The sequence below is a fragment of the Hemiscyllium ocellatum genome, chromosome 20 (assembly GCF_020745735.1).
Source record: "Hemiscyllium ocellatum isolate sHemOce1 chromosome 20, sHemOce1.pat.X.cur, whole genome shotgun sequence".
In the NCBI taxonomy this organism is placed as follows: domain Eukaryota; kingdom Metazoa; phylum Chordata; class Chondrichthyes; order Orectolobiformes; family Hemiscylliidae; genus Hemiscyllium; species Hemiscyllium ocellatum.
The window spans coordinates 21,393,277-21,465,365 of NC_083420.1; the positions used below are offsets into that span (position 1 = coordinate 21,393,277).

Genomic DNA, 72,089 nt, shown 5'->3' on the forward strand with positions numbered 1-72,089 from the left:
TTTTAAGACTGGAGGCCTGTGACCAGTGGTGTGCCACAAGGATCGGTGCTGGGTCCACCGCCTTTTGTCATTTATATAAACAATTTGGATGTGAAATAGGAGGTATAGTTAGTAAGGTTGCAGATGACACCAAAGTTGGACATGTAGTGGGCAGTGAGGAAGGTTACCTCAGAGTAAAATGGGATCTTGATCAGATGGGCCAATGGGTCGAGGAGTGGCAGATGGAGTTTAATTTAGATAAATGTGAGGTGCTGCATTTTGGAAAAGCAAATCTTAGCAGGACTTATACACTTTATGGTAAGGTCCTAGGGAGTGTTGTTGAACAAAGACGCCTTGGAATGCAGGTTCATAGCTCCTTGAAAGTGGAGTCTCAGGTAGATAAGGCAGTGAAGAAGACATTTAATATGCTTTCCTTTATTGGTCAGAGTATTGAGTACAGGATTTGGGAGGTCATGTTGTGGCTGTGCAGGACATTGGTTAGGCCAGTTTTAGAATACTGTGTGCAATTCTGGTCTCCCTCCTGTAGGAAGGATGTTGTGAAACATGAAAGGGTTCAGAAAAGATTTATTAGGATGTTGCCAGGGTTGGGGGATTTGAGCTATAGGGAGAGGCTGAATAGGCTGGGGCTGTTTTCCCTGGACCGTTGGAGACTGAGGGATGATCCTATAAATCATGAGGGGGCATGGATAGGGTAAACAGGCAAGGTCTTTTCCCTGGGGAAGGGGAATCCAGAACTAGACGGCATAGGTTTAGAGTGAGAGATGAAAGATTTAAAAGGAACCTAAGGGGCAACTTTTTCACACAGAGACTGGTGCATGTATGGAGGGCATGGTGGAGGCTGGTACAATTACACCATTTAAAAGGCATCTAGATTGGCACATGAATAGCAAGGGTTTAGAGGGATATGGGCCAAGTGCTGGCAAATGGGACTGGATTAATTTCGGATATCTGACCGGCATGAGCGAGTTGGACTGAAGGATGTGTTTCCGTGCTGTACAACTTTATCATTCTGTGGCTCCAACTCTAGTCCAGTGCGTGGATATTGAGGTCAGTTGGTGGCATTTGACCAACGAATGTAATTAGATTACTTACAATGTGGAAACAGGCCCTTCGGCCCAACAAGTCCACACCAACCCGCCGAAGCGCAACCCGCCCAGACCCCCTATATTTACCACTTACCTAACACTACGGGCAATTTAGCATGGCCAATTCACCTGACCAGCACATCTTTGGACTGTGGGAGGAAACCGGAGCACCCGGAGGAAACCCACGCAGACACTGGGAGAACGTGCAAACTCCACACAGTCAGTCGCCTGAGTCGGGAATTGAACCCAGGTCCCTGGTGCTGTGAGGCAGCAGTGCTAACCACTGTGCCACCGTGCCGCCCTTAATGCTATCGCAGGCAATGGTCATTCATTCAATGATACATGATCTCTGCAGTATAGGGGAGCAGGAAATGGACAAGATTATGCCAACCAAAGACAACTTAGTTTTCCAACAATAACTCCCAGGATGCACTCTGAGAGTTGTATTGTTGACTGGGTGTCCTTTTTTAATGCTAATGTTTTCCCATTTTGTCTTCCAGTAGACAGTTACTGAGAGTTACATTTTCTTTATGGAGTGGTAAGGCTTTGGAAATGTTTCATTGATTTATTGGTGGGTTGAGGTGCATGGCAAGGCAGGCTGTACATCCCTATCAATGTTCGGGACAAAATTGTCATTTGCCATGCTTTGAGTGAAAGGATGGGCTAGGAGAGCTAGTGAAGGGCTGATTACAGACCAAACTGCTCACAGCACAAAGCATGAAACGATGGGCTTCCCTTGTGTGGCCTTGACCTCTTGCCCATGAATTTAAACAATGGAAAATCCAACCCCCCCCCCTCTGATTAATACTCTGAACAGCTGCACAGATCCAACACATTACAACTTACATTGGCTTTTTAGTGTGGAAAGCCACCGATAAGGTGCATAATCACCTAGTTTGCACCTAATAGAATATTAGGACCAAATGCTTAGTCAGATATACTTTATTCATAGAAAAAGATCTTGCATATGTATATTGTCACAAACATAGTTCGGTTCAGTATAATAACGTATCAAGGAAGCAATCAAACATTGTAGCTTGACTCTATCCAAACAAAGCAAAAACATCTTTTCCATATTAAAGACAACTTTTACATGCATTTGAGGCATTAAAAGAGTCTGATAACTGAACGGACCCCAATTACCTTCAGCAGGAAGACCTCAGACAATAGTCTTACCCCACTATGCCTTGGCGGCTGGTACCCCAAGCTATAGTGCATTCCCCTACACGGAGTCCTGGACCTTGGAAGGTGCCAGTCTGCAACACTCTGTCAAAGTCAACTCTTTGCTCTGGAAGACCAACAGGTTTTGGACAGACCAAAGAGTTGATGGTCCTCCAGGTGCAGTTGATGTTTGTGATGGTGTGTGTCCCGGGGAAGAGCCCACACAGCACAGAGTCTGACGTCACAGAGCTGCTAGCGATGAACCTCAACACAAACCACTGCATCTTCCTCCAGACTTTCTTTGGAAAGGCACGTTCCTGAGGGAGATGTATGACAGTCTCAACCCTCAACCCCCTCCACAGTGGCTTCGAGGGCAGCACATGGTGGTACAGACCGACTGGTCGTACATGAAGGATCTCATAGGTAGTGGTCAAAGAGGCATGTTTCAGACAGGGTTAGAGATGGAATTCTGAGCTTAAGACTTAGGTAGCTGAATGCACAGCTGGAGTGATTAAAATTAGGAATGCTCAGGAGGCTGGAATGGCAGAATGTAACATTTTCATAATATTGTGAGGCTGGAGGAAATTGCAGAGATTAACAAGTCATGGACTGAATTGAACAGACGGGTGAGAATTTAAATATTCAGATAATAACAGGCTGGAAGCCAGTGTTGGTCTGTTGGTCAGTGAGCAACAGGATGACAAAGATTCAGGCAGCAGATTTCTGGACTCACTCCAATTTCTAGTTGGAGAGGTTTGCCAGAGAGCTTTGGAATTGTCAGAACTAATGGTAACAATGGCAGAGATGAGGAGTTCAGCAGCAGAGGACCTGAGAGAGAAGGGTAGAGAAGGACATGATATGGAAGGGGGAATAGGGGTCTTGGTGGCAGAGTTGGTATGGAGTGTAAATCTTCTCTCATTCTGTTGATGGTTTTGCGTTGTACACTAACGGCTAAAGAGCAACATTCCCTTTAAGCTGTGCAGCTGTGTGTGTGCACAGCCCACTCCAAGGGAGCTTGCCCGGGGACTGCTGTTCTGATGTGTTCACAGCATCGACTTCTGAACGCACAGACCTCGAAATTTTGCACAGAAGTAGGAAAGACATGAGAAGGAATACTGGGAAAGAGTCCAATGTTTGACAAAATCTTGCCTCAGAAAAGCGATGAGGGAGGTGGCAGGAGGGGAAGATAGTCAAGTGGGATAGTATCAGAATGATAGCCACTGTCTTCCTGCTGTCACACAAGTTAAGGTCACCAGTTGACACCCTTCAGTGGTTCATTAATGGCCACTTTGTTTCTTCATGCCACCACCCCCCATTCCAGCTACCAAACTGCTGGCCTTCCCTACTGGGCTAACAGAGTGAACTGCTTTCTCAGTTAGAGGGCCAGTTCTCATGACCACCCTGATCTGCGGATGATTGGAGAAGCATGGATGGGGACCACGGGACGTGACCATAAGATATAGGAGCAGACATTGACCATTCGGTCCATAAAGTCTGCTCTGCCATTTAATCAGATCACAGATGACCCGATAATCCTCAACTCCATTATCCTGGCTTTGCCCTATAGTCCTTGATTCCCTTACTGATTAAAAATTGATCCATCTCAACCTTGAAGAACTTAAAAGTGCATCTGTTGCAGCCCTCTGCAGTAAAGCTTTCCATCGATTCACTACTCTCTGAAAGAAGAAATTCCTATGCATTTCTGTCTCAAATGGGTGACTCCTTATTCTGAGATTACGCTCTCTGGTCCTAGACTCTCCCACAAGGAAAACAACTTTTCTACATCTACTCTGTCAAGTTCCCTAAGAAACTTGTATGTTCCAGTAAGGTCACCTATCATTCTTTCATATTCCAACAAGCACAAGCCCAATCTGCTCAATCTCTCCTCATTAGTCAGTCCCTGCACATAAACTAGTGAACCTTATCTGGACTGCCTCTAATGATGGCTGCTGACTGCCCTGATCATCCCCTCCCTGTGATTCAAACCTGTGGCTCCTCATGCCCACCGACCCCCGCCACCCCACCACCAAAAAAGGGATGTCCATCTCCATTGGTCCTGGATTTCTAGGTCAATGCCTCCCAAGAGGAACAGCATGCAGCCCCATTCTCCAGGGAAGTGATGTTGGCAGAAAATCTACTGGGTAATGGTATCCCTTCCTGAGAGGCACAGATCCCATGGCTTTCCAGTTTGTGGTGAGGGCAGCTGGCCCACCCATTCCTATCCAGCAACCACACTTATATCAAAAGTCAGAAGACTCTGCCCATCATCTGGGTTCCTTGTCTGCCTAGTGATAAAATATCTGGCCTCCGTTTGACAGTTCAGCTATGAATGACGATCTCATTGTCTGGAGAGCCCACAGCATGTTAGGCTGTGATATCGCTTGTTAACAGTCAGTTCGATACAAGGCCACGGCCTCTCAAGGATGAAATTGGGGTTTGTCATGATTCATCAAAAGTGTCGGTGACATTAAAACAGTACAGAAGCCCCAACCTACTAAAGGTGCCAGGCAGTGACTGCCTCAGCAAACACCTTCGTTTCATCAATCAAAGCCGACAATTGACTGAGCAAAACTCACAGAACAACAGCCAACGAGAATGTAAACCCCACTGCAGTTTACTGTACGAGACATCTGCCTAAACTGCATTTGGATGGTGTAATTCCCAGAGGAGCCAAGTCCTGGAATGAATCACAATTCACATCCTTGGACATTTACTCTGACACAACGCTTATTATTACAACTGCAGAGAGTGTTGGTGACGCCAAATCAAGGGTGGAGTCTGAGTCTTTTTGGAGAGTGAGTGTAGTGTTGAGCCTATTTCTGCCTGGGAGCCGTGTGTCTCAGCTCATTACATATTCATGCACAAGTAGAAGGCCCAATGCGGCAAAGCAGACATTCCAAACCCTGACTGCACCGTCCTGGCTCCAACATGAGGCAGGTCATTTATCCTGTATTGGTCACTCCCTGGAGATATCTGAGACCAGTCAGAAAATGACATCATGCTTTAGTGATGCCTCCCTGAGAGGGTAACCTGCAAGGTGCCCACGGGAGAATGGTTAGGGCACTTGGACAATTAGAGAACTTAGTTGCAAGAGGATGAATGATCTGCTCTACTCTGCCAGGACTTGTGCCATTCTGTGCTCAGTGCTAACTCTTAAGCAGCTTTCCCTCTCATTTCATTTCCACTGTGCAGATCTCCCAGCTCCTTTGTCAATAGCAGCCTCTGGAAGCCAATGTGCACCAAGCTTCCCGATGGTTAATGGGCCACTCAGCCTAGAGGGAACATTGCTCCAAAGGAGATAGAGCTTGGTACGATTGCCGGTGCAGAAAGCTATCATAGACAAGACTGGGTACCAGGTATCTCCACCAGAGGGGAATATATTACAGAGAACAAAGAAATGGCAGAAGAGTTGAATAGGTACTTCAGATCTGTGTTCACTGGGGAAGACACAAGCAATCTCATGAGGTAACAGTGGCTGAAGGACATGAACTGAAGGGAATTTATATTTGCCAGGAATTGGCGTTGGAGAGACTGTTAGGTCTGAAGGCTGTTAAGTCCCTGGGGCCTGATGGTCTACATCCCAGGGTACTGAAGGAGGTGGCTCGAGAAATCGTGGATGCGTTGGTGATTATTTTCCAGAGTTCGATAGATTCGGGATCAGTTCCTGCAGATTGGAGGGTGGCTAATGTTGTACCACTTTTTAAGAAAGATGAGAGAGAGAAAGCAGGAAATTATAGACCAGTTAGTCTGACCTCAGTGGTGGGAAAGATACTGGAGTCAATTATAAAGGATGAAATTACGACACATCTGGATAGCAGTAACAGAATAGGTCAGAGTCAGCATGGATTTATGAAGGGGAAATCATGTTTGACTAATCTTCTGGATTTTTTTGAGGATGTAACTCTGAAGATGGACAAGGAAGATCCAGTGGATGTAGAGTACCTGGACTTTCAGAAAGCCTTTGATAAAATCCCAATAGGACGTTAGTGAGCAAAATTAGGGCACATGGTATTGGGGGCAAAGTACTGACTTGGACTGAAAATTGGTTAGCTGACAGGAAACAAAGAGTAGTGATAAACGGCTCCATCTCAGAATAGCAGGCGATGACCAGTGGGGGTACCGCAGGGATCAGTGCTGGGACCACAGCTTTTTACAATATATATTAATGATATAGAAGATGGTATTAATAGTAACATTAGCAAATTTGCTGATGATACAAAGCTTCGTGGCAGGGTAAAATGTGAGGAGGATGTTAGGAGATTACAGGGTGACCTGGACATGTTAGATGAGTGGATGGATGCATGGCAGATGCAGTTTAATGTGGATAAATGTATGGTTATCCACTTTGGTGGCAAGAACAGGAAGGCAGATTACTACCTAAATGGAGTCAAGTTAGGTAAAGGGACAGTACAAAGAGATCTGGGTGTTCTTGTACACCAGTCAATGAAGGTAAGCATGCAGGTACAGCAGGTAGTGAAGAAAGCTAATAGCAATCCCTCATAACAAGAGGAACTGAGTATAGAAGCAAAGAGGTTCTTATGCAGCTGTACAGGGCCCTGGTGAAGTACTGTGTGCAGTTCTGGTCTCTAAATTTGACGAAAGACATTCTGGCTATTGAAGGAGTGCAGCATAGGTTCACAAGGTCAATTACTGGAATGGCAGGACTATCTTATGTTGAAAGATTGAAGCTACTGGGCTTGTATACCCTTGAGTTTAGAAGACTGAGAGGGGATCTGATTGAGACGTATAAGATTATTAAAGGATTGGACACTCTGGAGGCAGGAAACATGTTTCCGCTGATGGGTGAGTCCCGAACCAGAGGACACAGCTTAAAAATAAGGGGTAGGCCATTTAGGACAGAGATGAGGAGAAACTTCTTCACCCAGAGAGTGGTGGGTGTGTGGAATGCTCTGGCCCAGAAAGCAGTGGAGGCCCAGTCTCTGGATTCGTTTAAGAAAGAGTTGGATAGAGCTTTCAAGGATAGTGGAATCAAGGGTATTGAAATAAGGCAGGAACAGGATACTGATTGAGGATGATCAACCATGATCATAATGAATGGTGGTGTAGGCTCGAAGGGCAGAATGGCCTACTCCTGCACCTATTGTCTATTGTCTATTGTCTATGTTGCCTTATGTACAATCAATTGGTACTGGCTCTCACATATATATCACGGTTCACAGATTTAAACGCTAAAGAAGCTACAACATTCAGCAGCTCAGGCACCACCAGGTCACTGACCTTGCATTCACAACTAAAAGATTATATGCATCTGATAGATTTTCACCAAAGGGTTGCATGGGCAAGGTGTATGGCCACAAAAGGCTGTTTTGGAGGAAACACCAAAGAGTTATCTCAGTCTCACAGACCATTATAATGTTTGAGTTTTGCTCACTGACTCTAACTCTTTGAAGAAGCAGAACATATAGCTCCTTCGACATGCCATGCCACGGCAAGTGCCCACACATCCATGACTCTGGAAAAAGACATCTCAATACGTAACTGTGAATTCAGGGAAAAGACCCATCCAGATTTCCCTCAGTGCTTCTCTGTGTCTACAGGAGACGAGTATGTACAATAAGTCTGGATGTCTTCCCACCCCCCCCACCTTCCCACAGGGAGAGGAGTATTTGATCAGGTCAGGGAATGGGCTTGGCTGCTCCTCCAGGTGACTCGGCTTGTGCTGAAATGTTCCCCTCTGCTACTCCCAGCTGCACATGAAGCAGCGACATCATAACCTTCGCCTGGACGAGGGTAGTGGCTCATACCACGAACAAATCTTTAATGGTTTTCTATGTAGCCTCTGGATCACGCTCCCATTCCCATAGCAAGAAGAGACGAGCTCGTTTGCCCAGGCCCGTCTCTACCCTGCATGTTGGGAATCACCTTTAAGAAGGAAAGGTCGGGACTCTCAGAGGATGCATCATCAAGACATTCCTCCCCACCCTCCACCAACATAGACACATTCACTTTACAGGGTCACCTGTCTCAGGAAGGCCACCACACTGCCACTGTCCTGTAACCAATGCAGGAAGTGATAGCAGAGGCCGGACCCCAGCTAGGACTAGCCTTTAAGCCTAACGCAGAGGATCAGCCTCTGAACATGCCTATTCAGAGACTGATGGATCTGCACAGACCAGCCAGGGGTCAGAGATCACCTTGAGGGTGGTGTGTATCTCAGGGGGTTAGAGATAGGAACCCATCACAACATTTAAAAAGTATTTCGATGAACAGTTGAAGTGCCGTATCTTTCAAGGCTATTGGCCAAATGCTGGGAAATAGGACAAGAATGATACGTCTGTGGTGACTGGAAGAGCATGGTGGACAGAAGGACCTCTTCCTGTGCTGTTAACCATGCACAGCCAACAGGCATTATCCTGGAGAAAGGCTCTGGTTATTACAGAGCACTCCTTGTAAAAGGTCCACCAAATGGAAATGAATCTTCAATAGACTAATTGGCTACTGAATGCTGACCCAGGTATGTGCAGAGGCTGCATCATTCCATGGTTCCACATTGGGCTTTGGGCATACACACTGGGCCCATTAGCCATATCTCTGTGGATGCCGCTCGTCACCATGAGGCAGCTTGGAGCTACTGCAGTGTGCAGAACATGCAAACAACATGACAGGTGGATACCTGCAGGAGTTGTTATGCTGTCAGAAACAAGCTGACATTCAGGCAATAAAACCTTCTGATTCAGGAACCTGACTGCATGATGCCCAGCAGCTCCCAGCTCCAGGAATGCAGTCAATGGCTCCTTGTACAAGGATTGAATACATATCCAACAGCTTGCCTCAGGAGTGATGGTGGGCCATACAGGCTGATGTGCTTTCCTGGAAAGGGCACCGGCGAGCTTAGAAATGGACTTGTGGCTGATGAGGATATTGCCCGTAAGTCTGGGGTTAAGCTCTGAATGAAGCCAGTGTGAGGAAATTCAATACTGCTCTGATCTAGAGTTTCCTCCTAACCCAGGTGACTGCATGTCTTTCTGCAGCAGATTGGAGATGACAGCAACCACAGTCACGTGAGGACATTGCGGCTTTGATATTCTATCATCTACTCTCTCCTCAAGCTCTGCTTCTCCCCTCCACAGCAGAATCCTCCTGAACCTGGGTCTCTATTGCTTTTGGCACTGAGCGATCTCCTCCTCCTCCTTAAATGTAACAAAACTAGTCCAACAGCTGGTTTCCGCCAGCCAAACACGCTGTGCTGAAGTATGGGTCGGTAAACAAGTCAGCAGAAAAAGATGTTTGCATTCCTTTTGATTCCTGAGCCTTTCCTGATTGAGAATCCTGCAGTATCTGAGGGTGGTGAGGCCCATCCTGCATTAGCCCTGACAGCTTCTCCTCTTCCTCATTCTGCCTCCTGCAAGGAATTTATAGCCTGGAACATTATAGTGCATTCCATGCATGCTCCATGTAACTCACTGTGATTCTTGATGGTCTTTGTTATCCCTGTAACCTTGAAGTCATCAGCATTTAGAAGGACGTAATGCCCATTTCTCTGTGATTCAGGCAGTCTGGACAGTGATGGCTCCAACACTCCAACACCACCACCAACGTTATTAAATGCTCATTTTCCTTTTGGTTAGAGTGCTAGGTGCAGTGTGCAGCCAGTCTGGAGTGTTGGTGTTAGGAGTAGTCCAGCCTGTTAAACTTAATACGGCACTAAGTGTTTCATTCCAGTGTAAACTCTTCAACTAAGTGGTCATGCAATTCTTTTTGTTCTGGTTTCAATTTCAATTCACCTCACATTTGGAGGTTGGAGCTGTAGAGGAAAATGCACAAACTTAATTTAGATCCCTTCTATTTCTACTGCATGTACAAGTCGGACCAAAGGGTCTGTTTCCGTGCTGTACATCTCTATGACATTGTATCCTCAACAAGGCAATCTTCTTTGACTAGTCAGAAGAGAACAATAATTTGTGTGCATTTCAATTCAATTTCTCCACCTCAATTCCCGCCCCCCCCTTTAAGTAACTCTTTCCCCTTATGACTCCAAAGCCCACCTTATGGATGGTCTACTCCTTTGGTATGGTGTTCTCTCTGTCACGTTTCAATCTCTCTCCATTATCTGGAGGCCCCATTCACCTCTTCCCTTGGCCTTTCTGATCATCCCCCTGTCACTCACCCATCCTTAGCCTGACACTGCCCCTTTTCCAACTCACCTGTTCCTTCACCTTCACCAACACACCTAAGGACCCCATTGTGTTCCCAACTCTCATTATGCAGCTCCCATTCTTCCTTGTATCCTTTGCCACTATTACTGTGGCTCTCCCCTCTATTCTGGATTAGTGGTGCTGGAAGAGCACAGCCGTTCAGGCAGCATCCAATGAGCAGCGAAATCGACGTTTCGGGCAAAAGCCCTTCATCAGGAATAAAGGCAGTGAGCTGGAAGCATGGAGAGATAAGCTAGAGGAGGGTGGGGGTGGGGAGAGAGTAGCATAGAGTACAATGGGTGAGTGGGGGAGGAGATGAAGGTGATAGGTCAGGGAGGAAAGGGTGGAGCGGATAGGTGGAAAAGGAGCTAGGCAGGTCAGATAAGTCATGGGGACAGTGCTGAGCTGGAAGTTTGAAACTAGGATGAGGTGGGGGAAGGGGAAATGAGGAAGCTGTTGACGTCCACATTGATGCCCTGGGGTTGAAGTGTTCTGAGGCGGAAGATGAGGCGTTCTTCCTCCAGGCGTTTGGTGGTGAGGAAGCGGCGGTGAAGGAGGCCCAGGACCTCCATGTCCTCGGCAGAGTGGGAGGGGGAGTTGAATGTTGGGCCACGGGGTGGTGTGGTTGATTGGTGCGGGTGTCTCGGAGATGTTCCCTAAAGCGCTCTGCTAGGAGGCGCCCAGTCTCCCCAGTGTAGAGGGGACCGCATCAGGAGCAGCGGATACAATAAATGACACTAGTGGATGTGCAGGTAAAACTTTGATGGATGTGGAAGGCTCCTTTAGGTCCTTGGATAGAGGTGAGGGAGGAGGTGTGGGCACAGGTTTTACAATTCCTGCGGTGGCAGGGGAAAGTGCCAGGATGGGAGGGTGGGTCGTAGGGAGGTGTGGACCTGACCAGGTAGTCACGGAGGGAACGGTCTTTGCAGAAGGCGGAAAGGGGTGGGAAGGGAAATATATCCCTGGTGGTGGAGTCTTTTTGGAGGTGGCGGAAATGTCGGAGGATGATTTGGTTTATGCGAAGGTTTATAGGGTGGAAAGTGAGCACCAGGGGCGTTCTGTCCTTGTTACGGTTGGAGGGGTGTGGTCTGAGGGCGGAGGTGCGGGATGTGGATGAGTTGCGATGGAGAGCATCTTTAACCACGTGGGAAGGGAAATTGCAGTCTCTAAAGAAGGAGGCCATCTGGTGTGTTCTGTGGTGGAACTGGTCCTCCTGGGAGCAGATACGGCAAAGGCGGAGGAATTGGGAATACGGGACGGCATTTTTGCAAGAGATAGGGTGGGAAGAGGTGTAATCAAGGCAGCTGTGGGAGTCGGTGGGTTTGTAAATAATGTCAGTGTCAAGTCGGTCGTCATTAATGGAGATGGAGAGGTCCAGGAAGGGGAGGGAGGTGTCAGAGATGGTCCAGGTAAATTTAAGGTCAGGGTGGAATGTGTTGGTGAAGTTGATGAATTGCTCAACCTCCTCGCGGGAGTACAAGGTGACACCAATGCAGTCACCAATGTAGCGGAGGAAGAGGTGGGGAGTGGTGCCGGTGTAATTGCGGAAGATCAACTGTTCTACGTAGCCAACAAAGAGACAAGCATAGCTGGGACCCATATGTGTGCCCATGGCTACCCTTTTGGTCTGGAGGAAGTGGAAGGATTCAAAGGAGAAATTGTTAAGGGTGAGGATCAGTTCGGCCAAACGAATGAGAGTGTCGGTGGAAGGGTACTGTTGGGGATGTCTGGAGAGGAAAAAAACGGAGGGCTTGGAGGCCCTGGTCATGGCGGATGGAGGTGTAGAGGGATTGGATATCCATGGCGAAGATGAGGCGTTGGGGGCTGGGGAAACGTAAGTCTTGGAGGAGGTGGAGGGCGTGGGTGGTGTCTCGAACGTATGTGGGGAGTTCCTGGACTGGGGGGATAGGACAGTGTCGAGGTAGGTAGAGATGAGTTCAGTGGGGCAGGAGCATGCTGAGACAATGGGTCGGCCAGGGTGGTCAGACTTGTGGATCTTGGGAAGGAGGTAGAACCGGGCAGTGCAGGGTTCCCGGATTATGAGGTTGGAAGCTGGGGATGGGAGATCTCCTGAGGTGATGAGGTTCTGTATGGTCTGGGAGATGATGGTTTGGTGATGGGGGGGTGGGGTCATGGTTGAGGGGGCAGTAGGAAGAGGTGTCCTCGAGTTGGCATTTAGCTTCAGCGGTGTAGAGGTCAGTGCGCCAGACTACCACTGTACCCCCTTTATCCGCTGGCTTGATGGTGAGGTTGGGATTGGAGCAGAGGGATTGGAGGGCTGCGCGTTGAGAGTGAGAGGTTGGGGTGGGGGAGGGGGGTAGACAGGTTTTTACCTCTCCCCTCTATTCCCCAGTTTCCTACCTCCAATTCACATGAACTTCTGCTCCCCTAATAACCACATTCTTCAAGTTTAATTGCCTATACTTAATGAATTTCACATGACCATCTGTAAATTTTCGATTGTTTAACCCTTCATGCCTACCCAGTTCTGTTTGTTGGCATGAGCTGTCTTCACCTCCTTTTTTAAGGAGTTTCCATGTACTGTGAAAGCAGCCCGGGAAGATTCACATGGCCAATTCCTGAGCTGAAGAGGTTGTGTTATGAGTAAAGGTTGTGCAGGTTGAGCTTGTACACATTGAGTTTCAAAGAATGAGAGGTGACCATATTGAAAAGTATAAAATCCTGAGAAGACTTGACAGAGTTGTTGCTGAGAGGTTGGACTGGATTCCCACAAGTCTGGAATCGTGAGTTTGGCACAGTCAAATTCCAGAATTCTGAAAGAACTTGCACACATTTTTCCTCTTGGCAGGCAGGATAGAGCTGGCCTTAGGGCTACTGCCTCCGAATTCAGGCCCAAGGTGGGAATGAAGGTTCGACCACTTACCATAGACAGCGTTCCATCTAATTTTTATTTCTTCTGCACACATCTCCAAAGTCCTTCTGAAACTGGAAGTCCATGCTGCAATCGGCATTCCAATCACCCCAATTGTGGAATGTCAGAGCAGTTATGAGCAATATGTGAAGCTTAAAGGGAATATTGCCCGTATCTCTTCCATGCACACCATCTCCATACCTACTTTGCTGCCTCCATGCCCCATCCACCTCTATGGACCTTACAGCTGCCTATTTTCCCTTCATAATGAAATCCAATCACACAACTGTGTAAACACGCCCTCCAGAGATGAATATAATGTTACCTTTGAAGTGAAGTATCCACCTGTTCAACATTTTTTTCAAAGGCTCAACAATGAACCTTTAACCAAAGAAGCCAGGCATCGATTCATTTGTTTTCAAAGGCGCATCAGATAACTGGGAGAAAGTGAGAACTGCAGATGCTGGAGATCATTTTTGAAAAGTGTGGTGCAGGAAAAGCAGAGCCGGTCAGGCAGCATCTGAGGAGCAGGAGAGTTGAAGTTTCAAGATACATTCCTGATCAACAGCTTATGCTCAAAACATTGACTGTCCTGCTCCTCAGATACTGCCTGACTAGCTGTGCTTTTCCAGCACCATACTTTTAACTCATCAGATATCTGGCCTTTAAATCAATGTAAATTCCAAAACATGGGATCCAAAACTGTTGAATGCAGAACTGTTCTTTATTCACTGGAAAAAGTGGTCTACTGCATCTGAATGCCCACAGAATGTTAGTCAATTTGACAGTCACTCTCTTAAAGCACAGATCAATCACCATTTTTTTAAAAACATAAATTGATACTGTATGGCACTACAATGTTTCTCCAGTCCTGAAAAAGGGTTATACCCAAAACATTGACATCTCCACGTCCTGATGCTGCTTGGTTTGCTGTATTCTTCCAGCCTCCTACTTGTGTATATTATAATATTTGAAGCATATTGAGACCTGTTAAACTTCCTTTTCAAAAAATGCCCAACGTTGTAACAAGCTCTCCCCAAGGTTCATGAGTTGATGCACCTGCCTTATTTGACAATAGTTTCATGAGCTCATCCACCTCACTGAAGATCAAATTCTCAGTGAAATCCACAATGAAGGCAGGCATTTAAGAGTCGAATCTGATGTTGCTTTGTGCTCTGGGTGACAACACACCACATTGCTCCCTTCTGGTCCTTTCCATAACCAGTGACAATCGGCAAGGACATTTACGTTAATGCATCCTCATATCTCCAACTTCAACTGCTCAATGAGGATTTGCTGAACAAAACCCTTGTATATCTCCTTGTAATGGAATCTAGAACATGTGGGAAGTGGTTTTAATTTCCAAATAAAGAGGCTGTCCAATGAAGAGAGTGAGAGGATTATTTTTCCCTCTGAATTTAGTGAATCGTTGAAATTCTCTACCCAGGCAGGTGTACTGGCTCACTCATTGCCACTTCCCCTGCTGTCAACAATGTTTGCTGAATCTGATCTTAAGATTCTGCACCACCTTGGATCTGGCCTTGCCTCATTGTTGCTTACACAGCTCACCTCTGAAATCCCCTTCATATTTTAACACCTCAATCAAGTTACCCTTCGATATCCTTCATTCACGGGAATACAAGCTAGGCTGATGAAATCTATCCTCATGGCCATCTGTGTTGAACATATTCCAAGGCAAATATAACCTTCTTGTGACATGTTGCAAATTCCTTATAGTTTTGTGTAGCAATGGTGGAAAAAATATGTTACGCAAATATTTGATGGCACGTGATATTCGACTGTCCTTGGTTTGCATTCTCCAACCTTCTGATGGTGAGCTGCAGTCATTGACAATTTTGTATTTTTTTTTCCATCAAGGCAAAGGAAAAATACTTATTACATGGTTCAATGACTCTACAAAAGAACAGCTCACAGGCACAAGGTGTACTACTGTGTTAGTTAAAGTAAATGTCCAACAAGCCCTGTTGTACTTTCGAAACAGACACAATGTCACCTTCTTATGATTGTCACTTCCTCAGAATTGACATAGATGATAGAAATTCAAGCACAAGATGCTGAAGAAACTCAGCAGATCTGGCAGTATCTATGGAGATAGAAACAAAATGAAGGATTTGAGCCCAATATAACCTGGCTTTGGAACAGAGCAGAAGGAGGCTGCAAAATGATGGTCTTTATGCTATTGACAAAGAGGGGCACTGTTGTCGTCAGGCATGTCAATCTCTACCTGGCAGAAGCTGAAGGTCAAATGTCAGTTACCTCCTGCCATCTGCCCCTGAACCATGACCGCACATTGAACAGCAAAATGTTGTTTCAAGGAGCATCACTGACTTTGTCTCCCTCCTCAGCTTCCCACCTTACAGACCCCAACCCCACACAGCCCGCTTCTACCTCCTTCCCAAAGTCTCTGGACAGTACTGCCCTGTTAAGACCATAAGACCATAAGACCATAAGACATAGGAGTGGAAGTAAGGCCATTCGGCCCATCGAGTCCACTCCGCCATTCAATCATGGCTGATGGGCATTTCAACTCCACTTACCCGCATTCTCCACATAGCCCTTAATTCCTCGCTGAACCTTTTAGTTCAGCCTGTCCTGCCCCACTGAACTCATTTCTTCCCATCTTGACTGTACATTCTCTCCCCTCACTCAGTGTCTACCTACTTACACTTTTAATTCTTTACATCAATTCCACAATTTCCAGTTTCCTGACCACAGCCTCTGCCTCAGTGTGGACACGCAATGCCTTAACAGAACTATATTGAAAATGTGTTGCTGGAAAAGCACAGCAGGTCAGGCAGCATCCAAAGAGCAGGAGAATCGACATTTTGGGCATGAGCCCTTCTTTAGGAATGAGGAGAGTGTGCCAAGCAGGCTAATATAAAAGGTAGGGAGGAGAGAGCAGATGCGGCAGAGAAGAAGGAATTGCGAATATGGGATGGTGTTTTTACAGGGGACAGGGTGGGAGGAGGTGTAGGGCGATTGGAGGGGCGGGGCTCAAGGGCGGATGGCGTTTAGAGGGGCGAGACTCAAGGGCAGATGGCGATTGGAGGGGCGGGGCTCAAGGGCGGATGGCGATTGGAGGGGCAGGGCTCAAGGATACCTCCTACTACTGCTTCCTTGACCATGACCCCGTCTCCCACCACCAAACCATCATCTCCCAGACCATCCATAACCTCATCTCCTCAGGGGATCTCCCATCCACCGCCTCTAACCTCATAGTCCCACAACTCCGCACCGCCCGTTTCTACCTCCTGCCCAAAATCCACAAACCTGACTGCCCCGGCCGACCCATTGTCTCAGCTTGCTCCTGCCCCACCGAACTCACCTCTGCATGCCTCGACACGGTCCTATTCCCCTTAGTCCAAGAACTCCCCACCTACATTTGGGACACCACCCCCGCCCTCCACCTCCTCCATGATTTTCACTTGCCCGGTACCCAACGCCTTATCTTCACCACGGACATCCAGTCCCTGTACACCTCCATCCCCCATCACGAAGGACTCAAAGCCCTCCGCTTCTTCCTTTCCCGCCAAACCAACCAGTACCCTTCCACTGACACCCTCCTTCGACTGACTGAACTGGTCTTCACTCTGAACAACTTCTCTTTCCAATCCTCCCACTTCCTCCAAACCAAAGGAGTAGCCATGGGCACCCGCATAGGGCCCAGCTATGCCTGCCTCTTCGTAGGATATGTGGAACAGTCCATCTTCCTCAGCTACGCTGGCACCACCCCCCCACCTTCCTCCGCTACATTGATGACTATATCGGCGCTGCCTCGTGCTCCCACGAGGAGGTTGAACAGTTCATCCACTTTACCAACATCTTCCACCCTGACCTCAAATTTAGTTGGACCATCTCAGACTCCTCCCTCCCCTTCCTAGACCTCTCCATTTCTATCTCGGGCGACCGAATCAACACGGACATTTACTATAAACTGACCGACTCCCACAGCTACCTAGACTACACCTCCTCCCACCCTGCCCCCTGTAAAAATGCCATCCCATATTCCCAATTCCTTCGTCTCCGCCGCATCTGCTCCCAGGAGGACCAGTTCCAATACCGAACAGCCCAGATGGCCTCCTTCTTCAAAGACCGCAATTTCCCCCCAGATGTGATCGACGATGCTCTCCACCGCATCTCCTCCACTTCTCACTCCTCTGCCCTTGAGCCCCGCACCTCCAACCGCCACCAGGACAGAACGTCACTGGTCCTCACCTACCACCCCACCAACCTCCGCATACAGCGTATCATCCGCTGTCATTTCCGCCACCTCCAAACGGATCCCACCACCAGGGATATATTTCCCTCCCCTCCCCCATCAGCATTCCGAAAAGACCACTCCCTCTGTGACTCCCTCGTCAGGTCCACACCCCCCACCAACCCAACTTCACCCCTGGCACCTTCCCTTGCAACCGCAAGAAATGCAAAACTTGCGCCCACACCTCCTCCCTTACTTCCCTCCAAGGCCCCAAGGGATCCTTCCATATCCGCCACAAATTCACCTGCACCTCCACATAAATCATTTACTGCATCCGCTGCACCCGATGTGGTCTCCTCTATATTGGGGAGACAGGCTGCCTACTTGCGGAACGTTTCAGAGAACACCTCTGGGACACCCGGACCAACCAACCCAACCACCCCGTGGATCAACACTTCAACTCCCCCTCCCACTCCACCAAGGACATGCAGGTCCTTGGACTCGTCCATTGCCAGACAATAACAACACGACGGTTGGAGGAAGAGTGCCTCATCTTCCGCCTAGGAACCCTCCAACCACAAGGGATGAACTCAGATTTCTCCAGTTTCCTCATTTCCCCTCCCCCCACCTTATCTCAGTCCCACCCCTCAGACTCAGCACCGCCTTCTTGATCTGCAATCTTCTTCCTGACCTCTCCGCCCCCACCCTCACTCCCACTCCGGCCTATCACCCTCACCGTAACCACCTTCCACCTATTGCGTTTGCAGCGCCCCTCCCCCCTACCTTTTATCTTAGCCTGCTTGGCACACTTTCCTCATTCCTGAAGAAGGGCTCATGTCCGAAACGTCAATTCTCCTGCTCCTTGGATGCTGCCTGACCTGCTGCGCTTTTCCAGCAACACATTTTCAGTTCTGATCTCCAGCATCTGCAGTCCTCACTCTCTCTTTAACAGGACTGTATCCCATTAACATAGGCTGAAGGCTGTTTATATCCTGTCAAACAAGTTACTCAAGGCAATTGACGTTTTGAGCCTTTCTCTTCATGTCATCTTCTCCTGGTTCAAGGATTACTGATCATGGTATCTTTACGTATCAAGAGGAGGATTCAGACATGAGAAACTACATCAGCTGCTATAGGATTGACCCCCATGCTCATGGTACTGTCTGTCACCCTGTGAACCTACAGCCAACTGTACCTAATAGCCTTTTTTACTTTTCAGCCCAGGCTTCAGACATGAGCAACTGATATTTAAACTTTTCATTTCTTGGCCCATTTGATCCTTATTTCCATTACAGTCTTTAACTGTTTCTTAAATGAGTCTGCCATTCCATCTCTAACCACTTTCTTCGTGAATTTATTCCAATTATTTCCCATTTTCTGTCTGAAGAAATACCGTTAGTATTTAACCTTTTTTTGTGACCTTCAATCTCTGGAGGTTTGGTGTATTTGAGATCTTTGTGGTGCTTTAAGTAGAGTCATAGAGATGTACAGCACGGAAACCGAAACTTTGGCCCAACTTGGTAATCTGACCAAACATCCTGAATTAATCTAGTCCCATTTGCCAGCTTTTGACCATATCCTGCTAAACCCTTTCTATACATGTACCTATCCAGATGCCTTTTAAATATTGTAATTGTACCAGCCTCTATCACTTCCTCTGGCAGCTCATTCCATACACGCACCACCCTCTGCGTGTGTAAAGGTCAGGTCTTACGTCCCTTTTTCCCCTCTCACCTTAACGCCCTCTAGCTTTGGACTCCTGGGACTCCAGCCTTTGTGATATCTTGTTGATAGAGGTGAAATTTCTCTAATCTTTCATAACTATTGTAGGGGTGAAATTTCTCTAATCATCTCTCAACTTTATGGTATGGATAAAACAGTTTGACCTCCTCTCAACTTCGTACTGTAGAGTAAAGCGTTTATTACATCTTTAAAGGCTGCAAGAAAGGTGACTGAACATACATAAAGGAGCTATATTAGAGTGATGTCCAATCACATGGAACTGGAGCCTATGTTTTAGGTTCCAACAGGACACTCTTTCTACACAAGATAATAAAACTTGTTAAATTTCACTCAGAGTGTGCCTTCAAGATGTTATCTTTCCTGTGTGCGCTGGTCACAACACCAGGCAATATTTGAAATATGGTCTTGGCAATGTGCTGGAAAGCCTCAACACAGCTTCTGTGAACTTTCATCAGAGACCATTTGCACTTAGCCCTACTTACCCCCACTCTTTCCTCACAGCTCTGAAGGTACTTTTTTTTTCTTTTCAAATACTTACCTAAATCTTTTTTGAACGTTGTTGTTGAGTCTGCTTCCAAAATGAAGTTGGAGTATAAACACAGTAACATTTTCATTAGACAGGAGAGCAGATTTGTGGTCCATGTATTTCCTATATCCTTATGGCTTGCCTGATCCCATTCTGGAACATGGACAGAGCAGTGTATTATTATGACAGTGAGCTTCAGCTTTTTTTAATCAAACTAGGCCCTTGTGCTACTCTAACTCAACATTTTCATTAGAGTTTCAGTAAGTTATTTGAGAAAAACTAAAATGAATTTTCTCAAATTGCTTAGCTAACTGAAACCTTAAGGCATAGCCCTCATTTTTATTTCCTCTCTCCTCCCAAACTTTGAGTCATCAGATCTGTGAGTGTTATTGTTTCTCCCCCTCATGCCCTCTCCACTGATACTGAGTCCCACGGTCACCTCCTGAGATTGATTAACACCCTAACGAATCATGAATTGATCTTGACCAACAAAGGCATCTCACTAGACTGAGAACTGTCTGATCCAGAGGAGTGCTATAATGTTTCCAGCGAATTCAGAAACAGTCCCAGAATTTTGCCTCCCTTGTGGTAATGTTGATCCTGAAGAATGTAGTTTGTCAACTCCCCGTCCTGCTTTAGATAGGCTGTGAATAATGCTCTAATTGGCCAATTAGGGGCATCCAGGCTTGTTCTGATGGGCTGGTTAGCAATAGGTAATGGGGAGCAAGCGGAAACGTCTGGACAGTTCCCCTTCCGTGGAAACGTAATGAGATTGTGCCATACTCCTGATATCATTCAGCTGATGAGCTATAACTTGCCGAGAGTGGGCCAGTCTGACCCCCATTTTGTAATTAGTAATATTCTTAGTTCAAAAATGGCTTGTAGGAACCATGTTTCTGTTGTTTGTTAGCTTCAAAACTGCTGTTGGGTTGGGTGCGTGACTTTACGTCGTTCTTAGAAGGTGCAGAATCTCTGGCCATGAGTGGATTTCCTCACCATTTATTTCCCTGGGAATGTGTGGACTTGGCACTTTATCTGCTCTGAACGGCGTGGGGAATGGTGCGGTCTGTGAGAGAGAGACACCTTCCAGGGAGAAAAGAGGAGGAAAGCGAGCAGAGGGGAAAGGCCAGATATTCAAGGGAAGGAGGCCCAAGACATGCCTGACAGAGTAGCAGAGGAGGCTGTGACAGACATGGAGACCTGAGTGTGTTTACGGGGTAAGAAAGACAAGTCTATAAATGACAGAGACATGGTGCTTCATGAGATTCCAACTTTCAAGACTCCAGCTCTATGCAAGATGCTGGCGAGGAGATTGCATCTCACTATAGTGCCCTTTAAGTCACTGAGGATCTTCATCGTTTTCCTCTTGCTCATCTCATGCCATATGGGGGGATCCCAGTGGCATTGCAACCAAACACTTCATAAAGGCCTTCACGGGTGAGTTGTTTGGACACAGAGGACAATACGTTACCCCTCTCACTGACTGCAATAGTCACACTGAGAGAGCCAGAAGATGTGTTGAAGTGGGAGTGATCTTGAGTGTGAAGGACTGCTCTCACGTCACAATAAAGTCACCAGCTGGCTGGCTGGAGACATCTGTAAATGAAAAGTGCTGCCCATCACTGAACATGAGTAAGTGTATGAGTAAATCCTACAGGTATCCAGACAGCAGCCACAACTCCCATATACTCAGGAGGTCTCAGGCACTAACCATGGAAAGATGGCCTCTGGGTGACAAAGGCTACCCAGTAAAGAAATGTCTGCTGATGTCACTGAGGAGGTATCTAGGATGGACACTGGGTGCCAATATAGCAAGGGACTGGCACAGTCATCACCATCAGAGCTCAAAGCATTGATCTCCTCAAGTTGGGATTTCACTGCCTTGACAGATCACTAGGAGCTCACCAGTACATGCTATGGCGAGTACTCCTCATGATACCTGTGTGCTGTGCTTTCTACAATCGCATTGTCCAGTCAGAGCAGCAGCTATCTGTGGAGTCACAAGCTCACCTAACCCAGCTCTCGATCACCTGTCCCAATGTCTCTTCATGTGCTCGGATGTTAACTTTGTCTGGAAGTATACATGTGACAGTGCACCCCCGGGACATTTTGCTCTGCTAGAGACCCTACAACGATGAAAGTTGTTGTTGTTGTTGTCCACTGGTTTGTCAGAGTCTCTTTTTTCACCTCGACATCAGCCATTTTGGGCCCCTTGAGCTCATTTGTCAAAACGTGACAGTCAGGATATTCCTGCAATCATCAGGAAGCTGCTTCAGATGGATCCAGTTTTCTCCAGCTTACCGCAGGTAAAGCACATTAAGGCACAGTCATGGAACACACACACAGCCTTAAAACCACATGAAATACAATGGGTTACCTCTCAGCTAAACTATTTTCACCCCGTCAATTAAAGCACAGATATACCATAGCCCTAATCAGTCATATATAATAACGAATGGAATGCAGTTCAGGAGTCTTTCTACGATGTGCTCAACTTTCCTTAGTCTGTCATTAAGTATCAACTTGCCATAATCACTTGTCCAGCTACCATCCCCTTTAATAAAGCTTTAAAGTGGCTTAAATTAGTGCCACTCGTTTGTACTTAGGAATTTATAGGCTGGAAGCTCCTATTTGATCTATTCTAAGTGGTATGGGTTTGGGATCCCCCCGAGACTGAGGATTGAGAGGCTCTTTGCTAACAGCACATTTGTTAATATTATAAAAGTTGTCCTAAAGTGGCATTGGTGAAACAGACACTCAGCAAAACTTGAATTGATGTGTTTGATTAACTCGGGGTTAATTCCAGCAGCTTTTAATGCAAGGTTTTATTATAAAATGAGATAAACAGCAATTTGCACAATCATGGACATTTCAAAGTTTACATTAATGTGGAATTTAATAGGAAGTCAAGTCTAATCCCATAAGTGGGGGCTAATCAACAGCTGCCACTCGATACTTTTAAAGCCATACTTCCTTAGAACAGCCCCTCAGTTTATTGAAAGTTGACAACTGAGAGTTGGCAACGGCTGAAGAAATCAATCACATGGACACTGGTGTTCACCTCCGGCTCGCACAGAATTGAATGCAGCTTTGTCTGTGGCTATTCACACTTCCCTAATGAAGTGAACCTGTGTTCAATTATGTTGCTGCTCAGCATGTTATCTAATTTGCTCACTCTGATATTTTATACCTACTCCCCAGAGTCATTCACAAGAAACCCAGAGCAGATCACGATTGAGAATCCCAACTTGATTAATTTCAGGTTTGTTTGCAAGTCTGACTGACTTGGACTCCAATGGTTTGGCATCGATATATCTTCTGAGCCTTTGTGACTGTGATTACACAGTTCCCAAGAATTCTCATGCTTAATTTCAGATTCCTCCATGTCCTTGCAGTTAAATTGTAGGCCTTGGAGATATGAAGGGATGATAAACTCCAAAATTATATGTCCAAAACAAGAATTATGTTCAAACTTTTAAAATGTCTGCTCCCATGCTTCGGGCTGCATGCCTTTAAGTTGAGACTCTTTTTCTAAGGCACCACACCCAGAATTATATAATTACACTCAGAACAGGAGAACAGGAAGTAGATATCAAATATACATCATCAAACTCCTAACAGTTGAGCACTTACCCCGCCCTATCTCTGTAACCTCTTCCAGCCCACAACACACTCAAATCTCTGCACTTCTCAAATTCTGGTCTCTTGCACATGTCCCATTTTAATTGTCCTTCAGTCAACAAAGTAAGATTTGGGGCAATGCGGTGGCTCAGTGGTTAGCACTGCTGCCTCACAGTGCCAGGGACGCGGGTTTGACTCCAGTCTCAGGCAACTGTCTGTGTGGAGTTTGCACATTCACCCCTTGCGTGCGTGGATTTCCTCTGGGTACTCCAGTTTCCTCCCACCGTCCAAAGATGTGCACAGCAGGTAAATTGGGCCAGGCTAAATTGTCCATAGTGTCAGGAGCATTAGGCAGGGGTAACTATAGAATCGGGATGGGTTACTCTTCGGAGGGTCGGTGTGGACTTGTTGGGCTGAAGGGCCTGTTTCCATACTGTAGGGAATCTAATCTAAAGATTTCAGCCACCTAGATCCTAAACACTGTCATTCACACATCCTCTGCCTCAATCTCCTCACCTCTCTCTCTCTCTCTCTCTCTCTCCTTTTAAGATACTCCTTAACCCACCTCAGGCAACTTGACTGTGTGGAGTTTGCACATTCTCCCCGTGTCTGCATGGGTTTCCCCCGGGTGCTCTGGTTTCCTCCCACGGTCCAAAGACGTGCAAGTTAGGTGAATTGACCATGCTAAGTTTCCCATAGTGTTAGGTGTATTAGTCAGGGGCAAATGTAGGAGAATGGCTCTGTGTAGGTTGCTCTTCGTAGGGTTGGTGTGGACTTGTTGGGCCAAAGGGTCTGTTTCCACATGGTAGGGAATCCAATCTAATCTAAACTGTACTCTTTGACCAAATTTTTCACCCTTTCTCTTTCTGTAGTTCAGTGTCGATTTCTGTTCAAACATGTTCCTGTAAAACCTTTGAGGATGGGTTTACAGCTGAAAAGATCATAATTATTTATCTTGACAAAGTGTGGCACTGGAAAAGGCTCAGGAGGTCAGGCAGCATCTGAGGAGCAGGAGATTCGATGTTCCAGGCAGGACTCTTTGGTCCTCCACAGGGGTGCTGCCCGCAACGTCGACTCGCCTGCTCCTCAGACGCTGCCTGATCTGCTGGGCCTTTTCCAGTGCCAGACTTTATCTATTCTGATTTCTCCAACATCAGCAGTCCCCATTGTCGCATAATTATTTCTGTGTCTATTCCAGATAAACTTAAAGGACTTTCCCGCAAAGGGCAGTCAGTAGGAACTGCTTTGTATGCAAAAAGAACTTAACTGGGGAAAACAGGAGGAGGCCATTCAGCCCTTGTGTCTGTTTTACCACTCAATAATGGGTGGCACGGTGGCACAGTGGTTAGCACTGCTGCCTCACAGCACTAGAGAGCTGGGTTCAATTCCGGCCTCAGGCGACTGACTGTGTGGAGTTTGCATGTTCTCCCCGTGTCTGCATGGGTTTCCTCCCACAGTCCAAAGATGTGCGGGTCAGGTGAATTGGCCATGCTAAATTGCCCGTAGTGTTAGGTAAGGGGTAAATGTAGGGGCATGGGTGGGTTGCACTTCAGTGGGTCAGTATGGACTTGTTGGGCCGAAGGTCCTGTTTCCAAACTGTAAGTAATCTAATCACGGCTGATCTTCACTCCATTTATCCATCTTGCCTCTGGAATCCATAACACCTCAATCTAACAATCTGTCAATCTCAGTATTGTAATTTCCAATTGATCATAGAGCTTTGGTAGATTTTTGGGGAGAGAGTGTCAGATTTCCATCATGTTGTGCATGGAAACATATTGAATCATCATTATCCCTGAATGGCCTGGCAATTAGTTAAAGAGACTCTTCCAACCAAACAGCTTCTGTTATCTGTCCTAACAATTCTGCTGTCATCGTGAGCAGTTCTGTTAGATCACCTCTATACTCAAGGGTAGAGTACAAACTCTTCCTGTGCAAGCGTTTCTTGCCATTTAACTCTTTCAGCTCAGATCAATAAGGCTTGGTGTCTTCCTGTACCCGAGTTTGATGTTGTTATATTCCTGTGGCAATGTTGAACCCTTTGTTTAAAGTTGTTCACAACATAGAACAGTACAGCATAGGAATGGGCTCTTTGGCCAATGATGCTGAGCTGAACAGGGTCCAAATCCCTCCATTCCTTTCAAAGTGCTGGATATAAGGACACTTCCTGCTTAGTATCCAAGACAGTATTTCTGCAGTAAGGAAAATCAGTACATTGAGGAAGCCTTCAGTGCATTTTGCAATTAAAGTTGGTGTGCTGCCAGCACTTTGTTCACAAAGGGCGTCTCTCCTCAGTCTCAGCATCAAAACTCCAGAGTCTATGGCACAGAGTGGATGAGAGCCAGTCACCCATTCCTGCATCCCATTCTTCGGAGAGTATGCCAGCTCTCAGGATTTCCCCAGGCTCATCCTCTCCTCCTTCAAACCCACCCAACCCAGCTCTCGGTCACCTGCCCCAATGGCTCTTTATGTGCTCCAGTGTTAACTTTGTCTGGAAGTATACCTGTGACAATGCACCCCGGGGATATCTTACTATGCTAGAGGCCCCACAACAATCCAAGTTGTTGTTGTAATAGAGCACTGGTTTGCCAGAATTTTTTTTCAACTGATAGCAGCTGCTGTTCATTCAGTGCTAGATGTTGGAAAGGAGTCGGATCATTAAAGACAATGGGAGAATTGAGAGAGATGGTGAAAAGGGAGACCTGGATCTATCCATAAGTAAAATCTAACACCTTTCATTCAGGAGATGTTACTAAGCAATAGCATTCTGAGCAGATGAGAAATAGGAGGGTTCAAGGTTGGGAAGTTTGGGGTAATGATGCAGGAACAGAAAGAAAGGCCATCGTCAGTGATTCTTTGACTGTTAAGTTGGAATAGCATCAAGGTGAGAGCAATTCCCAAGTAGGCCCAGCTGGATAATGCTGGAGAGGTGTTGGGTGGGGGGGGGGGGGGGTGGGGTGGGGGTGGTGTATGGTCAATGGTGTTTAAAGGTTGAGGTAACTTGAGGATGCCAAGGAAAGAAAGTTTGGCTAATATGCCACATGAACGTAGCACATCAATAGGATTCAATGTCCGCTGTCTGGGTACTGTGGGGGAAACCTGATAGCAACATGGAGGTCCAGGAGATATTGGAAAGGAGTTCGAAGGTGACAACACGTTTATGGATTTTGAAAGAAAGGTTGGAGATGGGATGATAATCTGCAAAGACAGCTGGGTCAAGGATTGGTTTTTGAAGAGAGGGTCAACAATAAGAGATTTATTTGGGAGAGCACAACACATGAAGAGAGAACCATTTACAATATTGCATGGTGGGTGATAGGCTGTTTCGTGGGAATTGGATTAAGGGTCAGGAAGTGGGTCACAAGGGGGAAGTGAGAAGAAGGCATGAAGGGACATTGAGGGGCGGGATATGAGAATTTCACTCTGTCCACTCAATGCGGTTACAAATGGGTAGAACTTCACAGCCACAACTCCCATCCATTCATCGTTCACAGCTATAACTGTGGTGTTAATGACAACATAAAACCTCTGTTTACAACAACACCTGTCTCTCACCTGAGCTGTGGGAGCTTGCTGTGCACAAATTGGTGACCCTACATTTCCATGGATTCTACGCTTTAAAACTTTTAAGTTAGTGTTGAAGCATGTGGGATGTTCTGAAATGAAGAACGATAATATAGAAATGCAATTATTTTCTTTCCTGCACTTCAAGAGTGGGGAGGTTGTTTTGTTTAGTCAGTGAGAATAATTAGGGAGATTCGTTGAATGAATCCCCACATTCAAATTTGATTTCTCTTCAATAAACCTGATAAACCATGTCTTGTCAATGGGCAAGATAATAGACAGCATGAAAATGTATACTAAAAATGATTTATTGGAAAAAATATCATAAAAACATAAATACTCGGCTCATTTATTTAATGAACAACAATTTAACGGCTCATCACCTTCACACACAGCTATTCATTCCTGCAGTAAATAGATCTCTTGACTATTATCCCTCCATATGTTTGGTACCTCAGAGGGTCACTATGTCTGAAATTGTCCGACAAAGCTGGGCAGGTGGGGAGCAGCAGTGACTGGAATAGGGGATCAGAATCTTTGGGTTTGAGGGGGGATACTGGATGAGGTAGAAACAGGATTTAGTGAATATTAATACTAGCCAAGCAGCTGGGGAAACCTCATGGACAATTAGGAGAAATTAACAGGAGCAAATAAAGATTAACAAGGATTAGTATCTAACTTAGCTCGCTGAGCTAGAAGGTTTGTTTTCAGATATTTTGTCACCATGAGGAGGTAACATCATCAATGAGAGCCTCCGGTGAAGTGCTGGTGTTGTGTCCTGCCTTTCTATTTGTAGGTCTTGGTTTCTTAAGCTGGGTGATGTCAGCACGGTGGCTCAGTGGTTAGCACTGCTGCCTCACAGCACCAGGGTCCCAGGTTTGACTCCAGTCTTGGGTGACAGTTTGTGTGGAGTTTGCACATTCTCGCTGTGTCTGCGTGGGTTTCCTCCGGGTGCTCCGGTTTCCTCCCACAATCCAAAGATGTGCAGGTCAGGTGAATTGGCCATGCTAAATTGCCCATAGTGTTAGGTGTATTGGTCAGAGGGAAATCGATCTGGTGGGTTACTCTTTGAAGGGTCAGTGTTGACTGATTGGGCCGAAGGGCCTGTTTCCACACTGTAGGGAATCTAGTCTCTAATCTGATTTCCAGTTCTTTCTTTCAAAGAGAGGTAAATAGGATCTAAATCAATGTGTTTATTGATGGAGATCTGAATTCGAATGCCATGCCTCTAAGAATTCTCGCGTGGGTCTTTGTTTCGCCTGTCCTAGGATGTGTGTGTGTCTCCCAGGTAAAGTGGTGTCCTTCTTTATCTGTATGTATGGAAACTAGTGATACACACAGATAAAGAAGGACAAGCAAAATATAGACACAGAACGAGAATTCTTCGAGGCATGGCATTCTAACTAGAACTCCGTCAACAAACACATCAATTTAGACCCTCTTTACCTTTGGAAAGAAAAAAGCGGAAATGATATCATCCACCTTAAGAATCCAAGACCTGTAAATAGAGAGGTGGGATATACCACCACCACTTCACCAGATGATGTGACCTAGTCACTGTGACAAAACATCTGAAAACAAACCTTCCAGCTCAGCGAGCTAACTTACATACCTCCCATCGATCAGAGCTACAGATCTTCTCAAAAATCATTAACAAGCATGTTACAAGAACTGAGAGGTTCTCCCCATCACGAAAGATAGAAAAAGATTTATTCTCCATTCTCTAGAAGCTAGAAGGTTGATAAAATATCTCTAATGTTGTGAAAGGTTTTGATAGTGTACATGTGGAGAAGGTGTTTGCACTTGTTTGAGTCCAGAATTAGTGACAATCAAAGTTACATCGTCACTGAGAAATCTCATAGGGAATTAGGGAGAAACAACTTCTGTCAGCGCATACCTAGTGGTTGAGGTGAAATGTGTGGCTGTATTTATGGGAAGACAAGATAAACACATGAGGGAGAGAGGAATTGTGCTGATAGAGTGAGGTGAAGAGCCTTGTGTGAATCATAAACGCCAGCTTGAACAAGTTGGGCCAAGTGGCCTGTTATTATCCTGAAAATACAATATAATTCTATATAAATAAAACACAGCATTTCTCAAATTACTTGCCTGAGGTGTTCCTCTGTATGACGAGCAAAAGAAATGCAAAATCATTTATTTGCATTTGTTGGAAAGTAGCTCAAACCACAAATGTTGCAAGTTTGATTGTATCTGCCTATCAGCTTCCCTGTCTGCTGTCGATGCTTGTGAAAACGTTCCCCACCCACTGAGTCCATGCTATTAGAAAGAGATTATCTTTGAACCTGTTAACTCAGACCGGGGTTCAAACTAGTGCATCTGAGGGACCCCTTTTCACAGACGGAGTGACTCTTTCAATTGCGGTCTATGTCCCATCGTATAATGTGTAACTACAGGTTTCATCAACAGTCTCTTTCACCTGCTGGAGCATTACTGCAGCACTTCCAAACTTTTCATAATTGCATTGACACGATGACCCCGCTGCCTTGAAATTAATTGTTGCACATTAAACTTCTTCACTGCAGTGTCAGGCTACATCTTGATGGACTCTCAACCATCATTCCTCCTGTACCAAAGGTATCTCCTTCACGTTGTGAGGCGAATGCTACACAACAGTCAAACTGTGAATAAAAGCAGCCATTAATCACTTCTTCATTGGAAAATGCATAGAGGCTTGCATTTATGTCATAGAATCATTAGAGATGTACAGCATGGAAACAGATCCTTCGGTCCAACCCGTCCATGCCGACCAGATATCCCAACCCAATCTAGTCCGTAGCATCTGTCATGATCTCATAATGTTAGACAGTGTTTCACAGCCAGTGAAGTGCTTTTGAAGTCTAGTCACTGTTGAAATGTGGGAAATATACAAACCAATTTGCACATAACAAACTCCCACAGAGAGCAAAGTCAAAAGGACCAGAGAATCCATTTGATATTGATTGGGTAACAAATACTGACTATGGCAAACTCTCCATGGGGTGTCATAAGCACCTGAGATGGCAGACAGAGCTCTTATGGAGTTTGCAATTAGAATCATGGAATCATACAGAACAGAAGAGACCCTTTGGCCTATTGAGTCTGTATTGTCAAAAATAAACTGCGACCTACACAAGTTCCACTGTCCCACACTAGACCCACTGCTTTGAATGTTGTGACACCTCAGGTGCTCGTCCGAATACTATTTAAAGCTTGTTAGGTTTCCCGTCTGAACTACCCTCTCAGGCAGTACACTCCAGGTCTGAATCACGTTCTGGATGGAAAAGGTTAATCCTCAAATCCCCTCTAAACCTCTTGCCTTTCATTTTCAGAGTAAACCACCTTGTTATTGATTTTTCAACAACAGGGATCAGTTCCTTTCTGTTCATTCTGTCCATGCCCCTCCTAATCTTATGCAAATCTATCAGGTCTCCCCTCAACCTTCGCTACTCTGAAGAAAACAATCCAAGCTTATCCAGCCTCTCTTCATTTCTGGCAACATCGCTGCCAAGGCTCCATCCTTGGCAACATTCTGGTGAATCCACTTTGCAACCGTTCCAATGCAATCATTGTCTTCATGTAGTGTAGCAATAGGAGTTTCACACATTGGTCTAGCTGTGGCCTAACCAAAGTCTGTACAGCTCTAACGTGCTCATATAACCTACACTACAATGGAGAAAGGCAAACTTCCTGTATGCCTTTTCAATTACTGTATCTACCTGTCCTGCCTCCTTCAGGGATCTGTGGACAAGCACCCCTAGATCTCTCTGTTCCTCTGAGAGTGTAACATACACTTCCTCAAGGCTGTAGTCAGTGCTGGGCAGCACGGCGGCTCACTGGTTAGCACTGCAGCCTCACAGCGCCAGGGACTGGGTTTGATTCCAGCCTCGGGTGACTGTCCGTGTGGAGTTTGCACATTCTCCCCATGTCTGCGTGGGTTTCCTCTGGGTGCTCCGGTTTCCTCCCACAATCCAAAGATGTACAGGCTAGGTGGATTGGCCATGTTAAATTGCCTGTAGCGTTAGGTGCATTAGTCAGGATAATGTAGAGAAGTAAGGGACTGGGTCTGGGTGGGTTACTCTTCGGCGGGTCAGTGTGGACTTGCTGGGCCGAAGGGCCTGTTTCCACGATGTAGGGATTCTAAGTTCAATTCTCTGGAAGGGGTCGTGTACTGGAAACCTCTAACTCAGAGGTAGATGAGAATGTAACCCGACTGAGCCAGAGATGGCTCCTCCAGATAGTTTGCCAATAGATGGATGCCAACTGACCAGTCAGTTACCAAGCAGTTCTTACTAATTCATTCACAGGATGTCAGCATTACTGGCTAAGCCAGCACTTATTACCCATCCCTCATTGTCCAAAGTGCAATTAAAGCTCAACCACAGTGCTATGGTTCTGGAGTCACATGGAGCAGTTTCCTTCCCTGAAGGACACTAGTGAATCAGATGGGACTTTTATGGTTTCACAGTCATTATTAGACTCTTAAATATAGATTTATATTGAATTCAAATTCCACTAGCTACCATGGCAGGAATTGAACCCAGGTCCCCAGAACATTATCTGGGTCTCTAGATGAATAGTCTAATGATAATACCTCAAAGTCATCACCTTTCTTTGAAGTTTTTCCTTCCCAGCCATCTACTGATCTTGCAAAAACACAGGGGCAGTTGTTATTGGAGACAGGGTTTGTAACAACAAGTTGCTCATTGGCATTATGTAATTGGACCCTATTGGCTCTTAGTAAGTTTATGGTGAGGAATTGATCTTATTTTTGAATGTACTCAATGGTATTCAAACAGATAGGAGCTACTGCAAGATTTTGAACACTTCTCTTCTCGGTACAATGTGAATGGTAATACTGTGGCCAGTGCAGTGGTGTAACACAGCAAAGATACAGCACGGCATCAGTATCATCTATGTTCCTGACACCTCATGCCACCAGCATAAAATCAGAGGTGAAAGCCTTCTCTTTTAGATTCAAAGCTAATAGTTCCGTGGGCTGCCTTGATGGGTATAAAGTTACCATCAGTGGAACACAAGACACTGAGAATGCTCACTGTGCCCCAGAACCCCTCTTCGATTCGACATTCAGAAGACGGGAATACCTGCCTGCCAAAAACAGAGATGACTTTGGGAGAAAATAAAATCCCCAGGCATTGCAATCTGACTGATTTTGATAGATGGCATCGAAAACGTGCCAGAGGAGATGAGTGTTGTGAAATTCTCTCAGAGGTTATTGCATTTCCTCACTGAGCACATAATTCTGCCAACAAATGCTAGGCCATTTAACAAAACCATGTACCTTCTGAAAGAACAAGGGATTCTTGTCTGTTGCCAGTGTACATATTCTTGTAGTGTTAATTGCTGTCGGCCATTTTGAACAGAGCAAAGGAAAAGGCACTGTCCCTTTTAATCTTGTGCACCAGTTCTTCCACTTCAGTACAAAACAGATCGGAAATAACAGATGTTGAAAACTCCCTTTAGCAATAAACTCAACAACGGCAGGGTGTTAATGTTTGTTTTGTAAGATGTATACTGAACAACAACAAACACAGTGAAGTATTTGATTGGCAAGTGAATCCAGAACAAAGGGTAACCCATTCAGAGGTGATATTAGGAAGCATGCCTTTACATAAAAGGATAATGCATATCTGGAACTCTCAGAAACTGGTGAGGCTAGAGGTAGAGTTAGAATTTCAAAACTGAGATTGGCAATTTCTTTTCAAGGGCAAACAACATGATCCCCTTGAATGGCAAAACTTTTGAATAAGGCATTGGCCTTATTGAGGAATATTTGTATAGCTCCACCCACTGATATATAAGTGATGGTGTCTGTGAGGAGCTGGTAAGTCTGCTGTCTGCTCCATCCCGTGGTTAGGCTCTGTAAGCTGTAATCATGTAGCTGAGACCTAACCATTATCTTGTAGGAGGTAATAATGTCTCTTACCTAGTCATAGTGTAGTTACTCAGTCTTATTGTATAGTAACCTTTATCTTTTACTCACTCGTGGGACATGGGTGTCACTGGGTGGCTATTATTTAGTGCCCGTCCCTAGTTGCCCATGAGAAGGTGGTAGTGAGCAGTCCACATGCTATAGGTTGACCCACAATGCCCTGAGGGTGGGAATTCTGGGATTTGGACCCAGTGACAGTGAAGGAACAACAATGTAATTCCAATTCAGGATGGTGAATTGCCTGGAGGGAATTTGCAGGTGGTAGTGTTCCCATGTATCTGCTGGCCTAGATGGAGTGGTCACGTATTGGAAGGTGCTGCCTAAGGATCTTTGATGAATTTCTGCAGTGCATCTTGTAAATAGATAGTACTCACTGCTGTTATTGAGCATTGGTGGAGCGAATGGATGCTTGTGGATGTGATACCAATCAAGTGAGCACCTTTGTCCTGGATTGTCAAGCTTCTTGAGTGTTGTTGGCCCATCCAGGCCGAATGGAGAGTATCCCATCACACTCCTGACTCCTGTCTTGTAAAAGTATTCCTAGCCTCTACCTGCTCTTGTAACCACTGTGCTTCTGTGGCAAGTCCAGTTGAATTTCTGGTGAATGGTAACCCCCCAGGATGTTGATACTGGGGAATTCAGTGATGGTAACGCCATTGAATGTCAAAGGTCATTGGTTAGGTCATCTCTTATTCAAGATGAGCCTGGTTTTGTGGGACATGAATGTTACTTGCCACTTGTCAGCCCAAGCCTGGATATTGTCCAGATCTTGTTGCATTTGAACGTGGACTGCTTCAGTAACTGAGGAATTGTGAATGGTGCTGAATATTGAAGATTGCACAATGAACATCCCAACTTCTGACCTTTTAATGCAGGGAAAGTCACTGATGAAGCAGTGAAAATGGTTGGGCCTGGGACGTTATCCTGAAGAACTCCTGCAGAGATGTCCTGCAGCTGAGACGTCTGACCTCCAACAGCCACCACCATTTCCTTATGTGCCAGATATGATTCCAGTCAGCGGAGAGTTTGCCCACTGATATTCACTGATTCCAGTTTTGCTTGGGCTCCTTGATGCTATCTTAATCTTTCCCATTACTGAAGAATTCTGCTGAGATTTCCAAGTGCTCATCCTTCACCATTTAGTATTCATAATGTTTAGATTAGTTCTCGAAGAAGGATTGGTGGCAGCCTTCTGTCCAAGATCTTCATTGAACTTTAAGGTGAACGCCGGGCAAGGATCCCCTTGACAATGGCAGCAGCTGAAGGCGTCTCTTACAAACCGGAGGAGGTTTGAGGGCCCGAGTGGCTTCCCCTGGTTAATAATGCAAAGTGAACATTAATGAGACATCAGAAAAAGGAGACCTGCATGGCAGCAGACTGTGCAAAATGTACTGAATAGTTTGGTCAGGCAATTGGTAGGTATTTCCACAAGCTGATTGTTTCCAAAGCAGTGAGAGCTCAATATTGATGGAGCACTTCTGCTCAAACAACCAGAACTGAAATATTAGCACTTTCTCTTGTCACTGATGCTGCCAAACCAGCTGGGGATTCCCGCCTTTTCTGTCATGTTTCAGGTTTCCGGCAATATCCTGCTTTGTAACTCTTCATGCCAGTCAAATTAGTCCCCTTTATGAAAGTATTGCACCAATATTTATTCCTAGGCCTTGAGTTTATCATTCCATTGGTGGGTAGCATGAAAGAACAGTAAACTGAACCACAGTGACAGGTGCACTGATGCCTTAAGTCACCTTTGTTTTGATCGATCAAAAACCAAGGGTAATAAATACAACATAACAACATGTTCTTTGCAATCTACCTGGGAGAAAAGCTGCAGGTTGTTGAGCTGTACAATGGAAAGATTGTAAAAGTATGTCAGTATAATTTTCCAAACTTGGCAACTGAGTGTTGCAGAATCATGATAGAATCAGCCATTTAAACAGGCACTTGCCTTTCATTCGCAGGAAGATGGAATTAAACATAAAGCAAGGCTGCACAAGAAGTAAAAAATGCATAGATGGATCTCAAAGAGATCACGGCTTGAAGAAATGGACCATGGCAAATTGATGATGAGAATTAACAGGCAAAATGAATGGATAGGTTTTGTCAGAAAGCAGGGTTTCTCAACCCACCAATGAGGAAGTCAATGAGGAATACCACATTCCCTCTCAGCCTGTAACACTTCATGGAGTGTTTTTTATGCTGGAGATGGCCTTTCAGCCCCTCACTCAGACACTGAAGCAGTCCATGTTCAAATGCAACAAGATCTGGACAATATCCAGGCTTGGGCTGACAAGTGGCGAGTAACATTTGTGCCACACAAATACCAGGCTATGACCATCTTGAATAAGAAAAGATCTAACACTCAGGCGGATATCTCAGCTCGTCAGTCTGATCTTATTGGGAGACTCCAATCTCATGCAGATTGCCACATCTCCCCTTCTGTTTTATGAAACAAGAGAGCTCTGTGTTTCTGAGAGGAGGTTGTGATCTGGGTTCCTTCAGAAATACAGAGGCATACTTCCATTCTGCCACAATGCTGCTGGGGACGAGGGAGCAAGGGGATAAACAATGTCCTCTTTTCCCAGCAGTCACCTGCTGTATTCTGTTTTTTTTAAAAAGGTCCAGCATTGCAGAGAGATTCAGTGGACAATGTGGGCAATTTAGCACAGCCAATCCACCTAACCTGCACATCTTTGGACTATGGGAGGAAATCAGAGCACACCCACGCGGACACAGGGAGAATGTGCAAACTCCATACAGACAGTCACCCAAGGCTGGAATCAAACCCAGGATCCTAGTGCTGTGAGCCACCATGTCACCCCATTATAGTTGGGCTTGTTTCCTCAATATGCAGGTTTTAAGTATATATATTAGTGTGCATTTTCAGCTCAGTTGATGAAGAAAACTCAATGAAAATCAATGGATCTCAGCTGTGAGTTAAATTAACTTGGCACGAGGCAAAAAAAAACCTCTTAATTAGAATCTTTTATTAACAAACACCCCTAAAAATGTCAAAACATTAAATTTATGCACAAAGAATAATTAGCACACAATTGCCACAATTATTAAAAAGTGTACACATAATTCCCACAATTATCAAATGTATGCTCGTGACTCTTTGTTCAAATCTTAGAACTTTTTTTCTAAAAGCTAAATCTCTTCTGAACCCTCTCCAGCTTAATAATCTCATTTGGGTTTTGAAGAAGTTGGAGCTGACAATCACACTGTTATGACTGTGGCTCCCCTCGCTAAGCCTCTGGTCAGACCACATTTGGAGTATTGTGTACAGTTTATCTCAGGAAGGATGTACTTAGCCCTGGAGCGTGTTCAGAGAAGGTTCATGGGAATGATTCGATTAGATTAGATTTCTTACAGTGTGGAAACAGGCCCTTCAGCCCAACCAGTCCACACCGACCCTCCGAAGAGTAACCCACCCAGACCCATTTCCCTCTGACTAATGCACCTAACACTATGGGCAATTTAGCATGGCCAATTCACCGGACCTGCACATCTTTGGACTGTGGGAGGAAACCAGAGCACCTGGAGAAAACCCAGGCAGACACGGGGAGAACGTGCAAACTTCACACAGACAGTTGCCCGAGGCTGGAATTAAACCTGGGAGCCTGGTGCTGCGAGGCAGCAGTGCTAACCACTGAGCCACCGTCCCAGAAATGAAAAGCTTAACATATGAGGAATGCTTGAGGACTCTGGGTTTATACTCGATGGAGTTTAGAAAGGTGAGGGGAGATTTAATTGAAACATACAGAATACTGAATAGCCTGGACTGAGGAGATGTTGGGTAAATGTTTCCATTGGTCGGAGAGACTGGAACCCAAAGGCATAGCCTTCAAGTAAAGGGAAGACCTTTTAGAACGGAGATAAAGAGAGACTTCTTCAGCCAGAGAGTGGGGAATTTATGTAATTTGTTGCCACAGAAGGCTGTGGAGGCCAGGTCATTGAGTACTGAGATAGATAGGTTCTTGAGTCTCAAGGGGATCAAGGGTAATGGGGAGACAGCGGGAGAATGGGGTTGGGAAATTTATCAGCCATGATTGAATGGTGGAACAGACTCAATGGGCTGAATGGCCTAATTTATGCTCCTATGTCTAACATCACTGTCAGTATGGATTGCAAAATGAACTTTTCCTCATTTGTTGCCTTTGTTCCTGCCCACAGCCTATCTCAGTTCCTATTGTCGAGCCAAGTGTTAGACAGCAGTGAGAAAACTATGGTCCAACTCTGCAGGTGTTATTGAACGGCAGAGCACTCTCAAGGAACTGAAATACGTGTTTCTGCTCCTTGTTCCTATCTTCTCATGTCAAGTCTGAGGTGCACACAATGTGACAGCATTAAATAAGCAGCACATGGGGGAAACACAGTCTGCTGTGCACACAGCCTGGCAGAATTAGTTGGTCACAATCAGTCTGCCACCAGCAGGTAACATGCAATACCCTGGAAAGCATTTGTGTCACAAACTTTCGGCTGACTATGGAAAATGACAAAGAACAATGCAGATAAAAAATAATTAACAGGGGCGAGACTAACTTTGAATTAAGAGACCCAATGGACAAAATAGATTGGGGTCAAAGCTTGCCGGGAGAAACAACAGTTCAATAAAGGGTTACCTTCAGAGAAGAGGTATTTCCAGCATAGCCATGGTAGAGTCAGATGAAAGGGAAAGGTAGGGGAAACAAATCCGGAGCATCCTGGATGACAAAATAGGTAGAAAGTATCTCAGGAAGAAAAAGTGTGTTTATGGCAAATATCATACATAAAATACAATTGTAAACCAGACTGAATATTGAAGATTTATAAGGGAGATGAAAAATCAAATAAGACAGGCAAAGAGAGAGATGATTTAAAAAGACTGGCAGCTAACATAAAAAGGAGCCCCAAAGTCTTCTTTGGGCACACACATAATAAAACCGTGGTCAAAGGATGAGTGTGGCCACTTAGAGACCAAAGCAGGATTTATCCATGGAGACAGAGGGCAAAGCTGGTGTATAGAATGACTGAGGAGAAAGTGAGGACTGCAGGTGCTGGAGATCAGAGCTGAAAATGTGTTGCTGGAAAAGCGCAGCAGGTCAGGCAGCATCCAAGGAACAGGAGAATCAACGTTTCGGGCATGAGCCCTTCTTCCTGAAGAAGGGCTCATGCCCGAAACGTCGATTCTCCTGCTCCTTGGATGCTGCCTGATCTGCTGCACTTTTCCAGCAACATATTTTCAGTATAGGATGACTGCCTTGCATTTGTCTTTACCAGGGAAGAAGAGACTGCCAAGGTTATGCTGAAAGAGCAGGTAATTCCAACACTAGAAGGATTTAAAATTGACAAGGAGAAGAGTTTTGGTTAGGCTACCTGCATTAAAGTTATTAACGCAGCAGGACTGGATGAGTTATTTTGAAGAATCACAGAGGACGTGGGAGTGGAAATTGCAGGGTAGTCAATTTAATCTCAGTATAAGAACTATGTCTTTTTGTTTCAGAGTCTTTAAAACCTTCGCACTACAAGGAGAGAGAACTGACTTTTTTAAATAGCCTCAATGCCAAAGTGAGGGGGTATGTGATTAATGAGATGACACGGTAAGACACCGCAAAAAAATCTAAGTAGGCCTCATAATGGAAACCCCTCCAAAAAACTCAAGCAGTTTGGACTTAAGCAAAAATAAATTCAGTTCAACATTTTTATTGAATGCCCCCAGGACATTAGTCTTGAATCAAAGCAACATGAATACATGCCCCAGAACATTAGCCTGAGGCCCTGGATTATTAGGCCACTGGTGTTATCAATGCACCAGTTTTTCCCTCTTGCTTTTTGCTAGGTCTTAATCTTGAAAAGACGTCATTCCAATTGGCTAAACTTTGGAAGATTTTTCAGATGATCAAGAAAAGGGATTTGAATAAACATTTGCCATATGAATCAAATATTTTGATTAATGACAGGTTTAGTTATTATCTCCCGTGCTGCACAGTTTCCCTTTGATTTATCCTGAGAACACTATACATGACTCCCTTGTTATATATCATTTAGTAGGATAGTTATAGCTAATAATGTGTAACAGATTAACCACAACTCTGATGAAAGTGGAATCAAAAGAGGTCTGCTATAAGATAGTAGTGTGCTTAAAGTATGCGTTGACTGGAAAGAATTAGAAAACTTTTTCACATTGTTTCATTTTCTCCTTTACTTTCTTCCCCACACTTCAGAGATAGGCCTTTCAGATCTATCTCTGAATTGAGTAGGATTTGATCCTAACAATCTAAGCTAACATCCAGTACAGGTGTACTGTCTTTGAGACACAGAGCTCAACCAAGATTCTGGCCTCAGGATGAATGAGAAAGATCCTGTGACAATGTTTCCAAGTAAAACCAGTAGAGCTCCCCCCAGTGTCCTGGCCAATATTTATCAAGCAACTGGCAATGAAAGGCACTATATCAAGACAAGTCTTTTATTTTAGATCCGTATGTTGACAATCAATGTATATGTATGCCTAGCTCTCAACCATATCTGATCATAAATGTTTTTGGGGGCAAATCTCTTGTGTGTAATCTCCATTTCCTCTTAACTAGTTAATGATGGACTCCTTGGATGCTGCCTGACCTGCTGTGCTTTAACCAGCAACACATTTTCAACAATGATGGACTAATCCCCATTAGGGTGTACACTGCCTAGCAACCTGGAATTTACCATGTAACCTGTATTATGTGATTAAGCAGGAGAGATGGTGACAATACATCAATGTTACTGGATTAATAATCCAACATCATGACCTAGAATCACTATGGACATAACAACATTTGACTTACAATGTGTGCTTTTTTTAAGAGAAGAAGGCCATACCAGCCAAAGAAATGACTGCAGATATAAATTCATTTCATGCCTTGTGAGAGAGGGAGAAAGAAAGAGACCTTGAAATATCACATCTAACATGATATGAAGGAAGCTTCAAAAGGAAAGGCTTGATAGGGGTGAAATGTATGACAGACTGAACTGTAGTCTCTTAGGAGTTAACCCCAGACTATGAACATGGTGGAAGAAAAACACAGCAGAAAGATTGTGAGAAAGTTTGTGCCTTCCCCTTCAAGAATATTCGAGAACAGAAAAGAGAAGGCAGTTCAACCTTGGTCACGTTGTACTCGTGGAGGAAGGTGCACTAGTGAGCTGTCAGACTTGTGTGTACTAGCCCTGATTCGAGCATCAATGTGTTGTGAAGTCATCTCTCCACTGCAGGTAAAAGACTCTTCATTGCGAGAAAAGCTAGAAGCCAGCTGGCCAGTCAAAAGGAAACAGAACAAAAGAATTTCAACTTGCTGGGTTACATACTGGATTTCCCTCCCTCCCTCATGACATTGTGGTCAACCCTCAGCACGTGGACTACAGTGGTTCAAGAAAGCAGCTCACCATCACCCTCTCAGGGGCAAGTAGGGACGAGCAATAAATGTTGGCCACAATCCCATTAGGGAGGGAATTCCAGGATTTTGACACAGTGACAGTGAAGGAATGGCAATATATTTCCAAGCCTGGATGATGGGTGGCTTGGAGGGGAATTTAAAGATGGTGGTGTTCCCTTACATTTGCTGCTCTTGCCCTTCTAGATGGAAGTGGCTGTCTGGTAGAAGGTGATGTCTGAAGATCTTTGATCTATGATTGTGTTATGAATGCACTTTCCTTATCCACATACCCTGGAGAAGAACTCAAACTGAAAGTTTCTGTCTCAGAGACAGAGACATTCTTCATGGACTGTAAGATATCCACCACCAGGATTATATGGTTGATTAAATGGTTAAATTCTGAGGCATAGTTGCTTCTGTTCCCTTAGTGGAACAATGATATATTCAAGGTGTTTAAAATAATAAACATTTGATATATAGAGCAATTGTTTCTTCCAAGAACATAGAAACAAAAGAAGGCTATTAAGCTCTTCAAATAGTTCCCACCATTCCTGGCCAATCCAGTTTTGCTCTATCCATCTGCAACTTTTTACATCTTCGTAAAATGTTGTGGATTCTGCTTGGGGGAGTCCAGAGCAAAGGGAAATAATCTTCAAATTAGAGCAAGTAAGTTCAGGTGTGAAATTAGGAAACACTGTCTCACATAAATTGTGGTGGAAATCTGGAACTCTATGCTTCAAAAAGCCTCAACGATACCAACTTCTTAAGGTCACCGTGTACCAAGGATATCACCAGCAATTGCAGAGAGATTTCTCTTTGATGCCAATTTTTCCGATCGATCTGATAACATCAAAGCAGCTCAGCAACGATAAATAGCTTTGTTCCAAGTTTGCACAAATCTGCTAGCAGTTAGCTGACACCAGATGGATTTCATAAATCAGAGTTTCTGACCAGTGAATGGGAGGGTACATCAAGGGCTGCCAATGTCATGAACAACCAGCAAAAAAGTGAAAGATATCATACTGATATTTAACTGTCTTCCATTGAACTTTTCATCGAATCATAGAATCCCTACAGTGTGGAACTAGGCTGCTTGACCCATCGAGTCCACACTGACCCTCCGAAGAGCATCCCACCCAGATCTACACCACCTCCCATATCCCTGTAATCCTGCATTTTCCATGGTTTATCACCTAGCTTCCAAATTCCTGGACATCATGGGTAATTTCGTATGGCCAATTGACCTAACCTAGCCTTTCTTTTCAAAACAGTCAAACACATGACTCGCTGTTATTGTAAATCTAAGGGTGGCAAGGGGATGTCATAGAGGTCAGACTTTTCAGGGACGAAGGTAGGAGGCACTTCAACATCCATTCGTGGCAGTTGTCACCCACTTTAGGTCAGCACCCTGAGTTAAAGTCCTTTTCTGGTGTCTTAAGCACAAAATGTAAACCGCCACTCAACAGCGCAGTACTGAGAGAGTGTGGCACGGTCGGAGGTCCCATCATTTGGAGGTGATGTTAATCAGAGACCTGGTCTCGTTTCTAAATTCACAGGCATTTACCAGCTCTTCTTTTAAAAAAGGGGAGGGGAGTTATTCCTGGTCAACATCTAACCCTCAAACAATATGACAAAATAGATTAACTGGTTATTATTGTGGTATTTTCAGAGTTCACTGCCAGCTTCAAATAGTTTGTTGCTACTAACCTCCTTTGGAACTCATACAGAACTCAACTGTCTCCATCCAAAGACTATGTGATGTCATTAGACTGGGTAACATAAAACATGATCATGAACTCCTTCAGAAACATGTCCCTACATCACAACTTCCTGTCATTTTTATTTCTGAAGGTTATCCATTACACATTCACGCACATAAATGATGATAGGCCTAGACTAAGGCTTAATAACTACCATTACCTGATCTCCACTCAAGTCTCCAATCTCACAAATGTGGATTGCCTGAATGCTTCACAATTTGTACAGACTATGCTGTCTTCAGAAATGGAAGGATGATAGGCCTTCAACTTGAGGAATACTAACCTTGATTCTGATGTGTAGATCCTTCAGGAGGACCTTTTATTTCTGTATATACTAGTCAGAGAACATTGCTCCTGCATCAATGGCGCTGAGGTGGAGATGGCTGAGACTGTAAAGTTCCTGGGAGTGATGATCACCAACAATCTGGCCTGGTCCATCCATGTTGATGCGACAGTCAAGAAAACACAACAACGACTCTACTTCCTCAGGAGGCGAAGGAAACTCAGCACGTCCGTAAAGATTCTGAAATATTTTTATAGATGCACAACAGAAAGCTTCTTATCTGGAAGCATCACAGCATGGTTTGGCAACTGCTCTTCCCAAGATCATGATTAACCACAGAGAGTCGTGAACACAGCTCAGTCCATCACGCAAACCTTCCATCCATTGACTCCATCTATCCTTCCCATTGCTTCGGGAAAGCAACCAACATCATCAAAGTCCCGTCCCATCCCGGTTATACTCTTTTCCACCATCTTCTGTCAGGCAGAAGATGCAAATGCTTGTTCAAGATCAGCTCTTTCCCTACTGTTATCAGACTTTCAAATGGACCTCATTAATGTTAATGTTGATCTCACTCTGTACCTTCTCGGCAACTGTAGCACTGTCTCCTGTGCCCTGTCCAGTTATCCTGATGCACTTGTGTAGTACAATTTGCCTTGTAAAGCATGTAAGACAACACTTTTCACTTTTTGCCTTGGTTCATGTGACAGTAATAAATCAAATCAAATCAGACCTAGTCGTTGGTCCGTTACCTTATCCTAAGAATTTTCATTTCCTGAATTCCCGTCGCTAAGGACCTATTCCCTGCTAACTCAGATAGTTGTTCCATAATATCATCAAGGCAATCTTTAATCTCCTAACCGTCCATCACATAAAATGGCTACTCTGTTGAAGCGAGTATGTTCTTCATTGCAGTATCCTAGATTTATGTACTAGGTAATTGCTTTTTAATCTCTTCATTGCAGCTTCCTGGAAACTGTGGCCAGGCAATTTCTTCTTTTTCACAGGGTCCTGAGTATGTGGATATTTCTGTGGCTTCCCGGGAATGATAGGCAGTTCTAGTCAGGGTAGATACATTCACAATGTCGTTAGCAAGGGACATCCAGGATTTTGACCCAGTGATAGTAAAGGAAGGTGATCTATGACTCTATGATTCTGTTTCCAAGTCAGGATGGTGTGGGGGTTGGTGAGGAACTTGCAGGTAGTGGTATTCCTGTGCATCAGCTGTTCTTTCCTTTCTAGATGGTAGAAGTCACCAGTTTGGAAGTTGCTGTCAGAGGATCTTTGGTGAGTTACTGCAGCACATCTTGTAGATGATATGCCCTGGTCTTACTCTGTATGAATGATGAAAGCAGTGAATGTGGAGGGGATGGACGGACTGGTAATCAAGTGGGCTGCTTTGTCCTGGCTGATTGTTGCGTCTCTTGAATGTAACCGGAGCTACACGCATCCAGACAAGGGGAGAGCATTCCATTTCACTGCTGACTTACACCTTATACACAGTGGACAATATTGTTTGCCAGACTATTCTACTGTCTGAACAACATGAGTGCAGGATTCCTGAATGTATTCAAATGAGTTTTACTGCCCACTCTGCAATTTTAGAGAGAAGGCTTGTCTCACATAAAAAAGGTAATTTATTGCTGGAAGTAATGGGTACAGTTCACATTAACTTGCCAAGGAAAATTACCAAGGACTCTCTGGAACTATGCAGAATACATACACTCCCTTTGGGTACTCAACTGTCTTCACCCAAAGACCGTGACATTATCAGATCAAGTGGAGCTCAGTGTAACATGGAACACTCCTTCAGAACCATTATCTTGACAAAAACAATCAGGCTGCTGTTTATAGGAGTTTACTGTTAAAAACAGGAGGTTTGTTTCTTACATTTTAAGAGCAACTACACATCAAAATGTTAGTCAATGTCTGTAAACCACATTGTTCTCAAGTTATGAAACATGCTATATAAATGCAAATCTCTCTTTCAAATGTGTTGGACGTTTTCAGTTATTTTCCTCATGGGATATTTGATGCTGGGTCAATTATTAATTTTTTTTAAACCAATGGCATTAAGGGAAAGATTGTGGATTACACATGATTCCAGTGAATGGCAGAACACACTCAAGGGATTAAATGGCCTCCTCCTGGTTTTATTGGACAACTGCTTTGACAGCAATTTACTCTCAAAGCATGGCCAAACAGGGATGTCCTTCTCCTCAGCTGTTAATCTGCTCAGATTTACTCTAATTGAAAATGTCATAGAATCACTGAATCCCTACAGTGTGGATGCAGGCCATTCAGCCCATCCAGTCCACACTGACTTTCTGAACAGCGCCCCATCCAGACCACCCCTACTATATAATCCTGCATTTCCCATGGTTAATCCTTCTAACCTATACATCGCTGGATACTATGAGCAATTTGTCATGGCCAATCCACCGAACCAGTCAGCATGTAAATTAATCTTTGACGCCTGAGAAATGGAAGTCAACTTTTACAGTAAGTAGAACCAAATTAGAATTAAGGATTATTATCACATGTACTCAAGTACAGGGATACGTGAGTACAGTGAAAAGAATACAAAGTCACTATGTCCAGCACAATCTTAGGTACAAAGATGTCGAGGTACAAAGTCTTGGATATAATTTCAAACAATAAACAAATGAAGGTAAAAGTTCAGCATTACGTCCGAAAGTTCTGAAGGGAAGGAGTCTGCACAGGGCTTCACCTCAAGACTGGGAGTACATACTGGGCCTCTTCTCGAAGCTGGGAGTACACACTGGGCCTCACCTCATCACTGGGAGCACACACTGTGCCTCACCTCAAGGCCAGGAGTACACACTGGGCCTCACCTCAAGGCAGGGAGTATACACTGAGCTTCACCTCGAGGCCAGGAGTACACACTGGGCCTCACATGGAGGCCGAGTGTACACGCTGGGCCTCACATGGAGGCCAGGAGTACACACTGGGCCTCACCTCAAGGTCAGGAGTACACACTGGGCCTCACCTCAAGGCTGGGAGCATATACTGGGCCTCACCTCAAGGCCGGGAGTATATACTGGGCATCACTTCAAGGCCAGGAGTACACACTGAGCTTCACCTCAAGGCCAGGAGTACACATTGGACCTCACCCTGAGGCCGGGAATACACACTGGGCCTCACCTCAAGGCCAGGAGTACACATTGGACCTCATCTTGAGGCCAGGAATACACACTGGGCCTCACCTCAAGGCTGGGAGTACACAGTGGGACACACCTAGAGGCCAGGAGTACACACTGGGCATTACCTCAAGGCTGGGAGTACACAGTAGGACACAACTTGAGGCCAGGAGTACACACTGGGCATTACCTCAAGGCCGGGAGTATACACTGGGCCTCACCACAAGGCTGGGAGTACACACTGGGCCTCACTGCAAGACTGGGAGTACACACTGTACAGCACCTCAAGGCCGGGAGCATGCAATGGGCTGCACCTTGAGTCTGGGAGTCTGCACTGGGCCTCCACGTGGCCAGGTGATCATCGAGCCCATTAGAGGAACAGAAGTAAGTAGAGAGAAAAGAAAGAAAAAGGAGAAAACCGGAAAAGAGGAAAAAGAAGAAAAGAATAAATGGAGCAGATGAGCTCCAGCTTAGGAACCCTATTCCGCCACCATCTTGAGTTGCCCAGGATTGGGTAATTGACTGACAGCAGTTACAATTCCTTAGTTACTGGATAGTGTAGTGAACGGCTGGCATGGATGTGCAGAGTCACCATTTTGAAATATCATCAACCCCGATGCAAAGATTGGGCATGTCTCAAACCCTTAAAATATCTTGTAATGCAACCTCTGCTTGTTTCCTTGCAGCCAGTCATAAGGTATCAGTAAGTAAAGTAAGCATTTGTGCCTGCTTGAAAAATTGAGTCTGACTACTAATCCAAGTGCAGCATTGTCGAAGCTGAAAGGTCAGGTGGGAATATGGTTAAAGTTTCTGCCAAGTGTTCACAAAAATATGAGTTTTGTGGTTGGTATAATTGGCCAACGTATTTGCAACAGTATGTGGTATATCATAACTTCCGAGCTTAGGATATCAACTATGGCTCAGAGGGTAGTGCTGTAGCCCTGAGCCAGTAGACTGATCATTCCAACAACATGTACATATAGTCCAGGCTAACACGCCAGTGCAGTGCTGAGGGAGTGTAGCACTGTCAGTGGTGCCATCTCTCAGGTGAGATGTTAATGCAAGACCCCATTTGACCTTTCAGGCAGACATGGAAGAAGAGCTAGTTACTCATGGTAGCCTGGTCAATACTTATCCCTCTACCAGGATCAATCAAAACAATTTGGTCATTTATGCCATGGTCATGGGAGCTTGCAGTCTTCCATATTATAACAGGAACATAATGGGAGCTCCTGATCTTGTGATGTTTTGCTATTTTGTTTTCTGACTGGCTCAAGATCAAATGTAGCTGAAATGGGATTCAGCAACATTTATCTTCCTTCATCTTGCTCTATTGAAAGGAGACAGAGAAAATCTCTAAGAGATTGATACACTGAAGCCCCTTTATAATGGCAAACACTTCTTAAAGTGGGAGAACTGCAACCTGTGTATGTGAGAGGGGAATACACAGTGTGGAAAGGGATTAAGCTGAGAGACTGTCCATGCTAAAGCGTTGATAGATAAAGGTCATTCTGGTAGTAAACACTTCAATCTTAAAATTGCCTAGTGACATATCTTCTACATCAAGTTACAATATAACAAGCTTGCCATGTCAACATTTATTCAGTGATAAGGTTTTTCTTTATAAATCACAGAAGCATATGTTGCAATTTAACATTTTGTTCCGCTTACTCTCGAGAGTGTATCCTTTCCCTTTCATGTTGACGACCCCAAGTAATGTCACTATTAACTGCCGGATGCCTAAGTACAGCCTCACCCCCCTGGAATAGGTATTTGCAGCTAGCAGTCAGGAGCCTTTGAGAGGTCGCATTCAAAGCTGCAGAGGATCTGATCTCAGTTTGTCACTCATTAACGGAACAACATGTGAGAGATTAAATAATAACTGACGAAGGTTTTCTTTAGTGTGGAGGTGGAGAAAGCATATCATACCTCTGACTGGGATGAGACCAATTGCCCTCAAGTTTGTCTTGTATTTGTCATCAGTATTCCCACCAGATCGAAATGACATGCCCTCAGCTCAAACTCCCCCTAGGGGTTGCCTGCTGCATTTTGAAGAAGGAAAAGATAAAGAAAGACTTACATTTATATTGTGACTTTCATGACATCTCAAAATGCCTGACAGACATGACGTACTGTCACTGTGGTAATGTGGGAGTGTGTACAGCAAGTTCTGACAAACAGCAATATTAGAATGACCAGATTAACTGATGTTGATAGAAGATTAAATATTGACTAGCTATAGCTCCCCTGCTCTTCAAGCTTTTTCAACAGGATCCAAAACATCCACTTAGCAGGGTGGGTAGGTTTCAATTCAGGATCTGAAGGACAGCACCAACAACAGTGCAGCACTCCCTCATGGGAATGTCAACCTGGGTTTTCCAGAATGGGATTCGAACCCCCAAGCTTTCTGATTGAGAGACGAGTGTATTACCCAATGTGACAGGTTGCAAGGTATCTGACTACTCACCTTCAGTGTTTGAAAGTTCACGATGTGGTTAAATTAGTTATCACATTTAATTATGTGGCTATTGTCACCATCAATAAATGGTTTGACCTGCAAAGTGCACAGAAAAATAAATCAGCGTTGTGAATTGTTTAGGATTCAGTACATGGATGGCAAAGCTGTGAGGGTGGACTTTCTCACTTGCTGCTCTTTGTAATTGCACAGCACAATTTCTCAAGAACAGTGATAAAACAGAAAATACTGGAGAAACTCAGTAGATCTGGCAGCATCTTTGGAGAGAGAAACAGAGTTACTATTTCAAGTTCAATATTCTTTATCCCAAAGAATTCATTTTGGACTTGAAACATTAACTCTGTTTCTCTCACCCTGGTGGCGCTGAGTTTTTTCAGCACTTTTGGTTTTTATTTCATGTTTATGCACTGTACCTATGTTTCTAACATCTGCAGCTTGTTATATTATTTGAACTGGTGGCTTAGCCCCACATCCAATCAACAACAACAGCCTGCATTTATATAGTGCCTTTTAATATTACAGTGGAGTGAATAAAATGTGCCACATGGGGGGGGGCATTAGGATATGTGGTAGAATGCATTGTCAAAGAGGTAGGTTTTAAGGATCATCTTAAAGGATGAGAGAGAGGTTTAGGAAGGGAATTCCAGAACTTAAGGTCATAAAAACATAGAAACATAGGAGATAGGAGCAGGAGTAGGCCATTCCATCCTTTGAGCCTGCTCTGCCATTCAATATGATCATGGTTGACTATCAATACCCTTATTCCGCCCTCCTCCTATATCTCTCGTGTTGTTAGAATTTGATAGATTTCTAGTTGAGCTGAAGAAATGGTGGCATCGTAGCCAAGAGTCACCACTCAGTGTCAGGGCTGAATCTTGTGAAGGTACCATGGGAAAGTGAGGCTGGAGATTAGAGTCGAGAGTGTGGTGCTGGAAAAGCACAGCAGGTCAGGCTGCATCCGAGGGGCAGGAGAATCGACGTTTCAGGCATAAGCCCTTCATCAGGAAGGGCTGATGAAGGGCTTATGCCCGAAACGTCGATTCTCCTGTTTCTTGGAATGTGCCAATAGTCCTGGCCACAAGCTGGAGAGCGGTGAGACCCCTGCAATACCACATTTAGGATGGGGACGGGGACGGGGGAGGGGGGGGGGGGACATTGCACCACATGACACTCAGACCCTTAACCAGCCAATAGTAGCAGGGTTTTCCACCTTAAGGACCATGGGTTGGGAAGTGTCAGTCAGGTGCTAGTTGGTTTATTGAACACACATGACACCCAGGCCTAGGCTTATCATGACATCCCAGGCTCATGGTAGGACAGAGCTGAAAAGGGAGTGAGGATGGACAAGAGAAAGGTCAACAATACAGTGACTATCAGTGAGCTCCACCCCCCTCCCCCTTATGCTGGTTTTCTCAAACTTGCGACCACGCCACCTGCTTCTCCATGAGTTTATGTGTCCTTTTCCCTGAGTGGCCATTCCTTGCTCCTGGATTAACAGCAGCAATGGCAGTTTGGGGCCTTTGTGTACATTAGTTAGCCACTCAAAGGTCTCAATTGGAAATGGAGATGGAAGGCTATCCAGAGACTTTAATCAGGCTGGGGTCAGGTAGGAGCTGGGTTGCTGTCCAATGCCCTCCCACCCCAAGGAGATGATCCTCAACATGAGGGAGGCCATGAGGTTCCACCTCCAGAGTGAGTCAGATGGTCCTGTTTTTGCTCAAGATAGTACACAAATGTATCATTTTTCATTTCCATTGGAGCAAAGCATTGGTTGACTTAGCTTCTGTTTCACTGACTTGTGCACCCGAATCAGATAACACAGGAATCAATGTCTAAACTAGCAAACAGCCTCTGACACAATCCTCTCGTGGCCCTTGCACACCTAACGTTCTTATTTCTGTCTTTTGAAGGACATACTGACAAAGAAGGCACTTTCATTCGTAATAACCTTTTTACTGGCAAACTTCTCATTAAATGAGCAATATTCAATTTCTATTGAATTACACTGCCTGTTTGTACATCTAATATCTGTCAAAGAATCTCCTGCAGCTTTCCACCATCTGTCTGTTTAAATTTTACCACAATCAGACACATTGAACCCATATTCCAGTGAGAGTGACAGCACTGAGCAGCAAATAATCTGAATGCCTCCTGGTAGCAGGCTCCAACCTTCACCAGGAATCACACGACCCACCCTGTAGTAATTGCTTTAATTGGTGATTGTGTTGCGTGATGCATTAACAATTCTTAGAAAGCTAGGGGGGAGCTGTCAACTAACTCATTCCACTGTAGTCCATTTCCTTTCTCTCACAGATAATTCGTAAAATAATCCCCCAAAGAAAACAAATTCATCTTGCTCACCAATACCCACCATCTCACCCAAAGACACTCCTTAAGGATATGGTCACGGTCGGGCAGTACTTGTATAATAATTATGTTTTTGAGTGAGTATCTAAGCTACATGGATAAAAATTCTACTGCGGTTTATTGAATAAAATGTTTCACATCAATAACAGTGACAGTTTCAGCGAGTTGTAAAAATACAATTGATTTAGTAACATCATCTTCATAAGGAACTCTCTTCTGCTTACCCTGTCTGGCCTATAGTAACTCTGAAACATAGCAGTCACATTTGTGATCAGAAATGACCAGTCGCGTAATGCAATTAGGATGGGCTATAAACACCAGGCTGACCATTAATACCCTCATCGCAAGAAAGAATGTAAACAAAATAAACCTGAACTGCTCCTGATTCCTCGCCAGAGAAGGACCAGGTGGTATACACATGAAATAATGTGTGGATTGGACATGGTCCAGCCTGGTCACTAGCCACAAGGCAATGTGACTGTTGGGTCTCACACCCTATCCTGATGTGATTTCTCCAGGCATGGTCTTTGCAGCACGTCCCTCGGTAATGATCAGAAACCCTGTGTTTCACCAGGTCAGAACTGTTAAGGTGAATGTCAGCACTCCCGTATCTCTGCCCACACAGTCACGAGCAACGGGAATACAGACTTGGCTTCAATAATGGCACTGTCCCGATCTGTCTGATTCAGTGCACCAAGTAGTGTCAAGCCGGCCCTGGGAGCAGTGTCTAAACCAGGAACAGGGTCTAGCCTGCCCTGGGAGCGGTGTGTACACCAGGAACAGGGACTAGCCTGCCCTAGGAGCAGTGTCTACACCAAGAACAGGGTCTAGCCTGCCCTGGGAGCAGTGTCTACACCAGGAACAGTGACTAGCCTGCCCTGGGAGCAATGTCTACACCAGAAACAGGGTCTAGCCTGCCCGAGGAACTGTGTCTAAACCAGGAACAGGGACTAGCCCGCCCTGGGAGCAGTGTCTACACCAGGAACAGGGACTAGCCCGCCCTGGGAGCAGTGTCTACACCAGGAACAGGGTCTAGCCTGCCCTGGGAGCAGTGTCTACACCAGAAACAGAGACAAGCCTGCCCTGGGAGCAGTGTCTACAACAGGAACAGAGACTATCCTGCCCTGGGAGCAGTATCTACAACAGGAACAGAGACTATCCTGCCCTGGGAGTTGTGTCTACACCTGCAACTGGGTCTAACCTGTCCTGGTAGCAGTGTCTACACCAAGAAGAGGAACTATCCTGCACTGGGAGATTGTGTCTACACCAGGAATAGGGTCTAGTCGGCCCTGGGAGCAGTGTCTAAACCAGGAACAGGGACTAGCCTGCACTGGGAGCAGTGTCTACACCAGGAACAGGGACTAGCCTGCCCTGGGAGCAGTGTCTAAACCAGGAACAGGGACTAGCCTGCCCTGGGAGCAGTGTCTACACCAGGAACAGCGACTAGCCTGTCGTGGGAGCAGTGTCTACACCAGGAACAGCGATTAGCCTGCACTGGGAGCAGTGTCTACACCAGAACAGGATCTAGCCTGCCCGGGGAGCAGAGTCTACACCAGGAATAGGGACTAACCTGTCCTGGATAAACTGTCTACACCAGGAATAGGGACTGGCCTGGCCTTGGAGCAGTGTCTACACCGGGAATAGGGACTAGCCTGCCCTGGGAGCAGTGTCTACCCCAGGAACAGGCACTAGCCTGCCCTGGGAGCAGTGTCTACACCAGTAACAGGGACTAGCCTGCCCTGGGAGCAGTGTCTACACCAGGAACAGGGTCTAGTCTGCCCTGGGAGCAGTGTGAGGCCCCTTGACCATAGTGTCAAAGCATCCTCCACTCATCAAGATCCTTTCATTTAAAGGCTCATAGGCAATCAGGTTAAACTCTCAGGTCAAGCACTTTCCATTTATCTGTTGGTCATTTCACCAAAAAGAAATTCCCATCTACATATTGAAGCTTGGCCAGGGTCTCTTCTGCTGTTCAATATTATTACATCCACACAAGGCAGCCCTAGTCTAATTTCATAACAAACCCTAACAGTGTTCCATTGCACTGAGTGTACTCGAGTGAGACCTGAACCCACAGCCTCCTAATTCAAGGAACAAGTGGACTATTCTCCAAGCCACAGCTCCCATTAACCTACCTGCTTTATCATTTCAATGTATTTGTTGCCATGTTTTATCAGTTTAGTGATGAGTTGTCCTTCTCTTCTGCTTCCTTTACACAGGGGAGTGTGCCTTGTGCATTTGTCTGAAAGCACAAGTAGTGAATCAGAACCCCATTTTACATCACTTTTAACAGAGTCATCAAGTCATTCAGCACCCTTTGGTCCAAACAGTCCATGCTGACCATAGTCCCAGAGTAAACTAGTCCCACCTACTAGCGTTTGCCCCATATCCTTCCAAACATTTCTTATTCATGGACTTACCTAAATGTCTCTGATGTTGAAACAGTATCTACATCCATCACTTCCTCTGGAAGTTCATTCCACATCTGAACCACTCTGTGTGTAAAACAAAAATGCCCCTCATTTCCTTTTTAAATCTTTCTCCTCTCACCTTCAAAGCATGCCCCCTAGTATTGAAATCCTCCTTCCTAGAGAAAGACATCTGCCATTCACCTTATTCATAACCCCCATGATTTTACAAACCTCCAGATTTCCAATTAATTCAGGCTGGATTCTGTGGCCAACCCTCTGGTGTGGGAATTGAACCTCCGACTGTCTCAAGCAGAGAGGAAGGAAGTGAGCCAGCCTAATACTGCTCTCACCCTTTCAGCCAGTTGGGCTCAGTGTGTGAACCCAAAGGAGAGTGGGATTGGTCATTCAGTGAGATGCTGAGGTTGCTGGGAAGCAGAATGAAACATACAAACATGCTTCATGTTTATATAAAGAGAAACCTTTTAGCTTTGCACCCAGTCCTATTTCCATTAGTTAGTCCTTTCCTCTATCCTACCTCTCTCCCCTGTGTTCTTTCCCCTCCACTCTTCCTCCAACATCATTCCTCAACTCACTTACCTCCCACCCCCACCATGGCCACAAGAAGGAATGACCTGGATCTACCGAAGTGTCAATGTAACACTGTAGACCCATCCGCAGATCTATAGTTCTTCGCCTTCCCAAGATCTGAGTAGACCCCTAATAAACAAATCTAATAAAGCATAGACTTGACTCACTCCCAACTCCATATACTGCTGACTCCAGATTCATGGTACCTGCGCCCATTCACTCCCTTCCACCTCAGTCCAATCCTCTCTCACCATCCCAACTCAATCTCCTCTCCCCACCCCATCCCATTCCCCTCTCCCCACCCTAACCCAACCCTCCCTCCCCACCCTAACCCAACCCCCCCTCCCCACCCTAACCCAATTCCCTCTCCCCACCCTAACCCAACCCCCTCTCCCCACCCTAACCCAATCCCCTCTCCCCATTCCAACCTAATCCCCTGTCCCTACTCCAAACCAATCCCCTCTCCTCACCCCAAACAAACCCTTCCTCCTACACCACCCAAATCCAATCCCCTCTACCCACCCCAGCCCAACCCCCTCTCCCCACCCCAGCCCAATCCCCTCTCCCCACCCCACCCCAATCCTCTCTCTCCACCCCACCCCAATCCTCTCTCCCCACCCCAACCCAATCCTCTCTCCCCACCCCACCCCAATCCTCTCTCCCCACCCCAACCCAATCCCCTCTCCCCACCCCACCCCAACCCCCTTTCCCCACCACAACCCAATCCTCTCTCCCCACCCCAACCCAACCCCCTCTCCCCATCCCAACCCAATCCTCTCTCCCCATCACAACCCAATCCTTCTCTCCACCCCACCCCAACCCAATCCTCTCTCCACCCCAATCCAATCCTCTCTCCACCCCAACCCAATCCCCTCTCCCCACCCCACCCCAATCCTCTCTCTCCACCCCAACCCAATCCCCTCACCCCACCCCAACCCAATCCTTCTCCCCACCCCACCCCAACCCCCTCTCCCACCCCAACCCAATCCTCTCTCCCCACCCCAACCCAATCCTCTCTCCCCACCCTAACCCAATCCTCTCTCCCCACCTCAACCCAACCCTCTCTCTCCACCTCAACCCAACCCCCTCTCCCCACCTCAACCCAACCCCCTCTCCCCACCCCAACCCAATCTGCTCTCCCCACCCCATCCCACCCCACCCCACCCCAACCATCTCCCCACCCAAGCCCAATCCCCTCACCCTACCCCAACCCAACCCCCTCGCCCCACCCCAACCCAATCCCCTCTCTCCACCCCATCTGACCCAATCTGTCTTAACAGCTGTCACGACTCCCCCTCACACCAACTCCCATAACCTGACTGCCACCTATACCTTTGGTTGGAGCCCTTACTCTTCATCCACCAGTTGCTTTTCCCCCTCAAGAACATAGTCATTAATTTCTCTCAGGAAGGGCTTTAAACCTCACAATGTGGCACTTACTGAAGCAAATAAGTAAAAAGTGAGGTCTGCAGATGCTGGAGATCAGAGCTGAAAATGTGTTGTTGGTTAAAGCACAGCAGGTTAGGCAGCATCCAAGGAACAGGAAATTCGACGTTTCGGGCCAGAGCCTGATGAAGGGCTCTGGCCCAAAACGTCGAATTTCCTGTTCCTTGGATGCTGCCTAACCTGCTGTGCTTTAACCAGCAACACATTTTCAGCTAAAGCAAATAAGTAGCCTGGTTATTAGCACCATTTCAATTGGCTACCAACTCCGAGGATTCATAGACCCATGTCATGGTTTTGGCTGAACTGACTCCTGCCTTGGAGGTTTGTCTAAAAGGGGAAGTGGGCAATTTGGATATTCCCACATAATATCTAAATGCCCCCATCAGAAAATTTGAGCCAACTACTCTCTCACTTTTTTTCCCGGTTTTGGCTGGTTTTCATCAAGTTACTGAAGGGTAACCTTAGTTTCCCTGTCCATTGCCGCTGCCTGCCCTAGTGAATGATAAACATGGACACAAAGAGGCTATTCAGCCCCTCTGTCTGTGTTGGCTCCACAAGAACAATGCAGCTAATCCCGCTGCACCGCCCTTTCTCCATTAATTGTCTTTCAATTAATTTTTTACTCTTCAGGGAATTCCCTTTTGAGGCCATGATTGAATCTGCCTCCATTACACTCTCAAGTGGACCCTGACCATTCACTGCGTAAAAGACATTCTCCAGCCATCACTTGCTCTTCTCCCAGTTGCTGTAATATCCTCTGAGTCTGGACCCTTCCATTACTTTCCTCCCAGTTTTCTCTATCTGGGACATGAACCCATCTATCCAACTCCTCTAATCCTTCTCTTGCTCACGAAGAGGTGATCTACTGTCTCCAGAGCATTTCCAGCATTTTCAGTGTTCATATTTCAATCAGGGATAGACAGCACAGTAGCTCAAAACATACTGGGTTATCATTTAAACTTTTATCTTACAGATGTGAATCTGAGTAAAAGGATAATCTCTGCTTACAATACACATCTCATGCCATTTACACCAATATAGTAATACCAAGAGAACCAATCTGCACAACAGTTCACTCACATCCTAATGTTAATTGTTAAATTGTTCTCCCATTATTTTGAATTATGAACCTGACTCACAGCAGCAGCAGCAACACACAGGTGGCTCTTGGGATCTGTTGTCTTTCTGAATCCCGGGGCTGACAAGTAGGGTTTATAAATCCACAAATCTCCAATTCACATTCACCCGATTTACATAAAGTCAACGGTCCTAGATTTTTAAAACATATACATTAACTGCCTCGTGTCTGGTCAATAGATTGCCAGGAACTGAGCTTCCATCCAATGAAATATGAAATTGAAGTCCGGACCAAACTGATTTCTCTTCCAGCCCTCCCCTTGGAGGAAGTGTCAGAGGCATCAACAAGGTGGTATCAGTGTGTGTGAACACAAGAGGGGCTGTCCCACTACAGTGGCAGCACAGCTGAGCCTGTTCTTTCCTCAGCACCTGTCACTGGGTAGGATTCCTTTTCCTGTTCCTGTCACTGACGTAAGTGACTACAGGCCCTCCACCCTGCCTCCACACCTCAACACTAGTGACTACAGGCCCTCCACCCTGCCACCACACCTCCACACTAGTGACTACAGACCCTCCTCCCTGCCTCCACACCTCCACATTAGTGATTACAGGCCCTCCAACCTGCCTCCACACCTCCACACTAGTGACTACAGGCCCTCCACCCTGCCTCCACACCTGCACACTCGTGACTATAGGCCCTTCACCCTGCCTCCACACCTCCACACTAGTGACTACAGGCCCTCCACCCTGCCTCCACACTAGTGACTACAGGCCCTCCACCCTGCCTCCACACCTCGACACTAGTGATTACAGGCCCTCCAACCTGCCTCCACAACTCCACACTAGTGACTACAGGCCCTCCACCCTGCCTCCACACCTGCACACTCGTGACTATAGGCCCTTCACCCTGCCTCCACACCTCCACACTAGTGACTACAGGCCCTCCACCCTGCCTCCACACTAGTGACTACAGGCCCTCCACCCTGCCTCCACACCTCGACACTAGTGACTACAGGCCCTCCACCCTGCCTCCACACCTGCACACTAGTGACTACAGGCCCTTCACCCTGCCTCCACACCTCCACATTAGTGACTACAGGCCCTCCAACCTGCCTCCACACCTCCACACTAGTGACTACAGGCCCTCCACCCTGCCTCCACACCTGCACACTCGTGACTACAGGCCCTCCACCCTGCCTCCACAACTCCACACTAGTGACTACTGGCCCTCCACCCTGCCTCCACAACTCCACACTAGTGACTACAAGCCGTCCACCCTGCCTCCAACCTCCACATTAGTGACTAAAGGCCCTTCACCCTGCCTCCACACCTCAACACTAGTGACTACAAGCCGTCCACCCTGCCTCCACACCTCCACACTAGTGACTACAGGCCCTCCACCCTGCCTCCACATCTCCACACTAGTGACTACAGGCCCTCCACCCTGCCTCCACACCTCCACACTAGTGATTACCGGCCCTCCACCCTGCTTCCACACCTCCACACTAGTGATTACAGGCCCTCCACCCTGCCTCCACACCTCCACACTAGTGACTACTGGCCCTCCACCCTGCCTCCACACCTGCACACTAGTGACTACAGGCCCTCCACCCTGCCTCCACACCTCCACACTAGTGATTACAGGCCCTCCACCCTGCCTCCACACCTGCACACTAGTGACTACTGGCCCTCCACCCTGCCTCCACACCTCCACACTAGTGATTACAGGCCCTCCACCCTGCCTCCACACCTCCACACTAGTGACTACTGGCCCTCCACCCTGCCTCCACACCTGCACACTAGTGATTACAGGCCCTCCACCCTGCCTCCACACCTCCACACTAGTGACTACAGGCCCTCCACCATGCCTCCACACCTGCACACTAGTGATTACCGGCCCTCCACCCTGCTTCCACACCTCCACACCAGTGACTACAGACCCTCCACCCTGCCTCCACATCTCCACACTAGTGACTACAGGCCCTCCACCCTGCCTCCACATCTCCACACTAGTGATTACAGGCCCTCCACCCTGCCTCCACACCTGCACACTAGTGATTACCGGCCCTCCACCCTGCTTCCACACCTCCACACTAGTGATTACAGGCCCTCCACCCTGCCTCCACACCTCCACACTAGTGACTACTGGCCCTCCACCCTGCCACCACACCTCCACACTAGTGATTACAGGCCCTCCACCCTGCCTCCACACCTGCACACTAGTGACTACTGGCCCTCCACCCTGCCTCCACACCTCCACACTAGTGATTACAGGCCCTCCACTCTGCCTCCACACCTCCACACTAGTGACTACTGGCCCTCCACCCTGCCTCCACACCTGCACACTAGTGATTACAGGCCCTCCACCCTGCCTCCACACCTCCACACTAGTGACTACAGGCCCTCCACCATGCCTCCACACCTGCACACTAGTGATTACCGGCCCTCCACCCTGCTTCCACACCTCCACACCAGTGACTACAGACCCTCCACCCTGCCTCCACGTCTCCACACTAGTGACTACAGGCCCTCCACCCTGCCTCCACACCTGCACACTAGTGATTACCGGCCCTCCACCCTGCTTCCACACCTCCACACTAGTGATTACAGGCCCTCCACCCTGCCTCCACACCTCGACACTAGTGACTACAGGCCCTCCACCCTGCCTCCACACCTGCACACTAGTGACTACTGGCCCTCCACCCTGCCTCCACACCTCCACACTAGTGATTACAGGCCCTCCACCCTGCCTCCACACCTGCACACTAGTGATTACAGGCCCTCCACCCTGCCTCCACACCTCCACACTAGTGACTACAGGCCCTCCACCCTGCCTCCACACCTGCACACTAGTGATTACCGGCCCTCCACCCTGCTTCCACACCTCCACACCAGTGACTACAGACCCTCCACCCTGCCTCCACGTCTCCACACTAGTGACTACAGGCCCTCCACCCTGCCTCCACACCTCCACACTAGTGACTACAAGCCCTCCACCCTGCCTCCACATCTCCACACTAGTGACTACAGGCCCTCCTCCCTGCCTCCACATCTCCACACTAGTGACTACAGGCCCTCCACCCTGCCTCCACACCTGCACACTAGTGATTACCGGCCCTCCACCCTGCTTCCACACCTCCACACTAGTGACTACAGGCCCTCTATCCTGCCTCCACACCTGCACACTAGTGACTACAGGCCCTCCACCCTGCCTCCACAACTCCACACTAGTGACTATAGGCCCTCCACCCTGCCTCCACAACTCCACACTAGTGACTACTGGCCCTCCACCCTGCCTCCACAACTCCACACTAGTGACTACAAGCCGTCCACCCTGCCTCCAACCTCCACATTAGTGACTAAAGGCCCTTCACCCTGCCTCCACACCTCAACACTAGTGACTACAAGCCGTCCACCCTGCCTCCACACCTCCACACTAGTGACTACAGACCCTCCACCTGCTTCCACACCTCCACACTAGTGTCTACAGGCCCTCCACCATGCCTCCACACCTCCACACTAGTGTCTACAAGCCCTCCACCCTGCCTCCACACCTCCATACTAGTGACTACAGGCCCTCCACCTGGCCTCCACACCTCCACCCTAGTGACTACTGGCCCTCCACCCTGCCTCCAACCTCCACATTAGTGACTACAGGCCCTCCACCCTGCCTCCACACCACAATCCCTGCATGTTGGCCAACATCAAAGTAACAGCTTCCATTGCTGTAAAGTGTGGTGTTGACACATTCTTCGGTCTTGAAAGGCGCTATGTAAATACAAGTTCTCTTCAGATGTAGATGGTGGCCGTTACATGTATCAACACACTATGCCATTGGGAGATCCTTGCTGACTAACTTTATGTTGACAATATTGTTTTTGATACATAATTAGTACTAAAATGTCTTGACATCTGGTACCTGGATGAAGCCAACTCAATGAATGCTAGCTGCCAATAAATCTAACAGTTGATTTATTGGCTGGCTTCTGCAATTTGTCAACAATAGTAAAGTTACTGAACTGTGTTCTCATCTTCCAGACTTTCAAAGCAGCGCTTTTCTTCACTGGGGACATAGAACATAGAATCCCTACAGTGTGGAAACAGGCCTTTCAGCCCAACAAGTCCACACCAACCCTCCGAAGAGTATCCCACCCAGACCCATTCCACTACCATATTATCTACATTTATCCCTGACTAATGCACCTAACCTACACATCCCTGAACACTATGGGCAATTTAGCATGGCCAATTCACCTGACCTGCACAGCTTTGGACTGTGGGAATAAACCAGAGCACCTGGAGGAAACCCACGCAGACAATGTGCAAAATCCACACAGTGACCCAAGGCTGGGATCAAATCCAAGTCCCAGGTGCTGTGAGGCAGCAGTATTAACCACTGAGCCACAATTCCGCAGAGGATTCAGGACCCCTCACCCGTTCCTAATAACTTCTCATCCAATGTAATGAAGTGACAGAGAGTCATGGGATGGGGTTATTGTCAAAGGGAGTGATATACATGAGCCTGTGTATTACACAGCCATTTGAGCCTCCCTCACAGTCAATGGGTTTAACACATTATTTGAGAGGAGAGTAAAGAAAAAACAGCAAAATGGAGTGGAGGATTGTCAGATCTCATTGAACGGCAGCATGGACTCAATGGGCCGAATGGCCTATTTCTGCTTCTAAGTCTTATGGTCTTATGAAGTATAATGGCAGGGAAACAGAAGAGAAGTTATTACCTACCCCTGCATGTCCAGATCATAGCCATGACACTCTAGCAACCTAACAAGCAGGCCCAACACCTGTCTCTTATTTAATTCTCACCGACCTCAGGACTACAGACAGCAGAATTTCTCAATTAAGAGGACTCCTTGCACAACAGATGCAAGATTGCCATAATCAGTTGAAAACAATGGAAACGTATGTTATTGAGCAGTGAGTATGATTTCCATAGTTTTTGCTAGGAATGCGGTTTTTAAAAATGGAAGTGAGTTATATCGACATATCCCAGTATTTGGGAATCCCAAATCCCCAGTGTCACATTGATTAGAATTCAATCCATTTCTCTCCTCAATCCTTTTCCATAGAATGTATCTTGTCCCAAATCCTTTTCCAATCTGTTCGACTCTGCTGAATCCTTTCTCATTCCATTAATTTAATGACGTATGAAGTAACTGCACAGAGGCCTATATGCAAATTAGATGGTGTCTGACCAGCCAGTCTATAGAGGAGACTCTCTGACTCCTGTTTGTTGTTTTTTGTTTTTCTTTTCCGTTTGTTTTGGTCTTCTTTTTTCTAGAACAGAATGTCTGACACTCCTATTTCTTTTAGGTATATAATAAACCCCCCACACTGCCACCTAACTGCGGTAGTGCTTATTTTTCCCCCGCACCTATATTGTCTGTGTGTGCAGGTATGAGACAAAGTTAAAGGCACAAGGTGTACGAATCTTTATTCAGTTCCCACCACCAGGAAGAAAGGAAACACCCGAGTGGCCAGTGACAAGCAGTGCCCCTCACACCAAAGGGCAATGTTGTGTGATCAACTAGTGAAGGGGAGTTAAGGCAGTTAAGACTGAACCACATTGCTATAGGTTTGGAGTCACATGAAGGACATTGGTTAGGTCACTTTTGGAATGCGACATTCAATTCTGGTTCTCCATGCTGTTGAAAAATGTTGAAAGGGTACAGAAAAAATTTACAAGGACGTCACCAGGATTGGAAGGTTTGGGTTCTACAGAGAGGCTGAATAGACTGAGGCTGTTTTCTCTGGAGAGTTGGAGGCTGAGGGGTGACCTTTTCGAGGTTTATAAAATCAGAGGCACATGTGTAGGGTGAATAGCCAAGGTCCAGGGTAGGGGAGCCCAAAACTGAAGATCATAGGTTAAAGGCGAGAAGGGAAAGATATAAAAGGGATCTAAGGGACGACATTTACACAAAGAGGGTGGTGCGTGTATGGAATGAACTGCCAGAGGAAGTGGTGGAGGCTGAGACAATTGCAGCATTTAAAAGCCATCTGAATATGTATATGAATACGAAGGGGCTATTGGGGTATGGGTCAAGATTAATTTAGGATATTTGATCAGCATGGACGAGTTGGACTGAAGGATGGCTGTTTCCTTCTCTAACAAACCCTTAATTCCAGATATTTATTTTTCAAAATTAAAATTATACCATCAGGATTTAAACCCAGGTCCCAGGAACATTCCCTGGATCTAGCAATAACAGTCTAGCAATAATACCAGAGAGCCATCACCTCCCTGTGCACCAAACCTACAGAAGAAGGTAATTCAGCCCACCTGATTTGTTCTCCTCCTACCCCTTTTCATTAAATCCTGCTAACTATTCTATTCCTGTGTTGCTGGAAAAGCGCAGCAGGTCAGGCAGCATCCAAGGAGCAGGAGATTCGACGTTTCGGGCATTAGCCCTTCTTCAGGAGTCATGCACGATACGTTGATTCTCCTGCTCCTTGGATACTGCCTGACCTGCTGCGCTTTTCCAGCAACACATTTTCAGCTCTGATCTCCAGCATCTGCAGTCCTCACTTTCTCCTAGAACTATTCTATTTCCACCTACCTTTTGATCCAGCTGTTTCTAAAATGCATCCACCCTTCAAACAGCAGAAAGGTCCACATACCACTCCCAGAGCATACAAATTCCTTCTAAATATCCCATTGTGTGCGTTAGTAACTATGTAATGACTGGTAACGATGGTCCCCGATTCTGACCTTGCTCTGAAGTGGAACCATCTTCTCTGTTTCTACATTCCCTTGAGATTAGAAGATTGAGCAAATTGAAGCATTAAATTTGGAAGGGATGTGACAGGGTTGATGCTGAAACACAGTCACAGTCTCAGTAGATGAGGTCAGCCATTTAGAACACAGATGGGGAGAACCTCGTTGGAAACATTTGGGTTTCTCTGGCCCAGAAAGCATTTCATTGAGTTTATTCAAGACAGAGGTTGATAGATGTTTCTAATCTAGTGGGAATTAAGGAATGTGGTGATAATGCAGGAAGGTCAGGTAGCATTGAAAAACTAGCCATGTTCGTTTTGAGAAGCAGATCAAGCCCTCAGGGCCAAATGGCCAACTCCAGCTCCTGGATTGTAAGTTACTCTTTTCTTCTGTCTACTTTCTCAAACTCCTTTACCACTATAAAGACCATATTAGGTCAGCAATTGTCCTTCTCTGTTCTAGAATGAGAGAATGCAGTCTGTTCCATGTTAGTTATAACCTCTGAATTCTCATACCACCTTTGTGAAACATTTTTACACCTTCTGTTTTCCCTCTATATCCTTTATATAATATAGAGACCACGACTGTGCATCATATTCAAAGTGCAGTCGAACATATTGAGTGCGTTAACTTTTCATTTTCCTTCATTAATACAGGCATAGTAATATCCAATTTAATTATGCTGATTGAAGTAAATGCAAAATGCAGCCAAACGCAATGACACTAGGATAAATTTCGTTCATAATGATATTTCATATGCCCAGCAACCTCTGAGGTTATTTCATAAATGTGTTAATAACTCCTGCAGATTCTGCATTTAAACCAGTTCCTAAATTGCCTATATAATAATTAATTTTTATACGGTGCTATTAATATCGTATATTTGATTGTACAAGTCCATATCTGGTTTTGCAGATAGCATGGAAGAGAAGCCAAGGCTTTTATCATTGAGCTGCCAGAAGCTTGGCTGAGTTCTGTCACTCTGCTTAAAGTGATAGTTCTGAGCCTTGTAAGGGAGACAGAAGGGGAACACACCAGGAGAGCTTTTTATCATTACACAAATGCAGCACATTCAAATCATTCGTTCTCATGTTTTTCCTACAGTCACCACAATGTTTTACAGCAAGCTGTCCAGACGCCAAACAAATTGTGCAATTTTATTTTGGGTTGAATATCCTGCTGTGCAAAATGGAGAGGAGGAGAGGGTCAGAGTGGGCCGGGGGTGAGTTGGAGTGAGAGATGGGGAGCAGGAGACTGCCAGGGTGTGTGCAGGACCAGGTAGTGAGAAAGCAGCAGGAGTTTCCAGCTCTTCATTAGCGATCACCTCAGTATTATTTGTTTGGACAGAGTCTAACTCCAGTGGTTGTTTGTGTCCTTGATCTGCTGTTGGATGGAACTGAACTGCTTTTGTGACGTATTCATATAAAAGATTTTTTACGAGTACAGTATAGGTTTTGAAATTTTTTTAAAAAGCAATCACCTAGGCATTCCTGGGTTACTGTTTTCTCTTTCTCCAATAATATACCACCAACATTTTTGAGTGGGAAACTCAATTGCATCAGTCACTGTCTTTGTGAACCATCTGAGGTGCAGGAAAATCAACATTTCAGGCAAGAGCCCTTTATCAGAAAGTCGATTTTCCTGCTCCTCAGATGATGCCTGACCTGCTGTGCTTTTCCAGCACCACTCTAATCTAGACTCAGAACCATCCTTCCTTGTTAGACTCCCTCCTGCTGGCAGTGCAGTGAAATATTTACGTTTCTCTGTAGCTTTGCTAAAGAAATAGCCTGAATTTCTACAGCACGTCAGGACATCCCAAAATGCTTTGCAATCAATGAAGCACTTTCAAAGTGGAGGTAAAGCATCAGCCATCTTGCACTGCACGATCCCACCAAACACAATGAAACAACCTGGTAAACTGAGTAGGGTGAGATAGATAAAAGCTGGGCAGGATACCCAAGGAACCCCTGTGACCTGTGAACATTTAGTTGACATTCTCTGGCAAGAGCTTGAACATTAAGTTTCTGACTTGGTGCAAAGCTACTATCCACTGAGCCGTGGCTGAGAATGAGAGTCTGAATTAGTCGATCTTACCTTTTTGAGGTCAGAGAATCCACCGACCAGCATGAAACACTGACAGATAGTTCTCAGGCACTTTCCTCTGAAATTTCTTCACACCTGAACAGAGCCCCATTTTTTACTAAGGTCAGTGGAGTTATCAATATCTAGACATAGACTGGTTAAATTTCCACTGAAGTTAATCCATCAATGGTGACAGTAAGATTAAGTTACAGGCAATTCTGGAAAGTTCAAAGCTTGACTCAGTTACTGGATTTTCATAGCAGCTTTTAAAGGGCATTTGGATGAGTATATGAATAGGAAGGGTGTGGAAGGTTATGGGCTTGGTGCTGGCAAGTGGGACTAGATTAGTTTGGGATATCTGGTTGACAGTTGGACCGAAGGGTCTGTTTCCATGCTGTTACATCTCTATGACTCTATGACTCTAGAGGGTGGAAACAAGCCATTAGGCCGAACAAGTCCACACCAACCCTCCGAAGAGTATCCCACCTAGACCCATTCACCCACCCTATTATTTTTACATTTCCCCTGACTAATAGCCTACACATGGCAATTTAGCATGGCCAGTTCACCTGACCTGCACATCTTTGGATTGTGGGAGGAACCCGGAGCACCTGGAGGAAACCCACGCAGACACGGGGAGAATGTGCAAACTCTGCACAGACAGTCACCCGAGGCTGGAATTGAACCTGGGCCCCTGGTGCTGTGAGGCAGCAGTGTTAACCACTGAGCCACCATGCCGCCCCTTTGTCACAGATAGACAAGGGAGCTAAGAAGCATTTAGCACATTGCCTTCATTGCTCAGACCTTTGAATATTGGAGTGGGGATGACATGTTGATAAGGCTGCTTCTGGAGAATTCGCTGGAGTTCTGGTAGCCCTACTACAGGATATTATTACATTGCAGGGGGTTCAGAAAACATTTACGAGGATGTTGCTGGCAATGCAGGATTTTAGTTATGAAAATAGGCTGGGAAAGTAGACAACTTCTTATAGTTCACTTCCATTCTTGAAAAGTGTGGGGAGGGCAATCCTGCTGGGCTCCTGTTCCTGATCACTATCTCACGGCAAAGTGTGAGATCATCTGTATGGGCATGAACTGATACACGACAAAGGCCTTTCAGTTCACCAGTTCCTGAGTGAAACAAGTTGTACTGGGCAATACTGGAAAAGGTAACTGACTGGCTGCTGAGCAAGAGAACTCACCTCCTCCTGATTCCAGCTCTCGATTGTAATTTTAATAACATTCTGCATATTATTTTTCATTCATGGGATGTGGGTATCATTGGCAAGGTCAACATTTACTGCTTATCCCTCAGTGGCTGTGAGAAATGGATTCTTAAACTGGAAGAGCACAGCACACCAGGCAGAATCAAGATGTGGAGAAGTCAACATTACACCTTGAAACATTGGCTTCATCACCTCCTGGTGCTGCCTGGCTTGCTGTATTCTTCCAGCCTCCTACTTGTCTACCTTGGATTCCAGCATCTGCAGTTATTTTTTTACTCTAACATTGCAAGGACACTAACTCACAGTATAGAGGTCACCAATTGATGGAGATGATGTAAACGTTCTCAAAGTGTGCATAAGATGATTTTAGCTGAGATAAACAGAGGTTTTATCAAATCCACTGTAATAGAAAACTAGCAGCAATTGTAAGTGATTGTTGAAAACAAACCTCTGATAAACTGCTTTGATTGACAGGACATCAAGTGTAGCATCCATTCAAGAGTTGCAGTAGAGATATTTGTTAACATCTTAACAATATTCATTTAGGAATGCTTAGCTGAACTTACAGGTCAACAATTATCTCAGCAAATGAGTCTGAATTCACAGTCTGAATTACAGCTTAAATAGGCTATTAAAGAATAAGAGATATGAACAGAAGTTGGTTTTAAATTATGACACCTAGAACTATTTGATGCTTAAAAACATTGATGCTTTCATGAATGATAGCTTTTCTTTCACTATAAACTCTGTAAATTTGATAACTGTAATAGATCTTTAGAAGTACATTTTCTTCATCTCGACATGACTCGAATCTGCCAATGTTGGATACTGGGTGAGCTGTCACTGAGTTGCGATGTAGAGCATAAAAGGACATAAACACTGGTGGAGTCTTGAGTGGGGTTGAGTTGATATGGGGGAATGAGTAGTCATATGGAGTGAATGAAAAGATGAGGGAGTAAGGGCTATGGGGCCCAAAATTCACTGAGGTCCAAATGCAGTCCATCAATCTCAGCTAGGTTAGAACATCAATCAGTATTGTACTATATTTCATTTGCTCTTATGTCAAATATATTTTCCTTGTAATGTTTCCAGGTGTTTATAAAACTATTTATTTACTTACAAGAATTCTCGGTAAAAGTTTGGTAAAAACTAAATTACTTCATTTTTCTATGTTGCAAAAAGAGCATCATCTTCATGTAAAGCTCATTATCCATAACATAAAAGTGACAGAGAAAATGGATTGTATTATTAGATAGAGGACATTCATTTGTAGCGTTATGATTCAGGTAATATTTCTCAATTAGCAATCACATCCCACTTGCCATACTTATCCCCCTCATCTCTTGAACGTTTGGCTGCGTTAGGATGTGATTTTGTTTGAGTGATATAGTTGTGAGAGTGTGAATGTGAGACAGTATATATATGTGCATGTTTGAGTGTGCCTGAGAGAGTGTGTATGTGTGTGTGTGCACATGTGTAAGAGTGAGGTTGTGAGAATGTGTGTCAGAGATAATGTGTTTGTGGGAGAGAGTTTGTGTGCATGAGAATGTATGTGCATGAGTGTGTGTATGTGTGAGAGTGTGTATATGTGTTCATCTATAAGGTAAAAACAATGACTGCAGATGCTGGAAACCAGATTATGGATTAGTGGTGCTGGAAGAGCACAGCAGGTCAGGCAGCATCCGAGGAGCAGTGAAATTGACGTTTCGGGCAAAAGCCCTTCATCAGGAATAAGGGCAGAGAGCCTGAAGCATGGAGAGATAAGCTAGAGGAGGGTGGGGGTGGGGAGAAAGTAGCATAGATTACAATAGGTGCGTGGGGGAGGGGATGACGGTGATAGGTCAGAGAGGAGAAGGTGGAGTGGATAGGTGGAAAAGAAGATAGGCAGGTAGGACAAGTCTGGACAAGTCATGGGGACAGTGCTGAGCTGGAAGTTTGGAACTAGGGTGAGGTGGGGGAAGGGAAAATGAGGAAACTGTTGAAGTCCACATTGATGCCCTGGGGTTGAAGTGTTCCAAGGCGGAAGATGAGGCGTTCTTCCTCCAGGCATCTGGTGGTGAGAGTGCAGCGGTGAAGGAGGCCCAGGACCTCCATGTCCTCGGCAGAGTGGGAGGAGGAGTTGAATGTTAGGCCACGGGGCAGTGTGGTTGATTGGTGCGGGTGTCCCGGAGATGTTCCCTAAAGCACTGTGCTAGGAGGCGTCCAGTCTCCCCAACGTAGAGGAGACCGCATCGGGAGTAACGGATACAATAAATGATATTAGTGGATGTGCAGGTAAAACTTTGATGGTTGTGGAAGGCTCCTTTAGGGCCTTGGATAGAGGTGAGGGAGGAGGTGTGGGCACAAGTTTTACAGTTCCTGTGGTGGCAAGGGAAAGTGCCAGGATGGGAGGGTGGGTTGGAGGGGGGCGTGGACCTGACCAGGTAGTCACGGAGGGAACAGTCTTTGCGGAAGGTGGAAAGGGGTGAGGTGGGAAATATATCCCTGGTGGTGGGGTCTTTTTGGAGGTGGCGGAAATGTCGGCGGATGATTTGGTTTATGCGAAGGTTGGTAGGGTGGAAGGTGAGCACCAGGGCTGTTCTGTCCTTGTTACGGTTGGGGGGGTGGGGTCTGAGGGCGGAGGTGCGAGATGTGGACGAGATGCGTTGGAGGGCATCTTTAACCATGTGGGAAGGAAAATTGCGGTCTCTAAAGAAGGAGGCCATCTGGTGTGTTCTGTGATGGAACTGGTCCTCCTGGGAGCAAATACGGCAGAGGCAGAGGAATTGGGAATATGGGATGACATTTTTGCAAGAGGTAGGGTGGGAAGAGGTGTAATCCAGGTAGCTGTGGGAGTTGGTGAGTTTGTAAAAAATGTCAGTGTCAAGTCAGTCGTCATTAATGGAGATGGAGAGGTCCAGGAAGGGGAGGGAGGTGTCAGAGATGGTCCAGGTAAATTTAAGGTCAGGGTGGAATGTGTTGGTAAAGTTGATGAATTGCTCAACCTCCTCGCGGGAGCACGAGGTGGCGCCAATGCAGTCATCTATGCAGCGGAGGAAGAGGTGGGGAGTAGTGGCAGTTTAATTACTGAAGATCAACTGTTCTACGTAGCCAACAAAGAGACAGGCATAGCTGGGGCCCATACATGTGCCCATGGCTACCCCTTTGGTCTGGAGGAAGTGGGAGGATTTGAAGGAGAAATTGTTACGGGTGAGGACCAGTTCGGCCAAACGAATGAGTGTGTCGGTGGAAGGGTACTGTTGGGGACGGCTGGAGAGGAAAAAAACGGAGGGCTTGGAGGCCCTGGTCATGGCGGATGGAGGTGTAGAGGGATTGGATATCCATGGTGAAGATGAGGCATTGGGGGCCAGGGAAACGGAAGTCTTGGAGGAGGTGGAGGGCGTGGGTGTTGTCTCGAACGTATGTGGGGAGTTCCTGGGCTGGGGGGATAGGACAGTGTCGAGGTAGGTAGAGATGAGTTCAGTGGGGCAGGAGCATGCTGGGTCAATGGGTCGGCCAGGGTGGTCAAGCTTGTGGATCTTGAGAAGGAGGTAGAATCGGACAGTGCAGGGTTCCCAGACTATGAGGTTGGAAGCTGTGGGTGAGAGATCTCCTGAGGTGATGAGGTTCTGTATGGTCTGGGAGATGATGGTTTGGTGATGGGAGGTGGGGTCATGGTCAAGGGGGCAGTAGGAAGAGGGGTCCTCAAGTTGGCGTTTGGCTTCAGCGGTATAGAGGTCAGTGCTCCAGACTCCCACTGCGCCCCCTTTATCCGCTGGCTTGATGGTGAGGTTGGGATTGGAGCAGAGGAATTGGAGGGCTGCACGTTGTGAGAGTGAGAGGTTGGAGTGGGGGAGGGGGGTAGACAGGTTGAGGCGGTCAATGTCCCCGCGGCAGTTAGAAATGAAGAGGTCGAGGGCAGGTAACAGGCCAGCACGGGGTATCCAGGTGGATGCAGTGTTTTGGAGGTGGGTGAAGGGGTCCTCGGAAGGTGGGCGGGAATCCTGATTGTGAAAGTAAGTTCGGAGGTAGAGGCGATGGAAGAATTGTTCTATATGCAAGTGCGTGTGTGTCTGTGTGTGTGCACAAATATGTGTGTACATGAGAGCATGGGTGTATGTACCTGAGTCTATATGTGAATGCATGTATCATTTGTGAAAATGGTGTGTGTGAAAGAGAGACTCTGTCTGTGTGTATGTGTGCGTCTGTGGGTGGGTGTATGAACGTGTGTGTGATCGTTGAAGTGTGTGTGCTTGTGTGCTCACAAGTGAGGAAGAGGACGAGCATATGTGTGTGTATAAGATCTATCCAATTTACTTCACCAATTGGGAGCCATACCTTTAACTGTCAAAGTCTAAAGCTCACAAATTCCATTTCTAAACTGCACTGTTGTATTCCAGATTTCCAGATTGTGAGGGATAGAACTGGAGCCTAATTGTTCCACATTTAAAACCTTTCCTTTATAGAGTTACATTTTGCAAACTGCATCTTCAAATCCAATAATCAAGGTTTAGGTCTGTTACTATTAGATTAGATTACTTACAGTGTGGAAACAGGCCCTTCGGCCCAACAAGACCACACCGACCCGCCAAAGCGCAACCCACCCATACCCCTAGCTTTACCCCTTCACCTAACACTACAGGCAATTTAGCATGGCCAATTCACCTGACCTGCACATTTTTGGACCGTGGGAGGAAACCAGAGCACCCAGAGGAAACCCACGCAGACACGGGGAGAATGTGCAAACTCCACACAGTCAGTCGCCTGAGTCGGGAATTGAACCCGGGTCTCTGGCGCCGTGAGGCAGCAGTGCTAACCACTGTGCCACGGTGCCACCCACTATTTTTGGAGGTGCAAGCAATCAATTAAATCAGTATCAATTAAACACTCAATTCTCATCCCATTAACAATCTCCATCTCTCCACTTTCTTTGTCTCTTTTATGATGTTACTTAAAGCTAACCTCTTTTACCAAGCTTTTGGCCACTTGCTGTAATATCTCCTTGTATGGCTCAATGTCAGATTTAGCTTGATATTATTCCTGTGGAGAAGCAGAAAGATTCAGGGAGGAAATTCCAGGCCATAGTGGCCAATGGCTAAAGATGTGACCACTAATGGAGCGAGAAAAACTGGGAGTGCACAAGAGGCCAGAATTGGTGGAATGCTGAGATACCAGGCCGGAGGAGGCTACAGGTTACAGGTATAGGAAAGGGCATTGCTAGATCCATCCTATTAAAAGGGCATTTTTACAAAGGTGATAGTGTAGAGCTTCAGGTGTCCTTACTATGCTTGAGAGATTGTTCTTTCCCTCATCCTTCATTTCCAAGGTACCTTACAGATTACAATGCCGGGGTCAGATTAGTTAACAGCTAAAGGTCAGGAAGCTATTTAGTAGTAAGAGATACTGGACAAGCACTATCCATGAGGACCAAAAATTCACAATTTATTCCTTTAATTGCTGCACATTTGCAGTGAAAGTTAGTGACCAGCCTCTGAAACCCACCTATTTTGCCCGTAATTACCCATTTTCCTGTATTCTTATTGATGTGTGATGTCAGCCTATCTTTAACTCATGGTTTGGAGGTGCCAGTGTTGGACTGGGGTGTACACCTCCAGGTTATAGTCCAACAGGTTTATTTGGAAGCACTAGCTTTCGGAGCGCTGCTCCTTCATCAGGTGGTTGTGTCTTTAACTCATTACTTCCAAGGACGATTTCACCAACAACTTCCTGCTTCATAGCCCTCACTCACCACACTCAACACATCGTAGCATGTGTATTAACAGTTTTCCTCTGAAGAAGAGAGGCAGGGGGATCACAAAGAAACATATAACATTATGAAGGGAATAGATAAGATAGACGTCGAGAGAATGTTTCCACTGGCAGGTGAAACTAGGGCAAGCGGGCATAGCCTCAAAATTAGGAGCAGCAGATTTAGGATTGATTTGAGAAGGAACTTCTTCACCAGAGGGCTCTGAATCTATGGAATTCCCTGCCCAGTGAAGTAGTTGACGCTACTTCAGTAAATGCTTTTAAAGCTAAGATAGATCTTTTTTGAACAGTGAAGGAAATAAGGGATACGGTGAGAGGGCGGGTAAGTGGAGCTGAGGCCATGAAAAGCTCAGCCGTGATCTTATTGAATGGCAGAGCAGGCCCGATGGGCCAGACGGCCTACTCCTGCTCCTCGTTCATATGTTCTTGTGTTATGTTACTGG

General features: G+C 46.0%; 1 protein-coding gene across 1 annotated transcript; it reads left to right on the forward strand.

The window, feature by feature from the left end:
• The first annotated feature begins 42,427 nt into the window (after positions 1 to 42,427).
• LOC132825583 (adhesive plaque matrix protein-like) lies at positions 42,428 to 59,338 on the forward strand. The gene is made up of 3 exons (XM_060840962.1): positions 42,428 to 42,562; positions 46,179 to 46,189; positions 57,199 to 59,338. The coding sequence occupies exons 1-3, from the start codon at positions 42,428 to 42,430 to the stop codon at positions 59,336 to 59,338; spliced, it is 2,286 nt and encodes a 761-aa protein (XP_060696945.1).
• Positions 59,339 to 72,089: the final 12,751 nt, after the last annotated feature.

What these genes read in the sequence shown, in the direction of transcription:
- LOC132825583 (XM_060840962.1), top strand. Translation starts at nt 42,428, where the DNA reads ATGGCTGAGACTGTAAAGTTCCTGGGAGTGATGATCACCAACAATCTG.